The sequence below is a fragment of the Azolla caroliniana genome, unplaced genomic scaffold (genome assembly GCF_043228905.1).
Source record: "Azolla caroliniana isolate FFs.n. ecotype wild unplaced genomic scaffold, voAzoCaro1.0.p SCAF_21, whole genome shotgun sequence".
Classification (NCBI taxonomy): Eukaryota; Viridiplantae; Streptophyta; class Polypodiopsida; order Salviniales; family Salviniaceae; genus Azolla; species Azolla caroliniana.
In genome coordinates, this window is record NW_028230456.1 from 5,548,933 (window position 1) to 5,621,021 (window position 72,089).

Below are 72,089 nucleotides of genomic sequence, written 5' to 3' on the forward strand. Positions count from 1 at the left end.
ATGATTTGACATCTTGATAATCTGGTTTTAAATAGTGTTAAATCACTAGTGTTTTGAAAATGGACAATATTACACTGTACGCGTAATGGAAAATGAACTAGATGTGTTTATAACCCAACAATAGTGACTATTTTGGGCTTATACACATGATTTGGCATCTTGATAATCTGGTTGAAAATAGTGTTAAATCACTAGTGTTTTGAAAATGGACAATATTACACGTAATGGAAAATGAACTAGATGTGTTTATAACCCAACAATAGTGAATATTTTGGGCTTCGATGTTCCCAATTGTTATATAGTCTCCCACTTGTGCACATTAAATCCTCTTCTTGTTGTAATTGGTGACCAGCCTCTTGTGCACGTAGTCCTCACAATTTGATCTACTTCATGATTATATTTTAAAATAAAAATGACAATATTCATATTTGCCAAGAGATGAGGGCCACAAATTTATAGCTCCTCATCTCTAATTAGTCACGTGCTTAAATAAATTTCCTATTTGTCAACTCTAGCCCCATTTGAATGTAGTTTTTTAGTGCTAGCTAACATCAAACTTTTGGATGAATTCATGGTTCCAAGCTCATGAAATACCCCCCCTTAGAGAAACCGATCATCTAATATTTCCAAGCTCGTGAAACTTCAATTGACAACACTAGGTTCATTCTATGCAACCCCCTTGGAAATTAAGTGTGTACCATTTTCAATTCAATCTGAAAATATATGAGGAGCTTTTATAATATTCTCTCCCAAACATTTAGATATTTTGACAAATGCTCGTTAGAGGTTTCCTAATATGTAAATTATGTTTCCATGTTTCAAAAGATTGATAAGAACAAGAAGATTACATTAGTTGGACTTGTAAGGCAAGCCTCCTGTAAAAACTCTCATTATTCATATAAAAATTTCTAAGGTGGTATTGTGGAATGTGTGGACATGTATGCTACATTGTTATATATTTTCCAATTCAAACGTTCGTGTCAATGTTTTTGTTGTTGTGTGTGACCCTTCTCGCAAATGTTGTTAAGCACCCCAACCCCGCAAGACCGTGGCACGTGCAACCCGATGAACACCAAGCATAAATGCACCCATCCTATAGTTGCATTCATAAGTTTTGCATTTCTCTTTGACATCCTTGTATGCTTTTTCCATGTACCTTTTGAGTTCCATGTTCACTTTATCCTCGTCCCACATAAAACCTTGAATATTCTGGCACCAAAATGCCCGAAGAGATACAAATAATAAGCAATCCAAGGTTATAAGAGGGATCGTTGTATATTTAACATTTTCTCTCTATGATACCCACATCAGGGATAAGGACCTACCTTATGTATGTGAACCCTCATGAGTGAGAAGCCCACAATATTGAAGATGTGTCAAGGGAACTTCTAGATAAAATATGTACATAGTTCACACACAAAGGAACAAGAAACCAAGCATACCTGAACCCATTCAAAATAGCTAACGGTGACACCACCCCCATTGGCATATACATCAGGGAGGACAATGACACCTTTCTTTGCTAAGATCTGAGTCCCACATCAAACCAAAGAACATACAAATTTCGTCCTCACATTATTAAGAGGATTTTGAAAAGCTAATTTGGAAGTGTGGCAAGAAAGATGTAAGCACTTTTCTATTTACCTCATCTGCCTCTGGATCCGTAGGATGGTTTGCGGCTTCCACGATAAACTTGGCTTTCACTTCACTAGCATTCCCCCTTGGCAAAACATTGGAAAGAGCGAGAATTTGAGTATACATGTAAGTTTTGGCTAAATATCTAATAATGAGATGATGTATGGAGAATAAAAGGAGAGAGACTTGTGCAAGACTCCCCCGAGGGCAGCCGGTATAAGGACATCGCATTCAAGGAAGAGAATTGTGGACGCGTCGATCTCGTCCCCACCCACAAACCCTTTCACACCTCCGGTCTCCTGGACATGCTTCTCTAGAGCTGGGATGTCCAAGCCCTTGTCATTTTTCACGGCTCCCGTAATGTCACTCACTGCCTTCACTTTCCCGCCTTCTTCGGCGAGCAATCGGGCCGTCCATGAGCCCACGTTCCCGAAGCCCTATTGAAGAGATCAGTTACCTCATTGAATGAGTCAGGAAGCCCCACAAGGTGGTCACTACTACCCATTTCATGAATAAACAAAACATGGAGACATTGAAACCACACCTGAATAACAAATGTTTGGTTTGGGATGGACTTCCCATTATCTGCTAACAAAGCTTGGGTTGCATACAGGACCCCTCTGCCTGTAGCAGCATCCCTTCCCAATGATCCTCCTAGCTCCTGATAGAAATGAGTACACACACTTACTAGATTACTTGTGGAAATAAGTCCAAACATTTGAGAGAGAGAGAGAATTTATAGGGTTTTATACCACTGGTTTCCCAGTTACTACAGCTGGTGAATGGCCATGAAATTTGGAGTATTCATCAAGAATCCATGCCATGGTCTAATGAAGAAAAAGGAAAACAACATCACAAGCTTTACTTGGTAAGTAATTCAAAACATTGCATCCAAAATAATTCAATGTGTGTATAATATATATAATAAGCAAGCAATTGGTAGGAGTAAAAACTTACTTGAGGATTTGTGCCCATGTCCGGAGCTGGTACATCGGTGTGAACACCGATGAGGTCGTGGATTTTTTGTGTAAAAACACGAGTTAACCGTTCGAGCTCACTCTCGCTCAATTTCCTCGGGTCACATACTATCCCGCCCTTCGCTCCACCGTAGGGTATGTTGGCAATGGCCGTCTTCCATGTCATCAATTGTGCAAGTGCATTGACCTCATCTGGGTCGACCTGAAGACAAGGAGGTAAGGCTCCCGCGTGTTGCTTGGAAACACTTGAGAACATTAATATCAATTCATTAAGTTTTAGACATTTCCCCCATGCCAAAAGAGCCTATTTCCCCCCTCATGTGTCGCAACATTACAAGAATGCCCCCCACATGCAAGGCTTTGTGCGCTCAATGTGAGGACTAAAGTTGTCCCAATATGACAAATTTGTAATAGCTTCAGGGTCAATATGTCGTCATGATGCATGAAACTCACATAAAAAGTGAAAGCACATGGGAGGATGATTGTATTTGATGGTTGGGTGGAGATTCAATTATATGTTGCATGTGCTCTAAAACAACCTAAGTGATCATGCCTTAATAGGACATGGGAGGATGATTGTACTTGATGGTTGGGTGGAGATTCAATGACATTTTGCATGTGTTGTAAAAAAACCTAGTCATCATACCTCAATAGGACACATTAAGAGAAACCATAAGTTCTAGACTACTTTTCCCCTTTTTTGAAAGATCCCACTTTGTCATTATGTTTCCTAAAGTTTTGCACATTATGTTTCCCTTGTCGCAAATCTACTGACATGCCATATGAAACATTGAATCTAAGTTTTAGATGTTCTCCGATGTGGGAGAGATTTTACTTTCCCCTAATGTAATTATAATATGCAAACCTTAGTTTTAATATGTAATTATAATAATGATACCTCGGGGTGAAATCGAATTCCACCCTTCATAGGACCACGAGCATTGTCGTGTTGAACTCTCATTCCCACAAAAGAAGCCAATGTGCCATCATCTTTAGGAATCGTACATTCAACCTGTAAAAACCAATAAATCTCTCTCTCTTGCGCTCTCTCATATATGTTAAATAAAGGCTCACATTTATATACCTTGATTTCTCGAAAGGGAATGAGTAAGCTACGTTCAAGCTTGGGATCAAGATTCAACAAACGAACCGCTTGCTTGAAGTAACGATTGGTGGCAGCAAGAGCATTCATAATTATAACAATAGATGAAATAGAAGTGACAAGGGGGTGCACTAGGTAATCTAATAAAGAACTAAGGTGAGAAGATTGGGAAGATGGATCTTATATAAGAGGAGAGAAATGAGTTACTCCTTATTTCTTTATGTAGACTATGGTCTTACATCATTCGGTTACTACCATTATGAGTGTTTCCTTTATCTCATCAACTAAATCCAACTACACTTTTAAGATTGATGGACAAGTAGAATTTGAAATTAGAAGATTCTACAATCCAACACCTCAAAAGTGGCATACTTCTATAAAGTCAATTAGTATGCTTCAAGCAAAATACATGGAAACTTGAATTCTACTTACTTAATCAAGTATAACGACTATCACTATAGAGACCACGGTCCTACTATGTGCCAATATATTTTTCCCGATGATCCAATCTAGATCTATAGAAACACAACCTCTTGTCATAAATTCATTAGTAGATAGAGAGGGAGAGGTAATCGTTAGCTCAATCTTCTCTAGCTTTTCCATAATGCTCTAAACATGATGATGTTGACTTACTTTTGAACTGTGTTAACCTCCACTAACTTCAAGAAAGCATTTTAATTCCTTGACTTTCCTATGGTAACCTGGATGATTCTAACCTCCTCCAACTTCTACGAAAGAGTTTTTAACTCTTTAGTAGTAATCATGATGATTCTAACCTCCATCTCCCCATGCTTGATATTAATAGGTCCTTAAGGTTGCAAGAAACTTCGCCTAGCTAACACTATGTTCTTTACTCTTAAACCCCTTTACTGAGTTTCTATAATTTTTAAAAAATGATGATGTTGAAATTTGAATAGGATTGCGTACCCATTACACGCTTATCTAATAAAGGTAAAACACTTTAAGAATATACTGTAATGATTAGTGAATGACAAAACCAATGATACTATAGATTCATGCTTTTTAGCGTTTCGCAAAGAAAAAACCACATGCGCAGCTTAAAAGCAATCGATATGAAGAATGAGATCCAAGGATGCATGGAATATGACAAATAAACTTATAAATTTAGGATAGAAACCACATTGATTTCTAATAAAAGAGTATATTCAATGCTCTTTTCAATAAGTTTTTTTACAGAATCCTAGTAAATATTATAATCGTCTCATGGTTTTATTGAGAAAATGAGTTGGTTTGTTTAGGTATGTACTTTGGCCACTATAATGATCTGGATTAAATTCATCATGTATGAAAACCTCCAGACACATGGTCAATTCTAAAATAAAAAACAACAATAAACTTGGGTGTTGCAATGCCCTCGGATTTATGGGAATTATTTGAGGTTGTTTAAAACTACCATATGTCCCCTAATGTTGTGCTTGGCTTCGATGACTCATAAAATGTTCAAAGGGTTTTAGCCATGTGGAAACCATCTAAAAGTTAGAATGGTAAAAACAATATCCTTAAAATGTTGTACTAAATAGAAGTGCCTAGTAAAAGCAAGATATAATTAACATGTTTACCATATTGTGTTCTTATATATGTACATAATGTGTGCTCATAATTAAAATGTCATTGGTTGATGATAGAAATGCCATTATAATTTATACATATGGAATTAACATTCACACTTAATGTTATGATTAATAATATGAATCTTTGTTTAAATCACTTGAATTAGTCTCTTCCATTAATTACACTTACCTAAACATAAATTTAGACATAAATACAAAGCAAGAACTACTCCTAAACATTAGAAGCATTTCCTTTGGAATATTCAGCCAGGGAAAAGTTTCCTAGATTTAAGAGGATCCATGTCTTATCACTATAATCTGTCAATCATTCACAATGTTCTGTAATTTATTATAATTGACAAGACACACTCCGAGAAAGTCTTATTTGAAGAAGGGCAAGACTAGTTAGTTTCTAACGGTAACGAAGTGGTGCAAGAAAAAAACATGTTTGTGTGTAACGTGTCAACTTCCATTTAATTGTATAAATATCACAAGTATTTGTTCCTTCGAAAGAAAGTTCAATAGTCAATCCATATTCTTTTTCATTGAGTGGGTAGAATGTAAAGTGTTAAAGAGTTAGATTTTGAAATTGTGATAGACAATATGGGAAAACCCATTACGATTGAACCTCATAAGAATTATCTTCATTTCTATGATACACAAATTATACAGTTTTGACACAAGACAACTTTTCATAGAAAGGGCCACGATAGTGTCTTGTGGTGGTCACTTATTGGTTAGTGTATTGTATTGAACTCAATAACCCTCAAACTTAACAAGGGCCACGATAGTGTCTTGTGGTGGTCACTTATTGGTTAGTGTATTGTATTGAACTCAATAACCCTCAAACTTAACATATAGGTGTGAGCATGTAGATTGACATGTATGATATTGCCATTATGTCACCAACCACAACCAACATTACGCTCTTCTACAACTTCAAACATCCATTACAAACATTTAAATTATTTGAGGTTGGTATGATGCTATATAGCCTTCTACATTAGATAGACACATAAATAGAAAATAGCCAAGTCATGCTCATTATCCTATGGATAGAGCTCATGTAAACAAGTGTATCAAAATAAATAGAAAAGGAAAAGTCGATAGAAGCATGATGATGTGCCATCTCACATACACACAAACTTGCAACCCATTATCAACAATGCCATCTTCCTTGGTTTAGGTTGACGGTGGTCACGTTCAACTTTTCACACGGACAATGGAAGTATTGCTACAATATGTGCTTGTGCCTAGTACAAAGTAGAATAGATGTTTTATCATCCATGAGGAGGGCAATTATGACCCATGGGACTAAATCAACATATCATATTGTATGTGCCTCATTCCTAAGAAGGGGAGGTTACAACTACTTTGTAATAAGAACTCTCTATGTGAAAATAATGCACACTCACATGTGCTCACTCTTCTAGAGGATGTTTGAGTACATGACACTTACATTGTCATGCTTTACTAACAAGTCGTCATATTTGTCGTGAATTACCTTATACATTTGATAATATATATTTGTGGAGATGAAACAATATTATGTACTATTTGTATTCTGCCTCCGGGCCTTTTATTAATACCAATGGAGCATATGTTTTATGGAAAAATAAAAATAAAAATAAAAATTTACCTTATACATTTGAGCATGTCATAAACAAGTGATATTCATCCTTCATTGTTAGGTTTTCATTGGATACCTTGAATATCATCACATTTCTGTGATGATGATGCCATGACTCTACCTCAACACCTAACTTGTTTGAGTGTGTTTGTGGAAGTGGTAAGGCTCTCCTAGAGCCAACTTGAAGGCTCATGGGGATAGAGAGATGTGATTGGATATGTCCAAGCAATTTGTCCTTGTATTGGGGCCAACATTTGGGGTTAATAATTGCAATATATTATTCCAAATTTGAAATTTTAGCACCTTGCCACTTCATCTTTAGTGCCATTAGTAATATATCATTGATGATAACATACTTCATAGTCTCACATGGGAGCTCTAATAGATCTTTTACTCCCCATCTCTTAAATCATTTTACAATGTCAAGCACTCAACTAGATAAGAGGATTTTCCTCATATGATTTTGTTACCTTGCATCCTATGTTCCAAACTTGTTTTTGGAAATCTATGATCAAACTTACTCTTGACTTTTGTGATATATTGTTATACTCTTTGAATGACTAGTACCTCTTTGGGCTAAGCACTTATTTATAATAGCTTGACAAGGTAGGACGTTGAGGATTATATCCCCAATTTTCCAATGTAAGAAGAATTTTTGGTTTGTCTCTATTTCATTCCAAGCACTAAGTGAGATAGTAAAACCCCACACTTATACTCCATAAAGCAACACTTGAACCACCATAGCATTGAATAATGTCAATCTCACTTCCCATCCTCGAGAGTCGAGCATCACTTTGGTTGCATTGATTCTCAAACATATAATAACTATTCCAACCTGCTTGAAGTCTAGACTCGTAGCTGTCACAGACAAGTAGACAAGGCTCAATACTAAGAGAGTGAGATCATAGACAAGATAATAAGAAAGAGAGTGAGAGAGAAAGTAGTCAAGAGAACAAGATCTGAATTATGATTTCGTAACTAGGTTTAATCCGAACCAAGTTGTATGCTCCCCGCAAGTCAATCTTGGAGAAGACCTATGCACAACGAAGGCGATTGAGGAGCTCTAGGATGAGAGGTAAAGGCTATCGATTACGTATCGTGATTTTATTGAGGCCACGATAATCCTTTTTCTTCACAAACAAGATAGGGGCCCCAACTAGTGACTTAGACGGTTGGATGAAGCCCTTCTCCAAATTTGCATCGAGATACGTGCGAAGAGCCTCTAGTTCTGGTTCAGAGAGACCATAGATGGGCCCAAAGGGTGGAGATATGCCCTCCTGTAGATCTATCGGACAATCATATGGTCGATGCTCTGGTAAGTGATCTGCATTCTTCTTCTTGAACACATCAACAAAGTCACCATATTTGGATGGAAGCGAGTCCAGATTGGCTTTCATAGGAACCAAAGCTGGGGTACTCGACTTTGAGTCATTGCCCATTTAGATGGAGTGCCTTGTGACTGGGGCATGATCATCCGAGTGCATTGGTCCGAGTTGAATGGAGTGCTCGACAGAAAATGATTCGGGCCATTCTAACACAACGATATTGGAAGCCGCTCCAACCTCCATGTGAGTTTGCAGTTGAAAAGTAAGTGAGTGGTTGTGCCAATCTATAACAGGTTTATTCGCTTTCAACCAAGACAACCCAAGTATGATTGGATGTTGCGGTGAAGTGATGAGGTAAAATGATAAGGCCTCTTGTTGGGTCCCGAGCTGCAAAATGAGGGGGACTGTGGCCTCGACTACTTGTCCGTGACAGTTTGTTCACCTTGACTAAGGCCAAGGTGAACCCCTGTATTTATACATGTTTATGGGCTCTAAATGTAGCCCCATGCAAAGACTCATTTTCATGCACAAGTGTCTAGAATGTTCTAGATTTTGGAGGTTTCTAGAAGCTTCTAAAATCTTACATGTAGAATAGATCATCTCAGTAATCTAATAAGATAATATAGTTATGTATTGGATGTATTGGTTAAAACATATCCATTAAATACAATAGGTCAAGAGTTCAAATCATGACATGATTGTTGTCATGTAGCATACATTTCACCTATTTATTCATGGAACCTTAACACCAAGATATTTGAAGATTTGCACCATTTGTATTGGTTCTACTTTGTATCTAAAGTAGGTTGGTGTCTTACTGCCGAAAACAACATGGTGTTTTTCCTTCAAATTGACTTTTTCCCATGGTAATGCTTAGTGTACAACCAAGTAATTGACAATTGAATGTTTTGGCCTAAAGATAGGTTGAGCAAGTGTTCATTTGTGATGATGTTCAACCCATGAGCTAATCTTTTGTTCCATGGTAGTGCTATATAACTTGGCCATATCTGAGGCAACCATGATAGTTCGATAGTTGGTTATCAATTTTTATCTGCTCCTTTATGGATTACTTTGATCCAATTCATGATTCAATCTTCTCAAATACATTTCTTGATCGTTTGATCCATGATAATTTCTATTTGTTGATGAGTTTACAAGTCTTGTCATTAAAGTTATATTCACCGCTTTGCCATTAGACATCTTTTTTACCCCTCTATTAACATTTTCAACAAATACAAATGCATTCTATGGTATTGCAATACTAAATTTCATACGCATTATCCCATCATGCATATAAAGCTTACATATATATTGTTCCATCTCCTCGTCGGTGAATTCACTAGTTATATCTTCCTTTTGCATTTGAGTTGTCTCCATACTAACTTTGGTTGGATTTTAAACATTTGTTTTTTCTTCTTTTCTTGTATTTGATGGTATTGTCTCTTCTTTCTCCCCATCATTCTTCAATCTTGATACAATAATAAAGCTTTGTCATTTTTATCTTTTTCAACCTTTAACATTTTGAGATTAGCTTTGCATTTTTCGTCAAACCAAGCATTGCATGGGAAGCTAAGCATTCAATGTCCACCCACTTGTGCACTAAATTATTGACACCCTACCTTGAGAATGACATTCTTCAATTGCTCCCACTTTGTTTTCACACCTTTACTAAGGAAGAGGTTCATGACATAACTCTCAGTTACCTCATTTGCATATAGACTCGCCTTTTGATATGAAGTTCACATAATGTACCTCTTTTCCTTTTGTACACTAATGCATTGGTCAATGTGTGAATTTTTGGGTGAAATATACAAGTACAAGAGCTTGTGGTTCGAGTCTAATGACAATGGGCCAATACTTATTGTATTCACTATGGGTGCATCACATTCATTCACCAATGCATAGTCAAATAACTTCCTTTTGTTGATGTTGAGAGGTTGTGGTGGTAGGATAGCCAAACATAGAGGTCTTCATGAGCAACCCTATAGGGTTTTATATGGGCGGTCTCGAAATGGAAGTGGGTCAAAGTGACCCATAGGGCTTTACAATAGTTGTTTGGGTGATGGAAGATGAAAATATTACAACACTTACAATATTGTGTGTGTGTTTTCAGGCATGATCTTGCTTGGGTTGGTGGCTCTGCCAGATCGGGCAACAAATGTTCTCATGGATAGGTTTGGTCATCAACGTTTCTATCTTTCAATAAGATTGTCTTGAAGACTATGTAGTGTTGCCTCTTGAATTAGTGGGTGTTGTACGAGGGGTTTGAAAATCATAAAAGTTGCCCTCAATGTTCATGGTTTCATCACAAGCTTTGATGAAGGGCATATTATTACTTATGTTAAGGAAATTATGTAATGCCTCATTGTTATAGTGATATGACATATGGAAAGTGAGCAAAACATAGTAAAGGTAGGTTTTAGACAAGCGTGGGATTTGTAATCAAAGTGCTCACTAAAATTAAAAAGGAAAAAGAATGACTATTAAGAAGACAACAAAAGCTACCCATTGCTAATGAAAGGGTCAATGGTTTGAGATCGACTAAAGGTGATTGAAAGGAAAATATGGAGTTTCTATTATCGCCTTTGGAGGTCAAATATGAACTATGAGACCAGAAATATTACATTTCACGTGATACATGTGAAAGTGAGTAGCGACTCTCAATGTTCAAGAACTTTACCGATGAATGTTGCAATCAAGAGTGCAGATTGTGGTTGTGAGAGAAATTCGTGCAAGGATTGAGCTTGGTTAAAGATGTGTGGAAAGCATGACCGAATATGATCAAAGGCAGAGCATTGTATCGAAGTGTGATACTCAAACTCTCCAACTTGTTTTGGACAAAGTGTGCATAGTCGACCACTCTCATCTCTTGTGCCCCAATGCCCCCTCTCACATCGCAATGCATGTGAGCTAAGTCGCATGGAAGCAATGGTTCAAATGACAAATAACAAGATGGGCTCTAACATGTATTGATGTGTATGGTTTCCTTGTTCCCTGAAGAATATGGTTTTGTAGTTAGGTGCAACATGTGTAGTATAATGTGTAGACAATGAGCCGAGTCCACATTTGTCCCATGCCATGATACATTGGCATTGCAAAAAGACCTCATTTACAAAGGTATTTAGTGATGCATCATGAAGCAAGTGCATTGCATCCCATCTACCAAGCCATTTTTTCATATCTTGCATCCAACTGGAACACAAATTTTTCTTTTAAGCATCTTTTGGATCTTTTTGCTTGCTTCCCATGCAATTCTAGGTAGTTGATGTGAGGGATTTTTTTGAATCTTAACCATGTATTCAATAAACCTTTCCATGGCTATGATCGCAATGGGAAGTGATCTTGTCTCAAGGAGGAGGGGGAGGAGGGTGTATGATGTTTGTTTCTTTACTTGTAGAACTTTGTAAGAATATATTGTATGATGTTTGTTTGTTAACTTGTAGAACTTTGTGAGAATATATTTGAACATTTTCAAACTCTTTCTAAGTAGATTTAGGGATGCTACCACCCCATAGAGAAGCCCTAGTGTCACGAAAGTGTCAAAAAGGTATATCTTGAGGATTCAATACAATATCTCCATGATTGCATGTGTTCTCAAATGCATAATATGCTCGCTTCCCCGCTTCTAAGCGGCATGTAGCGCATTCATTCCATCTATGATTTGAAGGAACTTCAAGGCCAAGTTATTTGAAGCTTTTCTCACATTCAAGTGGCTCATTATTGTATATAATGCATGGTTTATCTTTTTGGGGCCTCTTCACAAGCATAATCTTTGTTTTAGACCGATTGTCACTTAATTTAGTATGCATGCAAAAAATTCCAATGCCTTCAAAAGTTTTTGTGCATCTCCTAAAGTATTTGCAAAAAACACTACATCATTTGCATATAGCAAAAGCATAATGACAACATTCCCAATGGCAAATTCTTCAACACATTCTTCCTTTACAAATGTGGCAACCATTTCTTCCAATTCATCAATGCATAGGCCAAATAGAGTTGGTGATAGTGGGCATCCATGCTTAACACCAACAAATCTAAAAGTTTATCTCTCATATGCACACAACATATAACATTCTCATATATTCAGGAAATTGCAAGCATATATTATTGGCACCTCGAGTTCTTCCATTCACCTCCAAAGATGCTCACGAGGTACCATATCAAAAGCTTTCTTGAAGTCTACGAAGCAATAATATAAACCTTTACCTCTAAGACGACTTTCCTCCATTAATACTCGAAGGGCGACAAGGTGATCAATGGTGCTATGGTGTTTTCGAAAGCCAGTTAGTCCATAAGCTCTCTTATCTCTTTTTTTCATCTCATGCACTTATCTTTGATTCCATTATACATCCAAATAGTTTTGCCATGAGAGAGAGAGAGAAGATTAATGGCCTTTTGAACAACATGATCAACATTTCATATTCCAAGAGGTTATACACCTTTACTTGAGATAAGTTGCAATGATTATTATCATTGTATGACCCAATTCCTAATTTAGATGGGGGATCTCAAGAGCTTGATTGGACATTTGTTGGAAATAGGAGATTGACTATGATCTCAACAAATGATGTCTATCACAAGTTGATTGACAAACCTAAGCGGATGGAAGAAAGGGTTCTTGTAAGCCCATTAGTTGGTGGTTTCATGTAATCAAGGCATGTTAGTGTTCTCGATTGATGCTACGATCTGCAATAATCATTTGGCGGGTTATGGTTGGAGCTTTAGCATTGGGGGGTGCATTAAACAAGGGAAACATTGTTAGAGGAATGTGTTTCTTTTGTTCCATGGAGTTGGAACATAGTAGGCATCGATTTCTTTCATGTTCGATGGCTAGAATGGTTTGAAGATGTATCAATTTAGTGTGGATGTTTTTAAATAGTGTAAGACTATCTTCATTAGTTGGGGTTTTTCACATATGGAGAATAATGAGTTGACGTCTCATTTCCAAATTATTTTTGAGTTCATGAGGTTTTGGGGGCTATGGTTCAATTGGAATATACGGAATGCCTTCACTTTTTATTTGCAAGTTAGTGAGGAAATATGTTGTAAAGTTAAAAGGACTTCTTTTGTGGCAATTAACAGTGTTGGAGAAGTCACAAAACCTCAACCATGAAGAGAGAGAACGTTGCCAGGTCACATATCATCATAACCCTAAACCAAATCACAAAACATTTAAATTGACATTGTTCAAACCAAGAGGTATGTATTAGTGCTAAACATATTATATGTTAACTTTGGCACAATTATTTAACAAAGAGTTTTCCAACCAAAAGTCGTGTGTATATAAACTTAGAAAAAATGAAAATATTGGACCTCAAATGTTATAACTTATTATGTTTGATATGCTATAACTCTTAGTTTAATAAAGTTAATTCATAAATTTAGTAAATATTTCAAAAATGTCATAACCCTAAACCATTCAACTATTTAAACTATGATTTAAAGATGGCATGGTATAATTGTAAACCATCAATCCAATAAATGGTCAAACCAAACTTACTGAACACCTAGGCCCCAAGCCAAACCAAGCCATTTTACAAATTTCTATATCTAAATAGAGTAGAAATAAACCGAATTAGTTAAATTGTTGTGCCACATTTGTTTGTGGTTTGCTTTGGCTTAAACAAAAACATAACCAATTCCTATGTGTGATGTTCTTTAAATGTGTATATGCTTAGCACTTAAGCCTTTGTAAGCCATTAGTTGATTTCTTAATTAGAATTGTCTTAGTGAAGGGTGAGCAAGAGTTCGTATGATTAGGGTAACTGAGATGTTATGAGCATAATTGTAACCGTTGTTGTGGGCTAATTCATAAGGATGAAGGGCGAAGATTAAGTTATCTCAATCTTACAGTGGAGATACTTCATCTATTAGAATCTTAATTAATGATATGCAAAATTTAAGAAGGAAATAAGGATGAATGGTCAGTCCATCCAACCACCCCTTAACAAAGGTGGGAGACAGGTCTCAGTCCCCTACCAATGTCACATACCATTGTGTACAAACATGGATCATAGCTAAAGGAGGCACACATGTATGAAGCTAGAGTTTTGCCACACTATCAGAGTCTCTATCTCAAACAATAAAGAAAAGAGATCCCCCTTTATGAAGGTAGTTAGCCATCTTATATAGGCTCAAACCTTAGGCCCTTGTATGTTTCACACTTGGTTGTTTTGTATAAAAAGTAGCCAAGTGATGAAACACTCTAAAGTTATCCCCCATTGTAGGATTGAGATAACTCAATCCTCACCCTTCATCCTTACAAATTAGCCCATAAATATGGTTACAGTTATGCTCATAACATGAGGTTAGGGCTTGAGAGTGTTTAACAATTATCTGGCCCGACTACAATATCATTTCAACAAAAAATATAATACCAATACTGTTAGCGACATGACTTAATCCCAAATCTTTATTCCATGGATATTGTCAACAATTCCAAAATATGATTTTCAAACTTATGTAGTCTTATAGGTCATCGCTTGCTACGCATTTTGAGCTGCTTTTCTAGCTACATAGGCTTGCCTTCTTTGGTCTTTCTCCTTCGGGATTCGATCTTTTACTACAACAAAATTTATACATTTTAGGTACACATTGCTACTATCTATAACTCTTAACTCTTTTTCTTATCATCTAAGTTGAGCTGCTTTTCTAGCTACATAGGCTTGCCTTCTTTGGTCTTTCTCCTTCAGGGTTTGATCTTCTACTACAACAAAATTTATACCTTTTAGGTACACCTTGCTACTATCTAAAACTCTTAACTCTTTTTCTTATCATCTAAGGTTGTACAAATAATCCCTCAACATGATTCTCCTTCTAACCTCTTTCGACCAACTCAATGTGTTCCATATACCATAAATAGGAGTAAACAATGACTCGCCTCAAGCCTGAACTGAGGCATTAATCTGTTTTTAAACGGTTTGACATATCAGTTCGGTTTAGTTCAAGCTTAAGCTTCCTTAATCGGTTTGCCCTCGGTTTGGGATGGCTCAAGCCCACTGAACCATTTTGGGCTAACCGTTTCTCAAACCGATTAAGGCTAATAAGTTTGGCTAAATTGGCTCCTAAACAAGTTTGGCAACTGGTTTAGGAACCAATTTGTCTCAAGTTTGAAAACTCTCAAACCAGTTAAGTCGAAATTGAACCGTTGTTGATTCTTAACCAAAAATTCATGTAAAGCACAAAGATTGTCAAAACAATTCATGATATTTCTAGTGAGGGAGAGTGATTTCTCAGGTTCCTCTTCTTGCATCCCTATAATGACAATCGTTTACTTCCTTTTCTCTCTTTCATATAGTTATTTGGCATCAATGCATCCTTTGAAGTGGATTCAAGTTAACTTCGTTAAACATTTTCCTTTGGCATCTTCTTATTGAGAACGTCTCTCCATTTCATAATGATTGCATCTTATTTTGCCTCAAGTTTAGACTTCATTTCAACATTTGCTTTGATTAACGATTCTTTCTTGGCTTTTAAGATTGTCATTTTGGTTTATACTCTTGAATTTGCAATGCAATTTTCTTCATAGCAAGTAACCCCTCTTTCAAATATTTATGCATGAGTTCCCTCTCATTACAAGCATGTACTTCATTCTTTCGATGGGCAAATAATGTGAGTTTCCACCAATTTTTTCGATACATCATCAACAACCTTTGATTCCCTTTCAATCATTGTTGACACTATCTCTAATTTCTATGACCAATATTTAGAATATGGTCCTTTATTACTCCTCTCCCTCTTTGAGTTCCCCTATTTTTTGTCTCTTGCGCCCCTCTCTTAAGCAAGAATCAATTAATTCCTCTATGAATGATGCCTTTTCGCAACACCAATGTATCACGACATGGGGAAATTTGGAGGCTCAAACTTCACACATTATATTGCATATGTTGCACCTAACTACAAAGCCATATTCTTCATTCAATGAGTAAACCACACATTGCAACACATGTTAGAGTTCATATTGTTTCGTGCCATCCAAAGCATTGTTTCCATATGACTTAGCTCACACTCACTACAATTTGAGATGAGGTGTGGGGGCGTAAGTGGTGAGAGTAGTTGACTATGTGCATTTCATGTTAAACAAGTTTGAGAGTCTGAGTATCGCACTTCGGTACAATGCTCTATCTTTGATCACATTCGATTATGTTTTCCATACATCTTCAACCAAATGCAATCCCTGCACAAATTTCTCTCACAATCACACACTATCAATTGTAACCTTCATTAGTAAAATTTTAAACATCAAGAGTCACCACTCACTTTCACATGTATTATATGAATATGTTATATTTTTTATCTCATGGGCCATATATAACCTCGGAAGACGATACTAAAATCTCTCTCTCTCTCTCTCTCTCTCTCTCTCACCAAACATTGTCATTGCATGAACATTGTTTCTTTAAGACAACCAATTTTCCATATCTTTTTTTTTGTGTTTTTGCATTTTCCATTGTTAAAGGGAAATTCATTACAACATCATGGTAGTGTGATTGCTTTTGTGTGTTCTAAATCTAGAAATCACGATGGTCATGTTGGATACTTACATGATTAAATTGGACATGTGAGATAAAATATATGGATAAAACACTGTGAAAGTTTGAATTTCACAAACATACCACTCCCTTGTCTTTGTCATGTTTAATGAAACTCACAAAAATACCCCTCCCTTGTCTTTGCCATGTTTCGTGAATGTAACTCACAAAAAAGCACATGTGCTATATCCTATCTTCCAAACCATTTTTTTATATTTTGCATCCAGGTGGAACATAAAAAACTCTTTCAGACCAACCTTTTTGCTTGTTTAGCATGTATTCAACAACCCTTTCCATAACCATGATTCAATGGCAATTGATCGTCGCTCAAGAAGTATGAGGTATATGGCATTATTTCGAAGGTCACGATTGCTATGTTGAATCTCCGAGATTTTATTGAAGGGGAGATCGTAGAAGTAAAGGAGATGGTTAGGGGAAAGAGCACAAGATTATGCAAAATAAATGCCAAAGAGTATAAAGTGAAAACTACATATTTTGTTGTGACCATAGCCTCGTGACAAGGAGTGCGAGCGAACTAGCACAACTATTGAGATGATATGGGAAGAGTAAGAAAAGAAATAAAGCAATGATGCAAGTGAAACTAAGGTGAGTAGGATTAGAGGTGAACAAGAGTAAAAGAGAATGAGAGAATGAGATGAAAGAAGAAGAGAAGAGTGAGTGAGAAAAAAAGAAAAGCTTAAGAAATTTTCATTAGAAAGACCTTGTGCAAACTAGTTTCACTCTAGGTAGAGCTCATCAGTGCCTAAACCTGATCAATTTACGTGACTTAAACAATAGAACTTTAATTTTTTGAAGTATATAAAATGACTTAACTTATACCTCTCCTTATATGTGTAGGGAGAGAACTTGAACTCTCATTCATTGTTTGAGGAACAAAAGATCTTATGATACACTATTATTATCTTCATTTACTTGCTACTGTTAATTTTTATTTCTTCCTATTGTTCTCTCTTATCTGTATCTTCTTGTATATTATTATTCTTTTTACTCTTCACTTGACGCTCTTGTTCCCTAATGCTATTGCTTGCTTTTTCACTTCATTCCTTGATTCCTTTCATTGTTCGATTGCTACTCCCCCCCCCCCCCCCCCCCCCAACCCAACCCAACCCAACCCAACCCAAAAGTGGTTTTTATAGGCTATTCACAATCCTCATTAGAGTGGTTGAGATGTTTCTAGGCTTTTGTAGAAGTTTCGAAAGCCTTCTAGGCCATATTAAAATTAGGCCAATAATTCCCTCGATTTACACATGTGGCTTTAAATATATAAGGCCTATAATAATTCATAATTATAAATTTGGTATTTCTTACTTTTACACCAATCCTTAAATCTACAAACATGATAGTAGAATGAGATGGTTTCACAACCTTCGAGCCTCCTTAAATACATAATGCTACTATAGTTGTATGGATGTCACTACCAAGCATTATTGTGTATGCTCAAGACTAGCCTAGCAAGCATGTTTGCCATTTCGCTATCATGCATAACTATCATATGAGGTGCCATGATAATTATTTTGAGGAATGTTGAAATAATGTAAAAAGTTACAATGCTATATATGGACAAGATAGTAATGTGTGATAGTAATGGGTTGACATCTAGTACAAATGAGGGATTGTGGACTACAACTCATCATCTTGTCAATTTGCGATGTACAATAATAACTTGATGAAATGCTTAATTGTCTTGTTTTATTGGTTGGTTTGATGTTGTCTAAAACCAGGAGCACATTATTGCCACAAGATATGTGTGAACATTACGAAACATCAAATTGACAAAGTTTATTATTGACAGTAATTTCAAATAGAATCTTTCTCAAGGTGTCAGGCTTGAAAATCTTCCTCTTAAAATGATTGGAATAATCAATTAATGCCAGTTAAGAATCTAATGAATGAAATTGAAACTTTAATAATGAAGGTGAACTTGTGAAATTATAATAATATGCCATACCATATATCTTTCAAGTGGATTTCATCTTACTATAGAGTTGACTTAGGTTGTGGAAAAGGAAGCATCGAGTAACATCCTGGTGATTATGAAAAACAATTTGCATCGCAAAATTAATTGAAAACATTTTTTCCTTTTGTGTTGTATTGAAATATCTTAAATAATTAATTTGTAAGAATGCCACTACACCAAATTTGTATTTCTATGGCATTTTTTTAACAAAACGTGTATTATTGGTAAGAAACTTCAATGTATCTGCGAAAATAATGCCCGTCTATGTGAAAAGTGAGTGAGATCATCGGGGACTTGAACCAAAGAGGATGTGATTGGCTGAGTCATTGACATTAAGGACCTCATGTATGTTGATATTCACTTTCAGTTTGATTTGAGGAATCAATATGATTTTTCTCTTGAACTCTCGATGTGTACAAAACCCTCTGTATGTATGAACACACAAGAGTGAACACTTGTGTTTGCAATTAACTTGTTTGTATACATCTCAATCTTTATTTTATTTAATTTATCAATTTATTATTTTTAATTATATATATATATAAGTATGTGAGAAGGAAAGATTGGCTTGGGTGACATGGCGAGGTGACCTCAATCAACGTCAATTGCAAGTGTAGTGTTGAGAATCAAGCTCAACATAGTGCAACGTGTGAACACACCTTTTGAGAATCTATGATTACTCAAAGGTCAAGAGTCACACCACTACTCTCTACACGTTAATTATGTGTTATAGAATCATATTCTATGACACATAACTAATGAGTTACATATTCCCCATGACTAAGAGTCTTCACATTCCCCAAGAGAGAGTGGTTGTTGTAGTTAGTTAATGAAGAGAGAGGGTGATTATATATAAAGCACCCTTCTCCTACTTCATACTAAGTCGGTTGTGACTCCTTGTTATGCTACATTTTGTAAATCTTATTCTACTTGTGAAATATACACCTTCTTCTTGAGTATTCTATTTTCCTCTCATTTATCTATCTTGAGTTCCCTTTTCTCTCCTCTCCTTTTCTCTCACACATATACACACATAACGCATATCTATTCCGCTGCACAAGAATCACCATCGATTCTTTACATGGTATCAGAGCGATTTGGTAGCTCGATCTACCCCACTCACCTCATCGTGATCATGTGTTGTGCTCTACGCCGATGTTCAAGAAGAACCGACTCATCGCTATCATAGTACCATTACATAGCTCGTGTTCGAGAGAGAAGGAAAAGAAGAAAGGAAGCTTCATCGACAATGAATACTCAAATCGGGAGTGCTCTCCCTAGCGAGAAGCTAGATCGAAACAACTTTGCATCTTGGGAGTACAAGATGCACCAATACCTTGTCGGCCAAGGCTATTGGGGTTACATCAAAGGAGCACAAGAAAACCGACCCGACCCGAAAGACGCCGACTATGCAACGTGGGAGCAAGCGGCAAGCTGAGTGATGTATTGCTTGGCCACATGTGTTCACGACCGCATGCTTGGCTACATTCAAGAAGCCGAGACGCCAAAGTGTTATTCTCTAGCCGGACAAGGCCTAACACAAGGTGTCACGGAGACACTTCACCAAAGGGTGATTACGGCATAGGATTAAGATTCAACGATTACACCGACTTACATAGGTTACACGATTAGAATGCTTCGGTTAATTACACGCGTAAGATATAACAGTAATTACAGAACGGAAATCAAGACAGAAGTATAAACAACATAAGCTCTATTAATTATCCGCCGTCATTACAATGGGGTCCGGGCCTTTAAATAGGTTTCCGGCCCGTAGTACAAAACGGTGCCTCTCGCACCTATTCGGGATCCGTCCGGATCTGGAACGGCATACCGTTTCCAGTCCGTCCGTCCACACTATGCTCATTTACAACCATATCTAATTAATTCCTTCACTCCGTATTTTGGACTCCTTGCCCGCCGGTAACACATGGCACGCCCGTGGGACAGTACCTTGTACGTCGAACCCTTCTCGGCCCCTTCATTGTTCACCCAAATTGTCCAAATTACTTTGTTCAAGAATTTCCACTTGTTCTTCCGGTTGTGGTTGTTGCGGCTGTGCTTGCTGCTGCTGCTGTGGTTGCGGTTGGGACTGAGGCTGCTCCGGCTGCTCTGCTTGCTGCTGCTGCTCCGTTTGTTTCGCTGACTCCGGCTGCTCCGTTTGTCTCTCTGGCTCCGGCATCTCCGTTTGACTGCTTCCGGTCCGGTCTCCTTCCAGTAAGGGTTCCTCATCACTGAGGTTGACCGTAACTGGTTCTCGTTCTTTCTCTCCCCGGATCCGGGACCTCTCGTAGCTTTCAAACTGGATCTGCGCCTCCATCCTGTCGTCGTCCAGCTGAGCTACAAGTTGCCGGACTTGCTCTAGTTGGTCCTCTGCCAAGGCTTGAAAGTCTTCGGCCAGCTCATCTCTTATGCCGGTAAAATCTTCAGAATTTAGCATATAGCAATCATCTCCCTCCTTCCGCCGGTTCTCTACGTCGGCCCGGAGCAATTGGAGTTCCGCCGCGTTCGTGGCCCACTTGGTCCACCATTTGACGGAACCGTTGTCAATCAAGCTCTTGGTCTGGTTCAACCAGGCCCGCATTATATCCTGGATGCGACTTGCTCCCATTTGCGCTCTGCTTTCCACCACTTGTCGCTCCTCCTTCAACTGCTTGATGAGGTTTGCCGTATCCTCCGCCTGCTCTCTGTAGCGCGTCAGCTGCCCTTGATATGTCGTTTGCAGCCTCTGCAGCACCTCCGCCGCTCTTTCTTTTTCCGCCTGCTGTTGCCTGAGGAGCTCTGTCCGAACCTTCTCCGCCTCTTCCAACCGTCTTCTGTTTTCCGCTTGTTCCTTGGCGAATGCGGTTGCGGTCCGATCAACTGCTTGCCGGAGCTCATCCGTCCGTTCCTTGTGCTCCGTTTGCAACCGTTTATACTCCCGGTGCAATTGCTCAAATTCCTCCGTTTTTTGTTTGAGCTTGCCGTTGATCTGGCGATGGTTCCGGTCCTCCCGGTCCTTTACCTGCCGGAGTTCCTCTTTCAGGCGCTCTACTTCTGTTTCGGCGTTCCTCCGGAGCCTCTCCTTCTCTTGCAGCATTTTCTCCTTCTCCTCCTTGAGCCGGTCGTACGCTTGGTGGCCTTTCCGTAAGCTCTCCTCGGCCCGGCGTAGATTCTCAGCAGTCTTTTTGAGTTCTGCCTCCGCTGCCGTCTTCAATTCTCTTTCGCGGCTCCTCAGCGCTTCTTGGGCAACTAGCTCATCCTTTAAATCCGCAAGCTCTTGGGCTTGTGCCGCATTTCTCTCCGGAACGGTTTCCGTTGCCGGGGTCTGATTGCTATGTACAGGTTGATTTGACACTTTATTCTGTACATTGCCCGGAGTCACCGGTGCTTGGACTTGTGTTGTCAAAGCGAATTGAGCCATTTCCCTTGTGACCCTGTCCAAGTCTTGTTCAAGGCTCCGGATTCTGGACCGGGCCGTCTCTAGATCTACGGTTGTGATGAGCAACCGTTCCTGGTGCGCTCTCTCTTCCGCCTCTATATACTCGACCGCTCCGGCGATTTGCTCGCCTACCCACCGTAGCCACATGCTACTGGTGCCTTGTTGCTGTACTGGTCGGGTCGGCTCATTCCCTGTGGAATTGTCTGGCCTGAGTGCCTGCATATGCCGTTCTGGTTCTACTCCTTGGCCGCCGTGTGCTCTGGCTGGGCTCGCCGGCTGTTGAGTTCCGGTTCTCGCCGTCTCCGGAGCCGTTGGACTGACTTCTTCTATAGAAGTCGACAAGACCGGTTCCCTACGCACCGGTTCCGGTTCTTCCCTTGTGGTTTGCTCAGGTTGAGTTGGGGGCGTTTCTGCCTCTCGCGGGTACGACCGCTCCCCTCCTGTCTCGGCGGCCCTACTTCTTGACCGTCGTTGGAGGTGCTCTTCTGGCTCCTCCGTTTCCTCTTCCTGTGTCACGGCATGTTTCTGTGCCGTCAAGGGTTCCGGTTCCTTCTGTCCCGGTCTCCGTAAGGTTATCTTGACGGGTCGGACCGGTGACACCTCCTCCGGTTCTGGGACCCGTTTCTTCCCTTTCGTCGCCTTCGACGCCAGCAGCTGCTGTCGTTTGGACGCCGGCTTCGAGGTGCTTCCTTCCGATACTCTTGGCCGCTTCTTTGGCTGAACGGTCTCGACCGGCGGCACGAGCAATGTTATCCACTGAGCGACGGCATGCCACAGCTTCCGGCCCTCCTTGCCGTCCTTTCCTCGTACCATGTCGATTGCCACGCACAAACCGTCTGCAATCAACACCGGCCAATCCACCTTGGTCCCTTCATAGGTGGCTATGATCATCCTTGCCCGACTTTTTGGCATGACAGGGGGTCGGGGGTACACGTGGCCGTACTCATGGAGCACTCGAGCTATCTCCCTGAACAGCGGATCTTCGCCGCCCTGCGTTCGATAGCCTTTGCCGGCAACAGAGTACTCACCGAAATATCGGGTGAGTTGCTCCGAGGTTGGATTATCAATCTGAAAAATTCCTCCCTCCGGAAGGCCTGTTAGCGCACGGATCGCTTCCTCGGTGATGACTTCCTTGTCGAGCTCCTTGATGACCTGGTCGGCTTCTCTGTGCGGTGGTGCTTCCATGATGGCCAAGAAGCCCTCCAGTCCGTGTTGCCTGAACCATTTCCTGGCCGCTTCCGACAGCGGTTGTGGTTCCATGTCTGCTTCGAGGTCGAGGAAAGATGGCGAGGTAGAGTGGTGATGAGAGTGAGGACGAGAGAGAGAGCGTTCTGAACGTGGGGGTTCTCTGCGTGCAGGTTCGCGTTTGCTCAGCTTCCACTGTCTTGGTGCTTCTGTGCTTCTTGGCTCGCGAAATGAAAAGGTCTCCATGCGTTCTGCTTCTTCTTTGTGCGTTTTGGCGCCTTTTTCGAGCATGCACACGTCGTGTACCAATTTAGTATTAAGTAGCGTGGCGGCTCTTAAATGCCCACTACGTACCTTTTCGCGCCTTGCTTTCACACCCGTTCATACCTCGATTTTTAATGATTTTTTTTTTTTTTTTTTTTTTTTAAATTTTAAATTTTTTTTTTTTTTTTAATGACGGTGTGTGACCTTACACATCCGTAGGTCCCCTCGGACCCTTACCGTTTTCCTTACGGGTTGCCGTGTCTTCCTTCGCCTCTGCTACTGGTTCCCCGTCGTCTTTTTCTTCCGGACCGATACGTACCGATCCCGGTGTAGTGCCGGTGAGCTGCATAAACGGGTTCTTTGGCATCGGTCCTTTATAGGGTTTTAGTCGAAATCCGTTTACCCACTTGCCTAGTACTTCACCGGCAAGTGTCCCTATCTGATAGGACCCGTTGTATTCCCGTGTCAGCCAATACGGGCCTGTCCATCTGAACCGGAGTTTACCCGGCATCTTGCCCATCCTCGTTTGGAATACTAGCACCGGCTTTCCGATTTCGAACATCTTCTCATTACCTTTCCGGTGACGGTCAACGAACGCTTTCCGTCGTCGTTGCTCCAGTTCCATGTGTAGGATGCTGGCCAACCGTTGCTCCTCCAGTTCGCATAGTGCTGCTAGCCGCATTTCCTCCGACTTCTTTTCATTCAGCCATTCCCGTAGTTGGATCCGTAAGCTTGGTACCTGAAATTCCACCGGCATGACCGCTTCTAAGCCGAATGCTAACCGGAACGGCGTTGTCCGGATACTTGTTTTGTATGCCGTTCTGTACGCCCATAGCGCACTATGGAGCTTTGTGTCCCAGTCCGTCCGGTTTTCATTGACAATTTTGCGGAGAATGTTCTGCAGCGTTTTGTTGGTGGACTCTGCTAACCCGTTCGCCTGTGGGTAGTACGGTGTGCTTCGTTTATGGACCACGGCATAGAACGTTGTTAAGCTTTCCACTACCTGGCCAAGGAAGTGGCCTCCTTGGTCGCTGATTAATTCAATCGGACAACCATACCGGCACCAAATGTTTTCGTACAGGAATTTTGCTGTGGATGACGCGGTGTTGTCTCTCAGGGCCTTAGCTTCCACCCATTTCGTGCAATAATCCGTTGCCACGATGACATAACGATTACCTGTTCTCATTGCCGGTGGCTTGAACGGTCCGACAAAATCCAACCCCCACTTCTGGAATGGCTCTAGTGGAAGTACCGGTTGGTGTGGCATCCGTGCTTGCTCCGTAGGCTGGCCCATTCGTTGGCATAGGTCACATTCCTTAGCATACTTGACGGCGTCTTTTAACGTCGTGGGCCACCATAAGCCGCTCTGCCATACTTTCCTCGCCGTCGCTTCCCCGGCATAGTGTCCTCCGGCAACCCCACAGTGTGCTTCCCGTAAGATTACTTCTTTCTCGTCACTACGGACTGCCCGTCTCCATATTCCATCTGCTCCTTTGTGGTAGAGAGTGTCCCGTAACAGACAGAAATTGCGGCTCTGCACCGCCAGTCGTTTCCTCTCGTCCCGGTTCATTTCCTCCGGTGGCAAGCCCGTGCTTAGGAACTGGTGCATGTTTGTCAGCCATTTATCTTCTGATGCCACCGTGTCGTCCGCTGCCGTTTCCGGGGTGATACGGAATAACTCCGCGTCCGGGAATTCATCCGCTACTCCGTCGCCTTGTTCTCCGGACTCTAACCGGCTCAGGTAGTCTGCTACGGCATGCTGGATACCGGGCCGGTGGAAAATCTCGAATTCGAACTCCTGCAACAGCAAGGTCCAACCGGCCAACTTACCGGTCAAGGACGCCTTGGAAACTAAGTAGAGGAGCGCCGAGTGATCCACATGGAAGGAGAACTTCCTTCCCAATAGGTAGTGACGAAACTTTGTTACACTGTAGATCATGCCCAGGGCCTCCCGTTCCGTCGTTGAATAGTTCTTCTCCGCTTGGGACAGCTTCCAGCTGGCGTAATATACCGGCCGGTACCATTTAGGCTCCGTAAGTTGCATTAAGGCGCTGCCAATAGCGATGTCGGAAGCGTCCACGAACACATGAAATTCCTTGCTCCAATCCGGAGGCTGCACGACGGGTGCTTGCGATAAGAGTACCTTCAGGGCATTGTATGCCTTATCCTCCGTATCCGTCCATTGGAACGGTGTCCGATGTACCGCGGTGTGTAATGGTGTAGCCAAGTCAGCCAAGTGACGGAGCATCCGGCTGTGCCACCGGATCTGTCCTAAGAATCGGCTTAGTGCTTTGGCCGTTTTCGGCGCCGGTGCCCCTAGTATGGCGTTTACTTTGTCCGGGTCGACCGCAATGCCCTCCTTACTTACAATGTGTCCCAGCAATATTCCACTTGAAACCCCAAAGATGCATTTTGCTGGGTTTAAGCTTAGCCGGTATAACCTACACTTTTCAAGGCATAACCGTAGGTGCTGCAAATGGTCTTTTCCCCGGCTATAGACTGCAAAATCATCCAGGAAAACTTGCATGAAGGCAGGAATGTATTCGCCGAAGATCTCCATGATGATTCGCTGGAAAGTTGCTGGTGCCGTTTTTAGGCCGAACATCATGACTTCGGCCACAAACACCCCCCATTCGGTGACGAACGCTGTCTTCTCCTGGTCGTCGGGGTGCATCCGGATTTGATTGTATCCGCTGAAGCCGTCTAAAAAGCTATAAACGTCATGGCCGGCGACGGCATCCAGTACTCCATCCGTGAACGGAAGAGGGAATGCATCCGTAATTGTGGCGGCATTTAGTTTCCTGTAATCTACACACACACGGATTTTACCGTTCTTCTTTGGGACGACGACGATGGGGCTCAGCCACGTCGCTTTCTTTACCGGCCGGATGAAGCCCACTCTTAGGAGTTTGTCGATTTCCTCCTTCACTTTGGCGGCGTAGTTGGGGTTCATTCGGTATCGTCTTTGCGCCACTGGTTTCGCGTCCTTGCCTAAGTGGATCTGATGCTGATATAATTGAGGGTCCAGCCCTCGCATGTCTTCGTATGACCAGGCGAATACGTCGCGAAACTCCGTGAGAAGTTTGATCATCGCCGCTTTATCTTCCGGCTTCATTTCTTTGGCGATGTGTACCGGCTTTGATTCGTCCTTGCTTCCTAGGTTCACTTCGTCGAGCTGGGATGCTTTTACCCGTTGGGAAACGGCCATTTCCCGTTCCAACGCTTCCTATGCTTGCCGTAATTCCCGAATCGCATCTTTGTCTGGTTCGGCTTCGGTGTCGTCCCGCTGCGGCAAGTATGCGGCTACGGCTTCAGCTACGTCAATCTCGAAGAGTGGTACGATCTTCGGATGTTCCTCCAAGTACTGGGCTTCTTCGTCGTCTGCCAATCCTTCAAGCATGTTCACACATTCCGCATACAACGGTGTGCATTCCTTACCGTTGCTCGTCCGTGGTTGTGTCGGTACCCGGACCTTGGCTTTTCCGCGCCGGAAGGTAATCATATTTTTTCGCCAATTTTGCTTGATGTGTGCTGTTTTCAACCATGGTCTGCCCAGCAACAGAGGGTACGCGCCTTGCGCCTGTAGCTGCAGCACTACAGCCGAGATGTGAAATGTGTGACCTCCTATGGTGACTTCCAATTTCCGTATTAAGCCCGTCGGCCGTACCGAGCTCGTATCCGCCATCCGTAGCTAGAACGGGCATGGCTCCCATTCATGTATTCCCAAGGCATCACACGTACGGAGGCTTATTACGTTCACCCCGGAACCTCCATCGATTACGGTGCCGGGAAGTTCGTGCCCTTTGACAATAGCTGTAATCGCCGGACTACTAGTGTCCACCACCGTCGGTCCCTCCTCCGGATTCGAGAAAAGGACTGGTGCCGGTGGAGCTATACCGTCTGTCATGACCGTTTTTAGTCCTTCTGTGAATCGCAGCACGAGCTGCAAGAGTCTTCCTAATGGTAACGTGATCTGACATTCTTGTAGTGCTTGCCATGTCTCGTTTTCTGGGTGGCTACCGCCGGCACTCCCTATGGTCTTCGCCTTTTGCCGTTCCGCGTCCGCGACGTTCCTTTCATTGGCTTCCTTCACCCATTCCGTCGCCTGTTTTCGTATGGCCTCTTGTGTTTCCCATTCTTTGGCCATGCCTTTCGACCGTGTGGTTACTTGCTGTAAATCCGCCACTTCCAGAACCACCATATTAACTGCTGGTCGTTTCTCGTAGCTCTTTACCGGGCACTGGTTACTGTAGTGGCCTTCCTGCCTGCAGTAGTAGCAGTACTCTTTACGGGTATTGCTGGATTCAGCATTGCTGGTAGCCGGAGTCGGTCCCGTAGTGAGGGGTGCGTTCTGTGCCGGTTGGCTCCTTGGGGTTCCCTGTTCCGGGTCCCTAGTGTGACCACCTTTCTTGAAATTACGTTTCTTATTATTCTTATTTTTATTTCGGTAGTCCGGTCGTGGTAGATCGTAAAATCGGCCGTAGTCCTCTTGGTGCCTTCGGTAACCCGGGGAATGGTCTCTGTCGTATTGCTCGTGTCGTCTGTTGGGCTCCCGATAACGGTCCGATCGCTCATACCGGTCGTAGTTATCACGCCGATTCCCGTACCGGCCATCATTCTCTTGCCTGTCCCCGTACCGGACATCCTGTGCCGGTGGGTACCGGTTCATTCTTTGCCAACGATCGTCATCTTCGTCTCGGCTGCTTCTTGGCTCGATCCGTTGGACGGGTGGTGCTTGTCGATTTAACAGGTTGTACTCGCACCGGTCCGTTGTATGACTCTTGGATTGACAAATCACACACTGAGTGCGCATGGTGCACTCTACTGCCGAGTGTCCGGCATTCAAGCAGATTGTGCATTGAATTGCCTGCCGGAACCGGAGATCTTCCTCGGTGGGTAACGCCCGTTGCAGTGTTCCCAGCGTAAGCCATGAGCTTGTCTTTTCCATTTCTCTGACCCGGTCAATGACCTGGTCGATGGTGCATCCTCGAAAGTCGATTACCGTACACACCGTGCGTAACGGTTCCCGGAGTGCGTTTAAAAATATCGTCCGTAATTCCTCCTCCGGGGGTGCACGGGCAAGCTGGCTATGCATTCGTTGGAAACGGATGACGAATTGGGGAATGCTTTCCCCTGCCTCCTGCCGGATCGTATAAAACAGGCCCACCATTGTCGTCTGGTCGACCTCCTTGTGGAAAAAATGCAAGAATTTTGCTTTTAATTCTGCAAAGGTTGTGATGGTCGCCGGGTCCTGCGTGCGCCGCCATCGTGTCGCCGGTCCCTCCAACGTGACTCCGAATTCCGCTATCTTCGAGCGTTCTTCTTCCTCCGGTGTCATTCGCTGGGACGTGTGATTTGCTTCCCATGTCTGCTCGAAGTCATGAACATGCGCTTCTGCGTCCGGGTCATCGCGATACTTTGAGTATTGGAACGGCATGTCGTCGTCCAGTATTAGGCCGCGGTTTAGTGGCGTTTGTTGATATCTTTCCGGTTCTTTTTCCGGTTCCACTTCCGGTTCTTTTGCCGGTGCTTTTTCCGGTTCTTTTTCTGGCTCTTCTTCCGGTACCTTTGCCGGCTCTTTCGTTGGTGTTGGTGGCTTTGCTTCTTCCACTTCCGGTGTTGGTGGGTTGACGGCTTCCGTTTGCGGTTCCGGATAGCCCTGGTTGAGCGGTTCCGGTTCTGGAGTCGGCACGGTATCCGACCCGTCGTCTTCCGGGCCGCCGGGGGTATCGTTGCTGCTCCGGTAGTTCGTGTGCACGCTGTATCCCCCTTCGGAATCCGATTCGTAGGCTGAAAAGGCTTCTGCCTCGTTTTCTCCGCTTGCCAGCGCCTCCAGGAGGCGTTCGGTTTCCCGGAGACTACTTAGACTGCTTCCGTCGTCCTGGTCGCGAGTTTGCCGTAACCGGAGAGATTCCTCCGCGACTCTCCGGATCTCGTTGGAGAATGAACGATCCGAGCGAATTTCCTGCGCTGCTTGCTGGAAAGTCTCACGTCGTCTTTGCCGTTCGGCGAGGCGTCGAGCTCGGTCTGTAACCAAGTCGTGCGTTGGTCTAGTCATCCATTACCGTCGTTCGCTGCGAGAAAGCAGGAATCGTGGTCCCCAAAACTGTGTTATTCTCTAGCCGGACAAGGCCTAACACAAGGTGTCACGGAGACACTTCACCAAAGGGTGATTACGGCATAGGATTAAGATTCAACGATTACACCGACTTACATAGGTTACACGATTAGAATGCTTCGGTTAATTACACGCGTAAGATATAACAGTAATTACAGAACGGAAATCAAGACAGAAGTATAAACAACATAAGCTCTATTAATTATCCGCTGTCATTACAATGGGGTCCGGGCCTTTAAATAGGTTTCCGGCCCGTAGTACAAAACGGTGCCTCTCGCACCTATTCGGGATCCGTCCGGATCTGGAACGGCATACCGTTTCCAGTCCGTCCGTCCACACTATGCTCATTTACAACCATATCTAATTAATTCCTTCACTCCGTATTTTGGACTCCTTGCCGGCCGGTAACACAAAGGAAGCGTGGGAGAATCTACGAAAGATTTTCGCCGCCAACACAATCGCGAGAAAGCTTCAACTCCACCAAGAGTTGAACAACATCCAACAAAAGGATATGTCCATCACGAGCTACACCTTGAAGATCAAGGAGCTTTGCGGCTCGCTCGGCTCGATAAGCGTGAATGTGAATGACGATGAGATGGTGCAAATATGCCTCGGCGGCCTTGCACCACGGTTCGGCGCGATGAGGACCATCGTACTAGCATGGGAGAATCCTCCCTCTTTCTTCGATCTTCAATCCATGTTGTTGGTCAAAGAGAATCATGTTTAAACAAGGAGCAATGCCTTGGAAGGCCACATGCTCTACACGCATCGGATGGAGGAAGAGGACGCGACCGTGCAAGAAGAGGCCGATTCGGCCAAGGATGAGGCGGACGAGGCCCGAGTTAGGAAAACAACTCTCAATTACGACAACAAGATGGAGGCCATCGAGGAACCTTCGGAAGAAGGGGGAGCCACCATTCCAATCCGAGCCAACAAAACTCGGTCGAATGCGGATATTGTGGAAAAATCGGTCACCACGAAGAAGAGTGTCGTAAGAAGATGCGCGAGTCGGCTTCCACTAGCCAACAACTCACCAATTACGCCACCAACTCCGACTATGACGATTGTGGAGGAATGTTCATGATGAGACATAGAGCAAATTCTATGTCAGCTTCTACTTCAACTAGTGCCTTCGGTCCGAAAGACGTATGGCTCATCGACTATGGTGCCTCAAACCATATGACGTCTCATCAAGAATGGTTCCGAGAAATTCGAGAGCCGGAACGACTCGACTATGTCGAAACCGGAGACGACACTACACATCCGATTCGACATATTTGCAATATCCCATTCGGCAAAGAAGGTAACCAAACTTTTATTAAAAATGTCTTGCATGTATCAACCATTACGAAGAATTGGGTCTCCGTCGGCCAAATTGTTGAGCAAGGGATGCAAGTATGATTTAATCAAGGTGGTTGCTTCATCGAAAAAGAAGGCCGACTCATCGCTCACAGACAAAGAAAGGGCCGAATGTTCATTCTCGACTTGCACGAGATGAAATCGGCCATGTTCGCAAAGGGCACGAAAGCCGATTCCGACATAGAGTTATGGCACAAGCAGATTGGCCATAACAACCTCCAAAAGCTCAAGGCAATGCAATCAAAAGGAATCGTCATCGGGCTCCCGACATTAAAGGAGAAAGAGATTGAAGGTGTGTGTGCCGCTTGCCAATTCGGCAAGCAACATCGGCACCCATTTTTTAAGGAGAGGAACGTGAGCAAAGGCGTACTCGACGTAATTCATTCCAATGTATGGGGTCCGACTCAGACGACTACATTCGGCGGATGCCGATACTACGTGACCTTCATCGATGACTTCTCCAAGCACACTTGGATCTACCCCATGCGGCAAAAGAGAGAACTATTCGGACACTTCCAAAAATTTAAGAATGAAGTCGAGAAAGCCACGGGCCAACATGTACGATGCCTTCGATCAGATGGAGGCAAGGAATATTTCTTGAATGAGTTTATGGCATATCTACGGAAAGAAGGAATTCAGTGAGAGTTTTCATGTCGACATATGCCACAACAAAACGGAGTGGTCGAATGAAAGAATCGGCACATCCTTGAAGTAGCACGGGCCATGATGAACGAAAAGCACATGCCAAAGTCGTACTGGGTAGAAGCGGTTAACACAGTTGTATACCTCATGAATCGGTGTACGACATCGGGTGTGCACAAACTTACTCCGCACAAGGAGTTTTTTGGAAAGAAACCGAACCTATCACATGTTTAGATATTTGGCTCTATTGCATACGTGCACATCCCCAACAAGAAGCGCCAAAAGCTTGACCCGAAGTCGGAGAAATGTATCCTCGTAGGATACTCATTGGAGCAAAAGGGGTACAAGTGATATAACCCCTCAACTCGAAAATCTCAAGTAAGTCGAGACGTCATTTTCGACGAGTCCGCATCTTGGTAGCACCAGAGACAACTTCGACTTTGATTCCACTCGACCTGGAATCCGCCGAAATAGAGATAGAAGCTGAAGATCGGCTCACACGCATGTTCGAAGAAAGCCCAATTACGACAAGGCTTAGTGGGCCACAAGTGCCCCGAGTGGTCAAAGCACATCTCGGCTGAGTCTGAAGCTAGACAAAGGGAAGGCGAAAATGCCGAAGTATGAAGACGATCACTTCGACGGCAAAGAATCGACTCACTCTCTCGATAGTGAGTTCGAAGGCCTTGACATCCGGACAAATGGAGTGAAGAAACCCTTAGTATCCACAAACGAGAAGCTCCGCTGATCCACCTGTGAAAAGAACCCCGTAAGCCGATTCGGCTACAATGATTATATAGTGTACCATTACGCCTTTATGATGAAGGTAGCAATAGTACGGGAGCTAGAAACCTTTTCCAAAGCCGTGAAGGACCCGTGATGGGTCGAAGCAATGAACAAGGAGATACAGGCACTTTGCAAGAACAAAACATGGGATTCCGTTCCCCACTCACCGCACAAGATCTACAAGGTGAAGTATAATGCTGATGGCTCCGTAAACCGCTACAAAGCTCCATGGAGTCGTCTATGAAGAAACATTTGCCTCGGGGGCAAAGATGACGACTATCCGGACCGTAATTCCACTCGCAGCGGCGAAAGGGTGGCACCTCCATCAGATGGACGTAAAGAACACCTTTCTTCAAGGAGAATTAGAAGAGGAGGTGTACATGGTACAACCACCCGGCTTCGAATCCAACATTCATCCGAAAGCCGTATGCCAACTCAAGAAGCCACTCCATTGCCTCAAGCAAGCACTGTGTGCTTGGCATTCCAAGATTACGCAATATCTTCATCAAATCGGCTTTTGAATGTCAAAATATGACAACTCCCTCTACGTACGAAACAACTCTAGAAGCTCGATTGTCATCATCCTATACATGGATGATCTGGTGATTGGAGGTGAGCATTTAGTCGACATCAACAAGGTGAAGTCCCTCCTCTCCAACAAATTCGAGATGACGGACATGAAGGAACTTCATTACTTCCTGGGCATCGAAGTAATTCGTATTCCGACCAGCATTATGAACTCTCAACGACACTACATTCTCAACTTATTATACAAGTTCGGGATGGCTGAGTGCAAATCTATGGCAGCCCCTCTCGATCGAAACCTCAACCTAGATGTCGACTCCGGCACAGGCGAGTGCGAGCCAACTCAATATCGACAATTGATCGGGAGCCTCATCTATCTCACGATCACTCGACCCGACCTCAACTATCCGGTCGGCCTCATTAGCCAATTCATGCACACTTCGCGCGATATCCATTTCGATTGTGCTAAACGAGCATTACGATACGCGAGTGGCACAATGGACTACGACATCCTCTACACATCGGCCACACCAATTCGACTCGAAGGGTACACGGATGCCAATTGGGCCGACTACAGAGTTGATCAACGATCGACCTCCGGATTTGTCTTCTCGCTCGGTAGCGGAGCAATATCTTGGAGTAGTAAGAAGCAACCTACCGTCGCACTTTCGAGTACGGAGGCCGAATACAGGGGCGTCGTCGTAGCTGCATGTGAAGTCGTATGGTTCAAGAGGATTTTGAAGGATCTGGGCGTTCCCATCAAGGATCCGACACCCATTTACTGCGACAACATGAGCAATATATATCTGGCTCGGAACCCATTATTCCACGCACGCACAAACCATATTGAAGTGCACTACCACTTCATTCGAGAGCGTGTTCAGGCCGAAGATGTCAATCTTCTACACATCAACACGAATCTTCAGACAACCGACATCTTCCCAAGGCCCTAGGAGCCAACAAGCTTCGACAATTCATGCCAGACCTTGGATTGACAATCCCTGACTTGCCAAGCTTGAGGGGGAGTACAAGCGAGAACCAGATACCGTCTGAACCGGGTACGAGCTGAAGCAGATACCGGAGATCGTCCAAACCGGATACCAACCGAAGGGGAAATCAATTGAAAGGAACCGACCCGAGTTGAACTTGAGGGGGCGTGTTGAGAATCAAGCTCAACATAGTGCAACAAGGTTTAGGGTTTAGGGTTTAGGGTTTAGTGAACACACCTTTTGAGAATCTATGATTACCCAAAGGTCAAGAATCACACCACTACTCTCTACACATTAACTATGTGTCATAGAATATAACTAATGAGTTACATATTCCCCATGACTATGAGTCTTCACATTCCCCAAGAGAGAGTGGTTGTTGTAGTTAGTTACTGAAGAGAGAGGGTGACTATATATAAAGCACCCTTCTCCTACTTCATACTAAGTCGGTTGTGACTCCTTGTTATGCTACATTTTGTAAATCTTATTCTACTTGTGAAATATACACCTTCTTCTTGAGTATTCTATTTTCCTCTCATTTATCTATCTTGTGTTCCCTTTTCTCTCCTCTCCTTTTCTCTCACACATATACACACATAACACACATCTATTCCGTTGCACAAGAATCACCATCGATTCTTTACATGTAGCATGGAGGACCGTAGAGGTTGGACGGAGTTTCGGGCTCGAGCCTTTGAGTCGGGGGTTGCTTGGAGTCGAAGGCTCCCCTTTTTGAAAAACTACAAATGAGAGGAAACACAACATCAAATTTACCATCAATTCAACATGGGAGAAACTCTTGTAAACATTGTGTAGGAGACATGGTACGGTTTATGAGATAGGGCCCAACCCATGGCAAGGATTGAAATTCAGCTCTTTCAATTTTTACGATTTCAATGCTACAATGTAAACCACCAAGCCAACAGGCCAAAGAGGAACACAATGTGGGTTTGATGAACAATAGAAAGCTCGAGAGGAGGCAAATGAGAGGAGACACAATACAACATGGATGGGGGTGGGGAAAGCATGCGTTTATTTTTATTTTTATAATGAGGTTTCTCCCGATAGGAATAATGATGGTGAATCGGAGTGGCATCTTGATAAAAGAAGCAAACCCGCATGTGTATTCATTCCTCTAATATGGCAAGCAAATATCAATAGAACTAACAATCGGCAACGGTTCGGGAGTGTCAAAATCAAACCAGTTTAAATCCGAACGGTTTAAAAATTTTGAAACTCGAACTGAACTGAACCGAACCAACGAAACCAGTTTTAAACCGAAACCGTTTAAACCGAACCGTTACAAAAAAATGGCATCAGATATAATCTTGTGCCTCCTCCGAGGGGAGCTATTCGAAGGAGCGTCCGTCCGGGCGGACAAAAGGTGTGAAACGGAAATCTGGCCTTAGAATGGCATTCCTTTCTTCTTCTTCTTCTTCTTCTTCTTCTACTCCCTTCGCCTTCCTCACGGTCCCTCCTCTTTACCTCCATCCCAGAAAAAGCGAAGACAGAAGGAGATGGCGACTGCAGAGCAGCTCGTCTTGGAGCTCATCATACCTGAACAGCGGGAAAATGCTCTTCTTGATCTCTCCAAGGTTAGTAGTATGGTTTTTGTGTTTCGAATTGGAGAGAGAGAGAGAGAGAGAGAGAGAGAGAGAGAGAGAGAGAGAGAGAGAGAGAGAGAGGCCGTGCCAGGACGATGTAGCTTAGTCGTTAAGATGTTCCAGAAAATCCCATAGGGTCATGAACCCAACCCATACATTTCTCAAGGGCATCTATACATTAGTGAAATCATTGAGATTTGAACCCAAGTATATCTCTAGATCATCTAGTGAATTGGTGAAAGAAGTGAGATTTGACCCAGGTATAGTGCAATTTTATCTATTAAATTTGTGGAAATAGTGAGATTTTGGCCACAGGTATATTACACAGTCATCTTGTAAATTAATGAGATTTTAAGCCAGGCATATCACAAGGTCGTCTAGTAAATTAGTGAAAAAGTGAACCCAATAAAACATTGCTTGCTACTATAGTATAGCCACAATACAACATGCGAGGGAGAGGTATGGTGACAATTTGCACTGATTGCTGTAGCAAGTGCTTTTACGCAGAAACGGGAGCTTTTTCAAGATCTAGCACCAATGCTATGGCATTCATGTGGAACAATTGCTGCGCTATTACAGGTAATGTAGCTATGTTTTGATCTTTTCTTATTGCTTTCATTCAATCTTTGTCCTTTTTATTATATTCCTTAAGGAACATTTATATTCTATATGAATTGCTTGCTAGAGATGTACCTGGTTTTCTTATAGATTTCACCTTTCTGTTTTAAACTACCATTTTGATAAATATATTATTCTCAAGTTAAGATAAAAATAAAAGATACTATCAACAAAAACACATGGAGCTGAAAATTTAGTAATGTTTTTCTTTTTATGAATACAAATAAAAACAGGGCTCTAAACCTTATTTTTTAGAAAATGGAATTGATGATACAACTGACCTTTACTTGTTTTTTAGTCTGTGCATAGAGCATATGCATGATGTAATCCTTCAAAATCATTATCACTACTCAAAATTATGATATTACATGTACAATGAATGGTGATGATATAGATTGAGGATGGAATTGGCCTCACTATTAAACTCTTGCACAAAGATCTAGAATGAAGTGATCATTTGACAAGAAATCTGAAAAAGACACTCGTATTTTTTTCATTTATTTGCACTATGGTAGCAGACATGTGTCATATTTGACATAGCAGAACATGCAAATCTGTTGAAGTGGTTCTAATTTCCACTAGCCAAATCGTAGAAAAAAGTTTGGGTGTGCCATACAAGCAGGAAATGGCTGTTTCACATCTGGAGAACTGAACGGTGGTTTAATGCAATGGGAAAGTGGTATTTCCAAATTTCAGTTAATATATTTAGTTTTTCTTCTACACATATAATTTCAGTTAATATATTTAGTTTTTCCAAATTTTAATTTCAGAATCTTCGAAAAGCAACACTTTTCTAAACATGATTTTCCCCAAGAAAATCATTCTCTCCGTGTCCTTTCTGTACTGGCAACTCATGATTTCTCATCAATCTCTCAAATAGAGCTCTTTGTTATATAAGCAATCTAGAGCTCCACCTCATAATGTGTCCAGTAGTGAAGTATGATTGAGGATGAAGTCTTGTCTTTCGTCTTCTAATAATCACATCAGGGATTCCTTGCATTTTTGTTGTTTTCTTTAAATTGTTTGGACTTTTGACATTTTGTTGGACCAACTTGACATAGTGGTGTAAACAATTGCTTACTCTTGGTCCAAATGTCACATTGGTTTTGTCTTATGCATTTATAGATGTGAATGAGCATTACCATATGTCACTGCATAAATAGACATTTAGATGTTGTTAGAATTAGAATTTTTATCGTCCATAAAGAGGCCAATTTTGACCTATGGGACCAGAGTATACATGTGTTCTTGATATGTGTCTCCTTCCCAAAAAGGGGTATTCATACATTGAAGCACAATGTCTCTATGCATGAATAAGGCATGCAAATATGAATTGAACCTTCTAGGTGGTGTCTTAAGTATGGCACTTATGTTGTCACTCCCTCTTAATGTCATCATATCTTGAATGAATTGCACTATATGCCAAGCATGTGAAGAGCAAGTGACATTCATCCTCTACCATGCCTTCATTGCATACTTTACATGCCCTTAAATTCGTTACATTTTGATACCATGATGTAACTTCAATACCTAACTTGTGAGATTGAGTGCGAATTATTGTGAGGGCTCTACGAGCATTACTACTCATATTTGTAATGAGATAAGGTTGGATACAATCAATAGGCATTCTTGCGTTATTGAGACCAACATTCAGGGTTGACATTTGCAATGTAATATTCTAGCTTTGTCCTCTTAGCATCTTCCCATTTCATCCTTACTGATTCCACCAACCTTTCCTCAATCATTACATAATGCATAGCATCACCCAAAAGCTCGAAAAGTTCATCCACACCCCATCTTTTGAACCATTTTCTTATGTCAACAACCCAACCGGATGAAAGAATTTTACTCTTCTGATTCTTTTGTAGATTACATCCAACATTCCAAGCAAGATGTGGTAATTGATGATTCGGCATATTCTTGGCTTTTATATTGGAACCAAGTCTGGTTGTAATAAATAATATACACATGTGTATACATCATGTGCAGGGTATTTATATATTGCTCAGTTTGCGGCCTTACCTTTTGTCATTTTTACTGTAGTGTGGATTCTGTGTAATAAGCTGTGAGAATTATAGGACATTCAAATAATTAAATTATATCTGCTGTTATCTCTCATCATATGCAATTTTTTGCCACATTCTATCAATTTATTCTGCAGAACCACCATCTTATTGAACATCATTTGCAGGAAATAGTGTCTATCTATCCAATGCTGTCACCACCAACTTTAACTGCAGGTGCATCAAATCGTGTTTGCAATGCTTTAGCCCTTTTGCAGGTTGAATATAATTTTTCTTTTCTTTTAAATATCTCTTTATTGCTTGTGTTCTGAACATGCACATGTTTTCTTTCCAGTGTGTAGCATCACATTCAGAAACAAGAGCTTTTTTTTTAAATGGTAAGAACTCATTTTCCTTTTCTAGCAATTTATATCCAAATTGATGGAAACCAGACATTTCATAAAATGAGTTGTATATGCTACATAAGTACAGGTTTTAGAAATATTGTGAATGAAGCTTTATGCAAAATCAGAATCTTGCAGTTATATACTAAATAGTATAATTTATTGAAAGAATCATAAATGATAACTGTCTTATGTATTATCACATGAATTTAAAACATGCCTTAACATAGAGTCTTAGTGAAGAAAGGCAATGTAGAGTACACTGTAGCGTGACCAGAATGGATAAAGGAAGTGGAGGTAGTTTGTAACCATCACCTAGCTAGTTGGGACATCTCTTAAAATGCATTTCGAATTGGTTTTCTTGCTTTAATAAAGCCTTTGACAAGGTTATAATTTCCAGACCTTCAGATAAAAAGTGGTTGAGTAGAAGAAATCTGAAAAAAACAACACAATAGCAAAATCCAAGCAGGGGTGCAACATTAGCATTGTCTTATATGACATTGTCAGCACCCACCAATGATGAGAGGCTAGGGCTAGCTGGCATGTGAGGAGAAACTTTTGAAATATGGTATTGCTGAAAGCTCTTTTGGTATGCGAAATGAAGGCCAGCTAGAAGATTATGATTATAAACCTACAGCGTACATATTATATTATGTGTCTGATGCATCTCATGAACAATCCAGACAGCCCCCAGACAACCATTGAATATGCATGGTAATACCTGCTTGCCTTTATTGGATCACATCCCCATGTTATCACTGCTTGTAGTCATTCTCATTCACGCATGTCCCTTCAGTGGAGAACATTACGTTCTAAAGGTGCAATTTCATGTCTGTAGTTTTTTTTAAACCTTTCTACCATGATGCGTATTTCATGATAAAGAACATTTAATGTCTGGTATGGTAATTCATCCTATTTGCGATGATGCCCAAATAGTACCTGAATAGATCATTTCATTTGTTTACCATCCATTTACTGACATCCATGAATGCTCTATGGTCTATGAAAACCTCCCCTTACCTCGGTATATTATCTATTATGGAAAGCTATCTCCAGATACAATTCTCTGAGTGCTGAATTTACTACATGGAATAAAGCATGCTTTTTGGGGTGTATGATAAATGAATCATCCGTGAATCTCAGAAAATGCACTTTTTAGTGATGCATCTTGTGGGTAACGGCGTCAATCAAGTTTTATGGGTATGATCCTGATTATTGCAATCTAGTCCACATCTCACACTCCAAGAGATGATCCTGATCATGTATGAAGAGTTCAGGGAAATGTATTATGATTAAGGCAAAAAAAGGCTCTCTGAGGAACAGAAACTATCTAAAAGTCTCATATCTATATGCTCATCGTGGAAAACCTTATGACATGCTGTTTTCCAGGAGTAACCGAGATAGGTCTCCAAGCAGTCCTACTCTGAGGTTTGCCTGTCATGAGGGTATCAGTACCATGACAATCAATGTGAATGGTTTAACTTCAACCAGTCTGTGGCAAATATGTACAAATGTATTGGGCTCATACCCAGGGAATGCAACAAAACATGATGATTGGCATCTGATGGAAGAACAATTGTCATTTTTGTCGATTGCTTCATGTAATTGCTGAAATAAAAAACAGTAGAAAGTTTGGTCTAAATTTGAAACTTATATGATCGAAATTGGTAGCCTTTGTGCTTTTATATGTCCGCATTCTTTGCAAATTGTAATGCGTCAGTTAGATTCTTGGATTGTGGCTGATTCCAACCCTTAAGTTCTGCATTAGAGAAATGAAAAGAGTCTTATCCTGCCACCACTAGACACCGTTGCCATAAAAACAAATCTAAAAAAACAGTACTGGTCCTGCATCTATTCATATCTCATTCTTCACGTCCTACATAAAAATGTAGCAAATCAGCAACAGACTTGAGGCTCCTGTTGATTCATATAAACAATATCTAAAGTTATTGGATAATTGATATTATGTTTTCAGTTTCACATTCATGAAAACATACTCCTATGTGACTGCAAAAACCTCATTTATATTTTGCTGTAGGGCTTCAATAGTGCCTTTGACCTTAACACTGAATATTTATGCATATTTGCAGTTAGCCATTTTTTAATGTAGATTCTGGGTAGCTTGATCTGGATTCTAATAACATTATTTGTGATGTTTCTTGATTACGATACTTTGTTGTTTCTTAATTTTGATGTGTTACGTCCTGCCGAAATACGGTGCTTATAATTCTTATTGTTATCATATTTGTTTTGTTTTGACAGCACACATACCATTATATCTCTACCCATTTTTGAATACTGTCAGCAAAACAAGACCTTTTGAATATCTTCGTCTGACCAGTTTAGGAGTTATTGGTGCTCTTGTTAAGGTATAACAAAGATTTCCCATTGTCTGGAAAAGTTTTTTAAAACAGCTGGAAGTAAGATACTCACTGCGATGGTCCATTTGGCAGGTTGATGATACCGATGTGATCAATTTTCTTCTCTCCACTGAGATTATTCCTTTATGTCTTCGCACTATGGAAATGGGCAGTGAACTCTCAAAAACAGTAAGTGCAATCTGACTTTTTTGTTGCATATTTATCTCCTTCTGTTTGCATTAATGGAGGTTATGGCATCTCTTTTGCAGGTTGCAACATTTATTGTGCAAAAGATACTTTTAGATGATGTTGGACTAGCTTATATTTGTGCCACAGCTGAGAGGTTCTTTGCAGTAGGAGCTGTCCTAGGAAGTATGGTTGCAATGCTTGCTGAACAGCCATCTGTTCGGCTGTTGAAACATATAATCCGTTGCTATCTTCGTCTATCAGATAATCCAAGGTTATTTAAACAAGACATGTATGCCTAACTATTCTTTGACATATATGAAAGTCTTATGCCACATTTATTTGTTACAGGGCATGTGAGGCTTTAAAAAATTGTCTTCCAGAGTTGCTACGAGACAGTACTTTCAGCAATTGCCTAAGAGTATAACTTTTTATCATCAAAGATGTTATTTTTATGTTGATGGTAAGTTGATATTGACTTCATGAGCTTAATTAACTTAATTTAATGGGCTTTATGTGACAGGAGGATGTAACGACTAGACGCTGGCTTGCTCAGCTTCTGGCTAATGTAAATGGAGGGCAAATGCATCCATCCCAAAGAGTACCAACAGGTCTCTCTGGCGCCCCTCTCTCTGCAATGGACCAACTGCTTCCAGGACAACAAAATATGTGAAATGATAGCTTTCCTACCTTTGATAAGTTGTGCTATGGTATGTTATATTCCAGGTCAACAAAATATGTGAAAGGAAAGCTTTTCTGAACTTGGATAAGTTGTGCTATGGAATGTTATATCCTCTCTTGATGGTGTATAATATTGATGAACTTTGTAAATAGGTCTTGATAGAAAATACCTTATTGTTAGACAGGATTTACCTTAAAATGTCATTGACAAAGAGGTGTCTCAATGTATGACGTCCTACACTGAACTGCTTGGCATTGAATGAAAAAGCATGTCATATTCAACCAGCAGCCAGTAATTTTTTGATAGGCTTACTACAGATATCTTCAATTGGTCTGGCTTAGTTGAAATTGTGTAGGTATAAATCCAAATCAATCTATTCTGGAGTTACAAAAACATGAGTAGTTTTTTAACTGTTTTAAGGCTTTGATTGCTGGTTCTGGATTGAATTTTAGGGCTTTTGCTATGAAACGTTAGGTTTTGATTTGTTGCTTGTCTTTTCCAAGCCGTTTATTTTTTTTTGGATGTTTTATATTTTTGGAATCTGGCTTTCAACTAAAGAGAATATATGTGATCTAGGATATATTTGTAGCTGGGTGTCAGGTCTTGTTTTATGATTTGTTGATTTTAGAGAAAGTAATTGCTAACTTTTGGGGTTTTATTGTTAAAGCCAGTTATATTTTTTGGGGGTTGAAGTTTTTGCACTGAATTAGGCTATGCAATTTAGACTTGGTGGAGTTAGTCTGGATTTAGGCAATTACTGTTACTGTTTCTTATAGGGTTTATAATTGAATATTTTCAGTGTTCTAAAGATCTCTTCTAGTTGACAGGAGAGAAGTTGGTGTATCCAGAGCAACCATAAATACCACATCCGATATTTTTTGCAGCTTTTTTTAAAAACACCAAATAACTCTTTCCAAGCTATAAATTGTGTTGTTTTTCCTTTTCTAATTAGTGTGGTTACTAATGATCATATTTTATAAATAAAATGAATGGGCCATCCAGTTTAGTTTATTCTAGCCTGTGGAAATTGTGCATGTGTCAATTTTTAAGATCAGGGACCCTTAACAATGATAGTGTTTAAAAATTCTGCTTACAAATATATTTCTGGGTGTTCGTATGGTGGTAATTGAAATTGTGGCTGCCTTTTGACATATTATGATAAATTTAACAAACCCTACTTCATACATTTAGGATTAGTGATGGAGTTATATATTACAGCACAATTCCATGATGTACATGATAGATGCAAGCCAAATCAACATTAACCAACTATAGGTGTGTATGTTTTTAACTTGAAAAACCTTATGTTTTTTAGACATGAAAAACCCAGTCTCTTTGGCTAACATAATTGTATATCTATGATCACAGCAATCCGTCACATAGTAGCAGTATCAATATTAGTGAGAAACAAAAGAGAACAAGGTGCCATTTTCACACATCTATGTGCGTGTGTAGATAGGTAGTTTCTTATTATAATCCTTCTAGTTTAAGTTTAAATTTGAGACCTAAAATTTGTCATATGAGTTTGAAAGGATGGATTCCTCTATTACTTGTGTTAGTGTTTAAAAAAAGAAGTCCACGTCTACTGAAAAGGTAATCTAATTCATGTACCCTCTCAAAAATCACGAATCTCATGCTCTTTAATTGATATAGTACTATAAAGAGATGGTACATTATGAGATGGAGAATTATGATGTTTGATTAGTCAATGTGAGATTATCACAATACTAAATTAATATTTCTCTATTTTTGTTTAAAAGGTATTTTGTTCATTATTCCTTGCAATTATGACTCACTCCATAATGAGACTATGAAAAGGGTGAAACTATTGAGTGTAAAATTTTAAAATTTTGTATTTAAACCTTAATAATTTTATAGATTCTTGCACCCAAATCACCACTTCATGTATATTGTCTTGATCTTACATCGTGCAGTTTGTGTTAATATTGATTAATTTGAAAAGAAATATCTAAAGTAAAAAAACCTTAAAACTAGGAAATTATACAGATTTTCAATAGATAATAGCTCATTCAATTTGGGGCCAAATTTTTAACTATAGATGAATTGCTCATTCAATTCTCTAGCCTAACTTACTTTCATATTTTCCTTTCTTGTAATATGAATTGTTCTTTCAACTCTACATATACACAAAGAAACGCTTGTCAAACTAGTTGATTTGATGTTTAAAATTCAGGTTATGAATTGATAGGAAGGTGCACCTCAGGTTTGGAGAGCACACCTACATTGAACTTTATTAAATCCCCATAGGGTTATCAGGATTTTATATAGAGCATTGTTCACCACAAAGATAAATCCCAAGACCGTGAATAATGAACTATTGTGATTAAAATTATGTGTCATTCTTTAAATCCTCCATCTAGTTGATCCAATTGTTATTATGTGTGTGGCCTAATGATGAGGGAGGCCTTAGAGAGAGAAATTAGTGGCATTGTGTTAGATAAAGTAGAGTGTGAGTTAGAGGGAGAAAGTAGTGGATTAAAGAGTTACAACGGAGATACACTACAACATATAGAAGATGTAAAAAGTCAATCATATTCATGAATGGATTGGTGAGGTGAATATTTGCAATGAAGTGGTTGGATGGTATGGTAGGATGATCGAGGGAAGCACAAGACTATTGTTCGTAGCATGGGTTGGTGAAGACACTTGCTAGAAGGGGTTGTGTCAAAGTTGAATATCATAATAATGAAGGGGCATTACAACAAACCATCGTCATCTTCTATTGAAAGCAACAATGTCAATTTTTAAAGGTCATCATTGCACTAAAATTCATGAAGCGGATAATTGGTTGTAGTGTTATTTATGTTGATGCCCCACAGGTCCAACACCTCACAAAACGCCAAAATGTTTCCATGGTCTTCAATGGCTAGGTTCAATTTTTGCTAAATCCCAAATAATGTAGACCCCTTAGGTAAGCCGCAAATGTTGGTTAGAATGCCCTAGACAAACCTATGACAAGATGTTGGTTCATCATACAAATGTACATTAGTAGAGGCAATCAACAGTGATAGAGTTTATAGGTATTGCTTCAATATTGTTGAGGATTCAAGAATATAAGCATATTCTTATAGATTGCCTAAGAATGTGCCAACAATTCCCTTCATACCATTAGCAGTATTCTTGACATAAGGCACTGAAGTTGAGCAGCAATATGGTTGGGAGTAACATCTCTAACACAATGAGTAGCAATATCAATGAATAGATGTCAATTTGAAACCTATAGAACTTGTCACATTGATCCTAGTGTAGCTTTATATTTGGGGCTAGTATACAACATCTAGATGTGAGATTGACTATGCTTCATTACTCGAATTGCACAAGCTCATCACTTGAAATTTGCATTTTTTTTAACAAACAAGGAATAACATGAACATAGGGACATTTTAGAATAGAGAAAAATGATGGGGCCCATTAAGAAATTTTTATCTCATAGATATATGCTCCTTAATTATATCATGAAACATTGCAAAAGAAGTTACCTCCATTAGAATATACATAGCATAAAATATATATAGTCACACTTTTAAACGTACACATGCATGCTTTCCTTTGTCATTTCATAAAGGACATCAATGTGATATTCACGACACATCACTATGATATTCCTTGCACATGATCAATTCCCGTTGAATTTTCTTTATAAATTCTCGTTCTATATGGAGAAAAATAATAACGAAAGGCATGCAATAAGAGAATGATATGCTATTACATAGCTTGGTGTATCACGCATTGTACGAACTAACATTGCCCTTTTTCAAAACAAGTGGTGTCCACACATATCCTTGTGATATATCTCTTTCTAAAGCTATGTTTATGCTCATTGTCAAGGACAACTTGAACATAGACAATCCCCTTGTCTTGTGTTGGAATTAACGTGTATCACTTCCTCAAAATTGACAAACATGGTTGAACAACATTATTTATGCAAGTTTCACTTTGCAATCATTGTTGGCATTTTGTGCCCTCTAAAATTCAGAATAAAGTTCCTCTTGTCGACTTGAAAGAGAGAATTCTCATCACCCAAACTGATACCTAGCATCATGGATTAAGAAATATAGCAATATTTTCCTTGTGAAAGAGTTTCACACTAACACCAACACTTCTCAAATTTATATTAACAATGGCCACCTCAAACTACCAACATTGGTTTTTTGAAAGGATCAATGACATATACATTGGAAATGAATTTGGTATATTTAGTGATAACTTGTGATTGAACTAATTACACCAGATTAGCCTGAGAAAAAGATGGCGAGAATATCTCATGATGTAAACATGAGAAATGGAACCTTGAAAATGTACTTTAATAGACGACATGAAAAAAATATGCATAGTGCTTTGTCTCCTAGTTCTTTGAAGGATAAAGCTAGGGTAAACATTAACGTATCATAAACATTAGACATTCTCTTGGAACTTCATCTGGTCTCAAAAAACTACAAACATCAAGGCCTTTTAATCACAGATTGGAGACAATGGACAACACTCCCAAAATGAACTAATTGAATGTTTTAAGTGAAAAACTCATCCTTGCCAAATGCAGATAATATTCTAGGGTATGTAGCGGATATCTAGTTTCTATGTAGATAATTATATGGAGATGTCAACTTGGAGTTTGAAATCTAAGATGGACCATGGTGTCAATCCATTCATGTGTCACAAATGAGGCTAGTACGCAAGTTTGTGCATGGGTTACGTGCAAACTTGTGTCTTGAAGTGTGAATCTGAGAATTCTAAAAGGACAGAAAGTGACCACAGATGCACTTGGGCATATATATTCACTTTGCTTGCATTGGAAGTATATAAACAAATGTAGTATAAGAAAGAGACTATATTGGACAATGTGATGCCCATGTACACATGTGAGGTCACAATGTATTCAGGAAGGAAATTTTGGATCAAAGGCATGGCATCAACATATTTATTTGCATTCCGATTTTGATAATATATTTAGGCGAATAAAATGGTATGAATGCTTATAATATTTTCAAACTCCACAAATCCTTCAAGTAAGTCAGGGTGGAATATTTCACATGAAAAATGTGAGCACACTAAAAGAGGAAGTTAATATTAATATATTGCAAATATTACCTTTCTAAGCATGAATGATATGTTTATAACATGATTTATCATATCTACTAGCAACACATGACCATTGCTATTTTAACATCTCTAATCATAGGGTATACATGGCATGAACATTTTTGCCCATGTATGAGTGTATACATGTTATTAGTTTGCTCTAGAAAGATGGCCTTGTATAAAGTGCAAATCTAATGGTATCTATATCTATATCTATATATATATATATATTGTCCATCTTTTTGCAAGGTGTTCCACATTTTTTTTGAAGACATGTATCTTGAGTTTGTTCCATATTAAAGGATTCAAAAGAATGTAACAAAATACTCGTTTTTGAATATGCTTTTCTACATTGTTGCATGCAGTATTCTATCTTTCTAAAAGCCATGTTAAATGCGATTCATTATTTAAGGAATTGTGAGAATAAAACACTAGGATGGGTTGGGACCAAATAACCTTGTCTCACATAAATTTTAAGGTTCCACAAAGTAGTCCAAGCCAAACGAAACACGTAGGGAACTATTTTGAACAAATATATTTCTATAATTTTTCTCAATACAAATTACAATGAGCAAGACATCGGATTCGTAAAAGGTTGAAAAAAAAAACGCGTTTCAAAGAATTGAGCAAACCTATTAGGACAAATCAAATAATCAATCAAATATGTAGAGATGTTTCGACGAACCCAGCTTGGCTTGTAGGAAATTTATTTGTGTTTTCATTTTGGGGGGGGGGGGGAGGAGGGGGGGTTTGGCTTCACACGTAATGAAGAAGCATCCCTTGGATGGACACTTCTGGGTCCACACCTTTGGCGACAAGCGAGATGATGACACTTGGTTCGTCCTGGATGCCGATACGCTTCAAGTTATCGCCGATTTCGAATTGCACGTTCGTGAGGCGCTTGGCCGCGGGGCTACCGGCCATGGGTGCTTCGGGGACGAGATTGTACGTCCCCACGTACTCGGCTGAGCTCGTGGGCGTTCCGGCCACCGCGTGGGGCATGTTCACAAACACCACTAGTTGGACGAACTTTGTCTTGTCGGCCACCTCGACACCTTGAATCACTAGGACCTCGTTTACGTGGAGGCCTTGCGAGGAGGTGGGCTTGTCCGGACGTTTCACTGTGGCTACCAATGGGCTGGGCCCCACTTTTATGCTCCTTATGTCTTTCTCTCTTGCAGGCCCCACCTCAGTGACCTTTGTCTCATCTATGGTCTCCATGGCACTCCCTCTTGTCACTGCCTCCGGCTTGTACCTCACCCAATGCATATCCCCTTTCCTCACACTCTTATACATGTAGCCCAGCTTCTCCATGTCCAATGCATCCTTCACCTTCACCTTCACCATCCTCGCCTCCTCGTCGTAGAACAAGAACTCGGCTTCGAGGAAGTCCGGGTCCGCATGGTCCGTCCGCTCGCCTCCCGGCATTCCGTGCCGCCATCGGTCCCATAGCCTGTCGATATTGCTGTGATGGGCATAGAAAATGGGGTCCCGAGACGCCGTGCTGAATGTGCCCATGTCTTGTATCAATGGTAGGGCAGGGTTCCCTGTCCAGTAATGGATGCCATTGTGAGGGCTAGCTTCTAGGCTTCCGGCCAATGGAGATTGGAGAACCGTTGCATTTGTGGAGTCTGTTCCCATCCTGAATGGAAAATGCATAATACATATTGAGATAAATTAGCTGGAATTGCATAGCCTCGCTAATTCGGAAGGTAGGAATCGTAATGCGACAATGTCATACTCGGTAATGGATTATGATTAACCTTAAACCTTAAACCCTAAACCCATCATGTATGAAAAATGCATAATATATATAGATATAAATTAACCGGAAATGCATAGCCTTGCTAGTTCCGAAGGAAGGTAGGAATCGTAATGGGACAATGTCATATGGGGTAGTGGATTACCATTAACACTAAACCCTCAACCCTAAATCCTAAACACTAAACCCTAATCTTTAAACTCTAAACTCTAAACCCTAAACCTTAAACACTTAACCCTAAACCTTGCCTGTAAGCACTCCCAGCGAAGAGCTCAGCGGTGTTTGCGGTTACGACAACCTGGTACATAGTGTTGAGGTTCTGGCTGATAACCACGGAGTTGTTGGTGCTGTTGTCGAGCGGGCTCAAGCGGACAATGGCGGGCGGCAAGTGAGCCGGGTTGCGGTTAGGGTTAAAGAGGGAAGACATGTTTTCCTTGTCCATGAACATGGAGGGCATGGCATTGCCGCCATAGAATTGGTCGTCCCAGTTCCAGAACACGAGCGCGAACGTCGGGTCCCCGATGAGGCTCCCGAGGATGCGCTCGTGGAAGAAGAGGTACCATCGGTGCCACGGAAGAAACAACCAGGAGAAGTGGATCTGAAGAGGCACATTCGCCCCGGCATCTCCGCCTTGCACGTAGGCGTGATTGCAGAAGGCACAATGGATCCTGGCTTGCCCCGCTAGGCTCCGCGGATCTTCGGGAGGTAGCGCCCGCATGCGAGCGTAGGCCAAGTTATATTTCGCGATGTAGGCCCGGCTCGCTTTGTGGGCGGGGTACCGTATATGTCTATATCTTGTCGCATTGTAGGCATCCAATGTGAAATCGGCAATTTCTCCCCGTGGTGAGGTGATGGGCAAGCAACAGTTTAAGCTCAGTGAGGTAGGCGGGCCGACGATGGAGTTATCCACCGCCGCATAACAACGTGTGAGGTCAGGGATTCGGATCGGCTCAGCATTAATCAATGTCTGGATCGCATCGGGGACCAAACTAATAAGGAAGGTGAGTAAAGCTAGGCTTGTGGCTAATGATGTGCTTAATGTGTTCTTTAGCATGCTTAATGAAACTAGAATTGTTTTAGTACCAAGGGAGATGATGAAACTAGAATTTGTTTTAGTACCAAGGGAGGTGATGAAACTAGAATTTGTTTTAGTACCAAAGGAGGTGATGAAACTAGAATGATTTTATTAACAAGGGAAGTGATGAAGCTGGAATAGTGTTAGTACCAAAGGAGGTGATGAAACTAGAATGGTTTTAGTACCAAGGGACATAGGTATTGTGGGGTTCTACTTAGGCTATAGGGGCTTGTGTTAAACTATGAAAACTTATTTAGCTTGACTAGTATTGAGGGGTTCCTCATGGCGTGCATGTAAATATAACCAATATAAACCATTCCTATGGGTCATGGTCAATTAGACTCTTCTATAAGCTTGTTGACCATTCTCAATCACCCCCCGTGTGGAGAATCAATCTACACTTTATTGCTACATTTTTAAATGAAGTGGACCACCTTTCTGTTTTGTAGTTTTAGAGACGCAAGTTGCTGGTTTGCGAATAGTGGCCTCTCCTCCCCCTTTGTTTTCTTATTCCTTTGAGACATCGGTTGCCATACTTTCAACAACTATTTCCTCTATGTGCATCTTGCATTCTGTAAGACAGCTTTCAACTCATTTTTTGCTTACGAAATGCCACACTCTTCAACGAAACATTATCATCAAGAAAGTGATTTCTTTGTTGATACAAGTACCCTAGTTCTATGCATGCACTCTATGCACAAAAAGGTCGTTTTCTATTGGTTCCCAACTATGACTTATGGTGCATGGATTATTCCTTACTTCACATAATATCTTTGAGACATGACTACGTACACACTTCTATCTTTGACTAGTATAACATGTGTAATTAATTTTCCAATTGAGATTTTGTTGCTTACTAATGATTTCAAAATTTAGTAGATGCATGTGTGGCAATGGAAAGCAAATATTAAACACCACAAATAAATATTATTTGAACATTGAAAGGGTTGTCGAAGTACAAAATTATCTGTCTTTTTCGTATGAGCACAACGTTACTATGTGAGGTGTGCTATAAATTCTGCCCTTCCGCGTAGTCATAGGGTAGTCCACCATAACGTGTCACTCCCTTCTTTATGGCAAACCAAAAGTTAGAGAATGTGTTTATTTAATATTTGTTCTAAACATAATTGTAGATGTTGGTTATTTTGTGTACGAGTTATTTCCCATGATCACTTGTGATTGAAGTAAGTATGATAGCTCCATTATGGCATCCATCATCTTGATTCCACTAATGATGAATGATATAAAACAGAATTAAGGAAAATAATGGATTAAGGGTGCTTAATCAAATTGACAAGCTCCAATTGAAGGATAAGAGACAAAAACTCCAAAATTAAAGAACATCAATTCTAAGATTTAAATGAAAATAATTAAATATGTTTAAACAAGTACAACAAAAATAGCTCCAAAATGTAATATTTAGTACATTGGGTGCAAATGGGCTATTATATAACATTCATGTGACCATATCATATCTTACAGTAATGTAAATCCCCATGTCAATATTGTGAAATGCACATAAGAACACATGCACACTACAATATCTAAGACATTTCACATTCACATACATAGTTCTTTAGGATATCAATAACCTAAAGAACTATGTATGTGAATGTGAATATCCTTGAACATCTGATTATCCTTATTATAAACTCCTTGACCATCCAATTATCTCTTGTTAGTTGTATGGTATCTACATTCTCGTGGTCCTATAACTCCAATTTCTTGCAACTCCATCTTAGGCATGGAATGTTGCGGATATGAATTTTTATTTGATGGATTCTAGACACACCACGACATTTCTTAAATTGTGGTTAACTTTAAAGAGTTGGAGGTAGAATTTTGTCACCATCGTAATTTGTTTCTAAGGTTTCGTATGATTAGACCGCTCAAAACATCTCACAATCCACATAGGCAATTTGAAATTTCCCATCTCACATATAGTCTTGCATTGAGTATTAAGGTGCCAACCCGTTGTCATGAATACTCATCACACGTGTGCAGACAAGCACTAGGCCTTTATCGGCAAGTATCCATGGAGGAGGAAAATGATACTTCATAAAGTTTGTTTTTGATGAGTTAAGTCTTGAACCCACGAATTTCAAGATAGATTAAATTATTTCCCCAAATAGATCATGAGATATATATGGTGTCCATATTCTATCTAAACAAGTAGAGAGTTCCAAAACGGACTAGGACTCACTAGAGAGCCTAGTCCCAATCCCAAATGGCCGCTACCATGGTTGTCCCAACAACTAGCCCAACGGCCAACCACCAATTGCTAGTCCCAACGACCATATTTGTCACGACACAATGACATAAAATACACAGTTGGTGTGGATTAAACCTACAACCTCACATCAACATGATGTCATGCTCAACCATTTTGATATGAGCATATGTTTGTATATAATAGTTTAGTATTCTATAGTCTAGTGTATAATACATTTCAAAATCAAAATATTCTAGTTGTTAGTATATTCTAGACGTGTATATTCTAGAGATGTTTCTTGAGTATATTCTAGAGATATTCAATCTCGGAACTTGTATAAATACTTGTAACCTCCTTGGTCCCTTTCAAGGGATTCAACACCAGTCATTGACACATCAATCTAGTATGCTCATTTCATTCCATCTTGTCTCCTCCTTCATCTCTGTCTTCATGCTCTTGTGTCATTCCTAGCTTCTTAAGTTCCATGCTCGTAGCCCCATCATCCGTGCTCCGTTCGAGTCCGTGCTTGGTGTGTCTGTGATAGTTTCAATCCCTTCCAATTGGAAGCATTACCCGTCTTCATCATTGCGTTTGCTTCTAGAGTTACCATCGTCACCGTCCTTGCATACAGAGTTACATCAACATCCTTAGTTTTAGAGACACCATTGTCACCATAGTCACAATCGTTCCTTCAAGAGAGGCTTCCTAATAATCATCATCTTCACTGTCTCCTCTTCGACATCATAATTTTTCAAAACCTCTTGTTCTCTTCATCAATGCTACTTTGCCCAACATTTCATCGTCATCAACACTGCTTTGCATGGTCTTTCATTATCATCATCGTTCTGCCCTCTTCATTGTCATTGTCATCATCTATAGGTATCATTGTGCATCATGATTTTGGCGATGATTGATTTTGTTCGCTCACCTTCACAGTTTCGGTGGGGGTTACAACCACTCACTTTCCTGGTGGGGATCGAATCATTACTCACTTGCACTCCATTTTCATTTTTGTCCACATTTCGTAGTCAAAGGATCCTTCAAACCGGTTTTTTTGCTGAATTGGCTCAAGAAGCTTTTTTTCTATGAAGAACAAGTGATACAAGTGCTTCTTCATATGAACAACCTTGGATTTGCTCGGCGACACGCCGCACCTTAGCAGCTGACATACGAATATTCTTTGCTGAAGCTTGCGCTCCTACATTTGATCTTCTTTCATTCTGAGTCCATAGAAAGTGATTTCCTAATCATCTGCGAGATCCTTTGTCACTTTTAGCATGTCCCCGAAAATTTCGGGTAGGTGCAAATTCTCCCAGTTTGTGACCTACCATACGATCAGTTACATAGATCGGTTCTTTTGACCAAGATCGATTTCGATCGTTCACCTTCTAGTTTCGGTGGGGGTCACAACCGCTCACTTTCTTGGTGGGGATCACGTCGGTTTCTTGCTAGCACTCCCATTTGTGCCATGTTTGGGTCAATCTCTACTATTTACCCTTTCATGATAGAAGACGTCGAGTGAGGATCGCACATAGTCACTCACGTTCCAATTCCTGGCGAGGGTCACACAAGGTCGCTCACGCCCATTCATGTTCCAGTTCTCGGTGAGGACTGCATGGTCACTCACTCTCGTTCGTGTTCCAGTTCCTAGTGAGGACCACATGGTTGCTCACATCCGTTGGTGTCTGTGTCTCCGGTGAGGACAACATATGGTCTCTGACGCCCCGTCGATGCTCCACTTCCCGTTCACCCCTACATTGCGATTTCAACAAGGCGGCCGTAAAGGGGAGGATAATGTCATGACACAGTGACATAAAATACATAGTTGGTGAAGATTGAACCTACAACCTCACATCAACAAGATGTCATGCTCAACCATTTTGATATGAGCATACATTTGTATATAATAGTTTAATATTCTATAATCTACCGTATAGTACATTTTAGAATTAGAATATTCTAGAAATATTGTACGGTATATTCTAGATGGGTATATTCTAGATATATTCAATCTCGGAACCTTTATAAATACTTGTAACCTCCTTGGTCCCTTTCAAGGGATTCAACACCAATAATTGACACATCAATCTAGTATGCTCATTTCATTCCATCTTGTCTCCTCCTTCATCTTTGTCTTCATGCGCTTGTGTCATTCCTAACTTCTTAAGTTCTACGCTCATAGTCCCATCATCCATGCTCCGTCCAAGTCCGTGCTTGGTGTGTCCGTGACAATATTTGCCTTATATTAGGAGTTATTCCTCATTCAACTTCATTTCCCCATTCTTAGATTTTGCTCCAAGGAGTGTATTGGTGCTCTCTTTCCCTCTAATAAGTTTTGGAGTTGGCTTGGTTCATCCCAACTTGTCCCAACTCAAATTTTGGTTCCCAACTTTGGGATGGTTGTATATATTAAAGTTTTAAACTATCAAATTATGACTCTATTTTCTACATCAAACACATGCAAATGGAAACAAAATGTGATTATATTAATTATATTATGTTGAGAATCAAACTCAACCACACACCACCACCTTGTAACATAACTATGTGTCATAGAATGTAACTCATATGACACATTAGTTAATGAGTTAGGTAAGGTTTTCCCCCTTCCCAAGATTCTAGTGAGAGAATATGCGTTCAATGAATCAATGTAGAGAGAGGGTGACATTATAAGCACTCTCCTCTCTCTCTCTTTGTAACCGTTGGTTGTCATTCTTCTTCTTGTGAATATACAATTTGTATTCTGTTTTCCTATCTTGTGTCTCTCTTCTCTTTTCTCTTATATACACACATAACACACACCTAATTACATAATTACACACGTAATTATTTACATATTGTATGAACTTCCTGGTGCTCATGATCGTTATTCAGACTGTCTCACTTGTATGGGATTATGACCGTCAAAATAAGAAAGATATGTTGTGGGATTGGCTACAACCGATCCTCGGACAAGTCTTTTACACAAATCGATCTGATATATTAAGGTATAAAGAGACAAAACACTGAAGTTGCCCACAAAATATATTCGATTAAAGTGTAAACACGTTTTCCGCCCCTCTATTCCTAACCTAGTTCTTTTTTTTCTCCCCCTCTTCGTGTTCTCTACTACTCGATATATATAATCCCATGTGCTCGGCGTTTTCAAACCGTTCTTCCTAAATGCTCGGCTCCCTTTGTTCGACTGTTAGTGCTTGGCCCTCCTTGATTCTTTTCACACCTCGTCCCACTTGTCCTACCAGTAACAACTGGGGACAAATTTAAGTTCGAGAAAAAACCAAATTTTTTCATTAAGTCAAAGTTTGAAGTCGGACTTCATAGTTATGTTGAGATTGACCATAAAGTCAAAATCATGTTGAAGAAAAGTCTAATTTGAAATTGACCACAAAGTTATGTTGATGAAAAGTCTAATTTGAAATGAACCAGAATGATATAGCAAAGAAAAGTTTAATTTGAAATTGACCACAATGTTATGTTAAAGAAAAGTTTGATTTGAAATTGACCACAAAGTTATGTTGAAGACAACCTAATTTGGATGGCAAGTTTATTATTGTCAAAAAATTAAGGATAGACGGCAAGCCAAAGTTTGTCATTATTATAAGTTTAATTACCAGTGAAAATTTTAAGGTCGAGAAAGAACCAAAGTCAAAGGTTGTCATTAAGTTGGACTTAGTAGTAATGTTGAAATTAACCACAAAGTCAAAGTTGATAGGTACATTGAAGTTGGCAATAAACACAATTGACCAACATGCACTCTTAAATTAATTTGCATATTACCAATTAAACAAAAAAATGAACCAAGTTCCTGTAAAGACTCTGTGATTATAACATTTTCTTGCAAGGTGGTAGGGATTATTAAAACAATGAGTTAAGATTGATTTTGTTATTATAACATATAAAAGATTTAGAAAACACACATACAATAACAACGCGCAATCTTCCTTATAAACCAAGAAGTCCAACCAAGAATACAAAGGGGCTCTCTACATTTTCTCCTCAATCAGTGCCCTATACACCTCATTCTAAAACCAAACAAAATGATGTTGTAGAACTTGTGCACGTGAAATGATGTTGTAGAACCCCATCAAGTGTGGACTAATTCAAGCTTTATTATCCTTCTGTGCAACACAATGAAGAACACTTGATCAAAACATGTTAGTTTGTTTGAATCTCTAGAGCCTTTTCGAAGCATCTTGTCATTGCACGTCTTTAGAAATGTTGAGATGTTGCCATCTTGAAATCAATTGATAATCTTGAGCACTTTTTTTATGATTACCATGTTGTCGCGTTACTATGCGCATGCGTGGAGAAACGAGGCGGGATCACCGGGGTCTTGAACCGAAGGGCAGGTGATAGGAGGGGAAAGAGAAAGAGAGAGATGACCGGTAACGTATGAGCGAAGAAACACAGGGACACGGCCCTGTCAACGCAGAACACACGAGTGGACACAGAGACAGAGAGACACGAATGTTTGTATATTAACAAATGACACAAAACAACAGAGCACACGAGCGGTTACAACCGAACAGGCCGGCGAACAGATGCCGATGCCTGCTCGTCTGCGCGCGAAAGGGGATAGGATGGAGGTGCTGCCGGAAGCACACGGGCGTTCCTCGAAGCAGCGCGAGCCTCCTGAAATCCTGCAGAGAAGAGCGATGGAGAATGAACAGAGGAGAAGCGTTCGGTTACGGTTCGACAGCACTTCGTCCTCCTCAATGCCCCTCTCCCTTTTCCCCGCGTCCCCCTCTCTTTTATAGCTTCAGGAAGGGAGCCGTCTCCCTCATTTACCTCCTACCTACCGAATCTAACTACCCCGGATATGCCTATGTAGCTAATTCCCTATTATATACATTAAAGGGGCGCGCACGCGTGAAGAGCCGGTTCACGCGCGCTATGCACCGATTGCGCTAAGGGACGGTTTTCTTCACGACATCCGCCCCCACCTAACCGCGCATCCACCGTATTAGAGATTAGGTACTAAAGTAAGCATAAAATAAGGATATATCAATGATAGATCTAGAAAGAATAGAGAGAAAAGAGAGAAAGAAGGGTGCCGATCCACCCGACCACCCCCGAGCGAAGGGATCGAGACGGACTCGAGCCTCGACCGGCGTCCCATACCACCGCCTTGGCGTCGAGTCGTACCTGGACGATAGCGCGCTTGCTACAAGAGTCGTTCCACTCACGGACAGAGTCTCGACGTAGTCAATGCATGCCCCAATGAGGGTAGCTAGGCCTCTTATTTATAGTAATTCTCAAGGCCCCCAGCCATGTTCACACTTGGCCTCATGGGTTGTCTCAATCCCGAGGATTAAAAGTAATCCTCCCCTTCTTTAGACTCTTTGTTTAACCCTCACACTTATCCACGTGTATAGAATACTACGACAATTCTCACCACGGGATATTATATGGTCATGCCCGTAACATACTCCCCCTCTTTAAAACATTGCACTCTTGCAATGGAAAGTTAGGGAAGTTAGTTCTTAGAGTCGTTTCGCGTTCCCATGTGGCATCTTTGATTGATTTATCCATCCATTTTATTTTAAATTCTCGGATTTCCTTAGCACGTAATTTTTTTGTTTTAACATCGAGAATTCTTTCTGGTACATGTGGTTTAGAAGATAAATCTTCAGAAGTAACCAGAGTTTCAGTTGTAACTGTATTGTCGCCAGAACCTAGAAGTTCTTTTAGACGACTTACATGAAAGCCTGGATGGATTCCAACACCATCGGGAAGAGCGAGACGATAGGCTGATGATCCAATGCGTTTGAGGACTGTAAAAGGTCCACAAAACCGTGGGGCTAACTTAGCGCACTTACCCGTAGACAATGTCTTAGAATTGTGAGGTACACGTAAAAATACCTTCTGTCCAGGGTTGAATACACGAGGTTGCCTGTGATGATCGGCATAAAAACGCGCTCTATCTTGAGCTGTTTTTATATTATCCCGTGCAATATGCAACATATCTTGCATATCCCGAAGAAAGTTTTGCGTACTTCGCAACTCATCATGATGTATATTAACATCAATCGGGGCTCGTGGCTGAAATCCATACATCAACATAAAAGGACTATATCCCGTCGACGTATGCTTGGAGCTGTTATAAGCAAACTCCAAAATTGGGAGGTAACGTTCCCATTTTGTTGGTTTTGCACCAACGTATGCTCGAAGCATGTCCTCAATAATTTGATTTACTCGTTCTGTCTGTCCATCGGATTGAGGATGATCCGTGGAGCTCATGCTCAACGTAGTTTCTAACTTCTTAAAGACTTGCGTCCAGAAGTCACTAGTAAACTTCGGATCTCGGTCACTCACGATATCCATCGGTAACCCGTAAAAACGAAATAACTCATCAACGAATTGGTAAGCCAATTCAGGAGCTGTTACCGTGGTTTTAGTAGCAATAAATCTGGCCATTTTAGTTAGTCTGTCAACCACAACCCATATGGCAGCATGACCTTTTTGGGTGCGAGGAAGGCTAACAATAAAATCCATGGATATACTTTCCCACTTATTATTGGGAATGTCCAAGGGATGTAAAAGTCCTGCGGCTTTAAGTCGCTCGGCTTTGTTAACCTGACATTGGTGACATTTAGTCACATAGCTATGTATGTCAGGACGCATCTTAGGCCAATAAAATTGAGTGGAGATGAGAACGAGTGTACGATGTATTCCAGGGTGCCCTGCTGAGGGTGCATCATGGCATTCAAAAAGAATTCTCTTTTTGACCTCAGGTAAATCTGGAACACAAACCTTCCCATTACGGTAGAGCAGACCGTTAGCAATGTGGAAGTATTCCTTCGAGGGTGTGGTGGTGTCTGTTCCAGACTCGACTCTTGCCCAGTATTTTGCAAAATAATTGTCATCAGGATACTTTCCTCGAAGGTGATCATAAAGATCTGATGTTATTTCAGTGAAGCTAAGCATGTTAACTTCACGGATGCGACTTAGTGCATCAGCGACAGTATTCATGGAACCTTTACGATATCGTATGGAAAAATCAAAGTCCTGGATGAGATCAGCCCATCGTGCCTTACGACCTTTCAGGTCTTGTTGGTTACAAAAATATTTCAAGGACTCGTGGTCCGTAGTTACCACAAAGCGATTTCCATAAAGATAATGGCGCCATGTTTTGAGCGCATGTATAACCGCAAATAATTCCTTTTCTTGAACGGTATACCGACATTGAGCAGAATCAAGTTTCTTACTCTCGAATGCTATTGGTTTACCATCTTGATACAAGACAGCACCTATAGCATAATCGCTTGCGTCGGTTTCAACCTCAAAAGGTTTTGAAGGATCGGGTAAAAGAAGTGAAGGAGCCTTGCATACCAAGTCCTTGAGTTCCTTAAAGGCGAGGTCTAGTGTAGCATTCCACACAATAGGTTTTGTAGACTTACGCGTTTGACCTTTCAGAAGATCAGTAAACGGCGTCGTCAAGTGTGAGTAATTACGAAGAGATTTTCGCAAAAATCCGACAAAACCAAGGAATGATCGAACTTCTCGAATATTCCGAAGAGTGGGCCAAAGCTTGATTTTCTCGATGCGAGAAGGATCAATTTCAACTCCTCGTTCGGTTATGAGATGTCCAAGATAAGTAATTGATTTCTTGAAGAACTCACATTTTGAGATCTTCGCGTAAAATTGTTTGTCACGCAATATTTGTAAAACAAAGCGGACATGTCTAGCATGTTCTTGTAATGTACGGCTATAAACTAAAATATCATCTAAGAAGATAACGACAAATTTTCCAAGTTGTTCTCGGAAAATGTCATTCATTTCTTGTTGAAATGTAGCCGGAGCATTGGTCAAACCAAAAGGCATAACCAAAAACTCATAATGGCCGTAGCGCGTACGAAATGCTGTTTTAGGAACATCGTCCTCACTTATTCGTATTTGATGGTAGCCAGTACGGAGATCAAGTTTCGTAAAATACCGAGCTCCCTGGAGACGGTCAATTAGATCGTCAGCCCGGGGCAATGGGTACGAATTCTTGATCGTCACTTTATTCAAGCGTCGGTAATTAATACACATACGCCATGTGCCCTCTTTCTTTTTAACCAAGAGAACTGGTGCACCCCATGGAGATTTACTATAACGTATATAACCCATTCGTAAATAGTCCTTAAGTTGCTTAGCTACCTCATCCTCTTCAGATCGACTTAGGCGATACGGAGGTATACTAATGGGTGCAATGCCAGGTACAATATCTATACGATGGTCTATATTACGTTTAGGAGGTAAACCATCGGGTAGTTCACTCGGAAAAACATCACGAAAATCGTTTACGATTTCATCAAGTTGTTTTTGTTCAAAATATGTTAATTGACCCGAGACATTATCGATATTGTAAACGTGAATGTCCGGATCAAGTACACAATAAAATAACGTAGAACAAGACAACTCGGATATTGATGGACACGAGGAAACAATCGAGAGGGATTGTTTTGTTACACATTGAATAAAATGCGTACAATCGTTGAGTACAAAAGAAATGGAATGGCGAACCCAATCAATAAATAAAGAAGAGCTTTTATTATAAAACCAGGGATAACCCAGTATTACATCGGTGGTACTAAGATTCATTACATGGAAGTCTACTTCCTCTATATAGGTATCAATAGAAATTCCTAAAGAATGAATCGCCCCGTTGATGTGTTGTACTCTTCCATCAGCCAAGTGCACCGTGTAGGTGTGATCACTTACGGTGGGTTGGATTCCCCATATCTGTACCAAACGATCATTCACAAAATTGTGTGAGCTTCCCGAATCAAATAAAAATTGTACGGGAGATCCATTGATATACCCGTTTGCACGTAGTAAATCATTGGGACCCAATACATAATGAGGGAAAGAACATTGACAATTACTCAAATGATGTGTATAGACCTGAAGGACATTAGGAATCTGACCTTTATGATCTGTAGCTTTAGGTTTGGCGTCGTGCTCTTTTCGTTGGAGCTTACGACATTGCTCTTTTGTATGACCCTTCTTTTTGCAGAATACGCAAAAAGGATGTTGTCGCTTATAATCGCGATCCATGAATTCGTTGGGTGTCTTGCGTTTCCCAACGAATTGCGACTGCTTAGTCCCGGGCGCTTCGTTGGGTTTGTTATGGTCCTTCTTCGAAGTGCGTTGATAGCGAAGAACTATCTCAACGGCCTCTTCGAAGGATTTTGGATCCTTATCGTGCACTATCCAGTGATAGTCCGAATTGGGGATGCCATTGACAAAACAAGCTATTAACCAATTGTCCCCTTCTAGACCCGATTTTTGGATTTGGGTTCTAGCATGGTGGACATAGTCTTCTAGCGAGGAAAACTTCCTGCTAGAGAGGTTCATTAAAGCTTGTGCTGCCTCGGTTCGAGAGGGAGGTTGTAGAAATTGACCCTTGAAAACTGTGACAAAGTCTGTCCAGGTCTCGGGCAATCTCCCCAAAGTTCGGAGCCCACGCCACCAAGCGGCGGCCTTACCCCCTAGTTCTCGGCCGACATATGCAATCTTCGTACTATCTGGCGTGGGATAGAGCTCAAAATGAGACTCCCATCGGCCCAGCCACGTGCAGATTGCTTCTTCGGTTCTTTCCTTTTTATCTCCCGTAAATGGCTTTACGACAAATGATGGTTCACCCTGACGCTCATCAGGTCTATTAATCTCATTTTGGAGACTAATGACTCGTGCCTCGAGAGCACTTTGAGATTGCCGAAATTCGGTCAACTGCTGCGCGGTTGAACTAAGGAAATGTTGTACTTGTAAAATATACGCCTCAATGGACATTGTCCCAGGAGGATTTCCTTGAGGTCTTTCCGCTTGAGCGGAGGGCATCGGGTCGTTATTCTGAGCCATTGAATGATTATTTCTGGCAAAGAAATAAGATAAGGTCAGACAAATAGTCATAACATCTTGTCGTGGTGTAAACATATCATGGGCAAACATTAATCGATATCATGATCTCACGTCAATACCCCTCTAGACGTATGAGATGAGGTTCAAGATCAGGTTACTATGGTAACACAGAGGTGTTTTAAAAACCATGGGGGTGACAAATGAATGCCTTTCCCTGATCTCTATATCGATTTTTTTCATGGCGGCTCCCCGAGGCTCAACCATGTATGTTCGCGTCATGAATAGTTTATACACGAAAAAAATGTTAACAATAACTATGTTTCTGTGCCCACATATGTGGTTTCGGCTCTTTAAGTCCTATTACGAGGACCCCGAAGTGCACTTAGACCTAAAGTCTAAACATGTATTATAGTCATATGTATCAACGATGTTGTATGGTGTTGGTCATATTTGAACTCGAGACGTCGAGGACAAATACATTAAACACTTGAGCCAACCAAGTAGATTGCGCGTCTTGAATGTTTAATGTTGAGGGGTATTCGAGATATGCGAGGCATTTGCCCCTATATGTTTTTTTTAAAAGAAACATATAGGTCAAGTGGCCTTATTTCTCCCTCATTTATTACCCACTATGGTTGTACGCTACCTACCCTCAAGCCTCGTAAGTACAATGGCATATGCCAAAGTGTAACCTAATGGTCAAGCCGAATGAGCCCTTGTGTCTTCGTAGGCTCATGTGGCCCATCACATGGTCACGTCATTACGAATGGCGCTCGTAAGAACGAGCTCATGGTGGCATCGTATCCATGTAACGAGGGGAGATGTTGGATACGTGTGTCATTAGAGCGACCCTACTTGATGTGGATCAAGCCCGACGTATTCAACATCATTTTGGCTATACGAGGTTCGTTACGTAACGAAAGATCAAAGTGACCAACGGGAATTTCAACAATAAAAATTGTTGATAAAAGGGATGGTGACAACGCCATTCTCACAAAAATGTGAGGACGGCCACCAAAATCCTCTCCCCAATTAGGAAAACATTTGATATGAATCACGTAATCTAAAATATACACATATGTCAATATATCACATATATACGATCAGAGACGTATATAAGTGACCACATATGCGTATACTAAATGAATCGTTTTTTTTATATAGCCAACAATGATGTATTCGGGATACGTAATCGAGGCATATACCTCTACGCACACGAAACATCCGAAAATAAGGTTAAGCGTAATTCGCAATTGAGGTATTGACCTCTTACGCATAGTAAATCCAACGCATATCATTTCGAACGAAGCGAGGTATTGACCTCGTACGCGAACGTAACATATGTTCGTGAACGTAATACGCAATTGAGGTAGTAACCTCGTACGCATACGACACTCATCACATATGATTTATATGTCAAACGAGGTATTGACCTCGTGGACATATGTAAACGTTTAAGATAACCAATTAAATACCACGTCAACATCATTGAATATATGAAAAAAAAAACTACATATTAAGTATACACATGTATAGAAGGGAGAAGAAAAATTAGATAAAAAATTAAGGAAAATTTACCGAAGTTCTTTCGCTAATCCTTGTCTGCATGAAGGCGACCGCACAACGATCAATCGCCATCCCACGCGAAGACAAAAAGAAAACCAAAAGAAACGTTAGTACATGAGCTCTGATACCAAATATTAGAGATTAGGTACTAAAGTAAGCATAAAATAAGGATATATCAATGATAGATCTAGAAAGAATAGAGAGAAAAGAGAGAAAGAAGGGTGCCGATCCACCCGACCACCCCCGAGCGAAGGGATCGAGACGGACTCGAGCCTCGACCGGCGTCCCATACCACCGCCTTGGCGTCGAGTCGTACCTGGACGATAGCGCGCTTGCTACAAGAGTCGTTCCACTCACGGACAGAGTCTCGACGTAGTCAATGCATGCCCCAATGAGGGTAGCTAGGCCTCTTATTTATAGTAATTCTCAAGGCCCCCAGCCATGTTCACACTTGGCCTCATGGGTTGTCTCAATCCCGAGGATTAAAAGTAATCCTCCCCTTCTTTAGACTCTTTGTTTAACCCTCACACTTATCCACGTGTATAGAATACTACGACAATTCTCACCACGGGATATTATATGGTCATGCCCGTAACACACCGGTATGCGCCAAAATTGTGCTTTGGTTGGAGAAAACCCGTCCGAGTTCCGATTCTTCGTCCATCGGTTCGACCTCCGTTACGGACTGTTCGTCGTCGCTGTCCAGGCCTCTTAGATCCGGTTCGCCGTCGTGGCGCTTCTTGAACGCTTTGATCCGCTTCCCTGCTACCGGTATCGCCATCCTCGTACCGTCGAGTTCTGCCAGATGATACGTCCCGTTGTCATTGGCGCTCGTTACCACGTAAGGCCCGAACCACCGCTTTGCAAACTTCCGTGTTGCCCGGTGCTGGTTGTCGAGGCTGCTGTCGTGACTAGCACCTAGTCGCCTTCCTCGATTTTCTTTGGTCGGAGCCAGTGTGTTCGGTCGAACCGGGCTTTGTTCCTCATCCTCGCCGTCCGAAGTCTCTCCGCCGCTCGTTCCATGTCCTCTGGCCTCCGCTCGAGCTGCCGTATACGCGCCGCTAGCAGTTCTTCACGGCTCATCTCGTCTCTCCAGTCCACTGTCGCCCAAGAGGAGATCGTCCGTTCCGTCGGCATGATCGGCTTCTGTCCGAGCATGAGCTCTGACGGCATGAACCCAGTTATCGAACTGTGTGTTGTCCTGTCCGCCCACAAGGCATAAGGTAACAGTCGTGGCTAGTTCCCGACATGGCCTCCGCATGCCCGGACTAACGCTTTGACGATCGGTCTGTGTCCGCGCTCCACCTTCCCGTTCGCCTCCGGATTGTACGCTGTGGTGAGCGAGAGCTTGACCCCTAACCGGTCGAACAACTCCTCGGCCTCTTCGGCGTCCAACTCCCCGCGGTCAGCCACGATCTTCCCGACGCACCCGTACCGGCATATCACGTCCTCGATCAGGAACCGACACACGGCCGCGGTCGTTTTGTTCTGCAGGGCTCGGCCTTCCACCTGGTTCGTCAGGTCCTCCCGGGCCAGCACCAGATATCGCATCTGCCCTACGCCCATCGGCATCGTCACCAAATCTACCATCCATTTGAAGTGGATGGCCGGAGGGTATGTAGGGTGAAGCTCGTCCCGATGTCGGACTATGGAGTGTATCTCACAGCTCTCACAAGTCGTCACGAACCGATGCACGTCCCGGTACAGTCTCGGCCACCAGTACTTCCCCTTTAGTTTCTCGAACGTGGCCCGCGTTCCACGGTGTCCAGCCCAGGGGCTGTCGTGGTAGGCCTTCAGTAACTCCTCCTGTTCCTCCTTCATCGCCACTACTCGGAGCGGGATGCCGTTTCTCTTCTTCGGGTGCTTCCACAAGTATCCATCCCGGAGAAAGAATCGGTACGCTTTCTTCCGGATCCGGTTGGCCTCGTCCTTTGTCCATGACGCGTCCGGTGTCATCGTCCTTAAGAATCCTCCAATCTGCAGCCACTCCCCATCGTACTTGCTCTCGTTAAAATCGTTAAGCGCCGGAGTGCTCCCCCCCTCGGTTGTTACGTAAGCCGCCTCGAAGAAGTCCACGCCGACTTCCTCGTCCTCCGAAACCATGCTGCCCTCGTCGTCGAATTGCGCCCTCGAAAGCATGTCGGCCATGGCATTGTCTTTCCCGGAAATGTGTCGTATTTCCGGATCCAGGGACTTGATGTACGCTATCCACCTGAGCATTGCCAGGTCCGGGGTTGCGCATCCGGAAACCATGCCGAGAATCGGCAGGCAGTCCGTCTCGATAATCACCTCTGTCCCGATCAGATAGTCTTTATCGGCCTTCACCGTCGAAACGATACCCCAGAGTTTGCGTTTAACCTGGGCGTATCCTCGCTGTCGCTCGCTGAGGACCTTTGCACCGAACCGGATTGGGAACCGAATGCCGTCCTCATCTTCTTGGTTGACAACCCATCCGATCCCGGTCGGACTCGTATCTACTGTTATGTAGACGGGAGTGCCTTTCTCGTAGACAGCCTTCCGGAGTGCCGGAGCTGCAGCAAGAGCCTCCTTCATCTTTCGGACCGACTTCGTATGCTCGTCTCGCCACTCGAATTTTTGCCCCTTTTTCAACAACCCGTATAGCGGCTCGGCAACGTGGGCATAATGCGGGATCCATATGTGGTAGAACGCGCATGCTCCCAAGAACCTCCGTACCTCCGTGACCGAGTTACAGTCGGGCTTCATTGCGGAGATGGCTTCCACCTTAGCCGGAGACGGTTTCCGGCCATACGGTCCGCATAGATGTCCGACGACCATGATCTCTGATTGCCCGAAGGCCGACTTCTCCCCGGAGAAGGTGAGCCTTGCGTCCTCTAGCCTCTACAACACCCTCTCGCAGTCGTCAATGTGTGTCGCCACGAATTTCCGGCATCCGTCCGGTCCGATCGTTTCGTCCTTTTCCTCCACCGGACATCCCTTGATCGGGATGTCCTCCAAGAATGGCATGGTGATGTCCAGGATACAATCCCTCAGCACCTTGTTCATCGCGTTCACCATGTGGGCCACCGAGTTCGTCCCTCCTTGTGGCAGGGTACACATCCGCACTAGGTCGAGAGGAGTCCGCATCGTCGTAATGTCTTTGCTCTCTACGGCTAGTTGGAACTTATCGTACCCCGAGTACAGATCACCGACCGAGTAGATCGACCTTCCGGCGAAGGCCTCTATGAACTCGTCTATCGTTGGTCCAATTCCTGCGTTACGAATGGTCACTCTGTTGACCAGTTGCAGGTCTTGAATGAAGCGCAACGTCCCGTTCTTCTTCGGTACAATAAACCACCGGTTCGAGTACGGGGCACTCGACGGTTCGAGGATGCCCATATCGACTTTCTACCTCAACAGCTCCATCAGCTCTGGGATGTGAGCTCTCGGTACCGGAATTGGTTTGAGATTCCACGGCACATGTGGTACCGTGAATATCACCATCGGCTTCACGACTGTTGGGTCTACGCACCCGATCTCTCCCGGTGAGAATGCGAAGGCTTTCCCGTGCCTTCCGAGCATTCTCCGAAACCGGTCTTCTTCCGCCGGCAGTAGGAACCCGCCCCCACAGATTTTGTGCTCCCGTAGCGTTCTGTCGGTGAAGGTGTGTCCTATGCAGGCCGGATCTCGTAAACTGGGGGCCGACGCGACCCCCTTGATTCGCAACTCGCTGCCCTCCGGTAAGGGTGCCGCGACTGGCCTTACCTTCCGGTCCACAGTCTTGTACTTCGTGTTAACCCGGGCCATCCGATCCGACTCGAGCCCCCGACTGAAGTCCGCGATGACTTCATACATCTCTTCTGAACAAACCGGTATCGTCCGGTCCTCTTTAAGGCCTTCTCCGACCACCTCTCGAAGTATTCCAAAGGTATCGTCGAAGGAGACCGCCTCCACAGCTCCGTTGATTTCCTCGCTGGGCCCGAGAACTCCGCACGCCCGAAGTCGCTCTTCCGCCCTTGTCTTTTCTCGGCCAACGACACCGACTATCGTACACCCTCCGTTGTCAGAGAAACAAAACTTCCTACTTACGGTACAAGGTTTCTTCGGTTTCGCCTCTATCGTACATTTGTGGGGTTTTCCCGGAGTGTCCGGACTGTCGCGGCCCCACGGCTTGACAGCCCTCTCTAAAAATCCTCTCGGTTCTCGCCACCGAGGGACTCGCGGTTTCGCTCGTGGTTTGGTCGCACCGTCCGGAACTGGACCGAATGACGCCTGTCCTGACTCATGACCCTCGCGTAAGCCGACCCGTTGTCCAGCACCTTGGTCTCCATCCGCGTTGCCGTAATGTACGGTTCTCCCAGTATGACCGGGTGTGAGGACGTCTCCTGCACAAAGAAGTGCTGGTCTATCTCGATGTCGCCGATCTTGACTCGCACGTTTGGGCAGGCCCCGTGTAGTTCCTTGGTGGCACGCGTCGCCGCCCGTATCTTCCACCCGTGCTTGGTGTTGATTGGCCATTTCCCCTTCTTGTAGAAGTCCATGGACATCAGGTTTATTTCCGAACTGTGGTCCACCAGCGCCACCACCGGTTCCTGAACATCTCCGATCTTCACCGGGGTTTCCGTGGTCGCTCGGGCCCAGTGTGGCCTCGAATAGTGGCTCTCTGCCCACTCGTCTTCCATCACCATGTCCTCCATGTGCGTCGTTCGCACCTCCACCGGCCTTTCCGGTTCTGCCTCCGTCGACAGCCTCTTCCTCTTCACCAAGTCTACGATGGAGTCGTGGAACTCCTTCTTGGCGATTCCGAGCACCTCCCGCAACGACAGTTCCACCTTGCTGTCGAGGATTCATTCTTCTAGGACCTTTCGTAGGTCCGTGATCCTTTCGATCTCCGTGCCCAAACAATATCCGCCCTTCTTGTGGTTATCCTGGGCACTGGACTCACTGGCCTCGTTCCGTTTCGGCCCGAATCGGGTTTCGTATCTCTGTGAGGGTCCGGCCCCTCCGGTTTTACCTACCCGTTTGTCTTCAACCAAAGCCTCGTAGTTCTGGCAAGCTGCTTCGACGAACCCCGTCTTTTCTTCGACCGGGTCACTTCCACCCGGCTACCTCCTGGACCCGCTTCTCCGCGCGGTCCGCCTCTTCTTTCTTTAGTCGGGCACTGGCGAGGCCTTCTAGCACTGTCGGCCAGAACCCGGCTTTGCTCTCCTTCTGGGCCTCGCTGCCTCCAACCCGAATGCCGGCTGACGCTGAGTAGTGGACGGTTTCCGCATGCCGGGCCGCCGCCTCTTCCATCAGCCTTTTCATTCCTCCTCGCCCATCGTTTCGGTTCAGGGCCCTCCGGGTATCGCTGGCGTGCACTCGACCTTCCCACAGGTACACTACCCGGCTTCTCAAAGCCTCCGCAAAGTCCCCGCAGTCTTTCCGGATGTGGCCGACCTCGTCGCACCACATGCACCTATTTCCTGCTGGAGGCCGTCGGTCACGAGCCTGATCGCCGCCTTCCCTCCGAGCCTGGGCGATCTGGAGATCCTTTACCGCCCGTGTCAACTCCTCCAAAGCTGTCCCCCCGGACGAGCCTCTGACCACGCCGGTCGAAGCCGAACCGGTTTCGAGCCAGTCCCGGGTCTCTTCCTGTCGTGCCTGCGGTATCGGTTCGAGCTTCCTTGTTGCGACAGGGCCCGCCCCGGTCGCCCCTGTATCAGCCCACTCCCACCGTTTGTCAAAACGGCCGCAGACTCTTTTTACCGCGGCCCAGTCGGCCGTCAGCCGATCTTCGATTTCCAGTAAGGAGCCCACTTGCTCGCGATCCCGTGCGTCAACCGATTTGACAAACAGTAGGACACGACTTGTGTCCAGAACGGTCCGATCGAGCGCTGAAAGGCGCGCAAAGAGATCCTCAAACTCCCGGAGGAGTGCCGACGCATTTCTTCCTTTGTCGGGGGACTCCACCCACTCCATGAAGCCCCGCTTCGAAAGTCGAAGCGCGTCATCCAGCCCGTATTTCTCCAAGAGCCGTCCTTCGAACTCCTCCCAAGTCCGGCTCTCCGCCCGGACCTCGAGCACCTCCGCATGGATGCCCGGCATCGCCACTCGAGGGAATCCGGCAAGACGCCTCTCTTCCAGAATATCCCTCATCAACATCTCCGCCCGATAAGACGCCAAATAACTCGTGGCATCCTTTCCACTAAACTGGCTGATCATACTGACGATCGCCTCAATAGCCTTGTCAAGGGCGCCGGTGCCCTCACGCGCGCTCACTATCCAGTCCACGGCCGAAGCCATGGCCTCTGCAAGATCCGACCCCCTCATCTTCTGCTCCTCTGCCGCCTTTTTCACGTCGGGTTCACCAAAGATGTCGCGTTACTATGCACGTGCGTGGAGAAACGAGGCGGGACCACCGAGGTCTTGAACCGAAGGGCAGGTGATAGGAGGGGAAAGAGAAAGAGAAAGACGACCGGTAACGTATGAGTGAAGAAACACAGGGACACGGCCCTGTCAACGCAGAACACACGAGTGGACACAGACAGAGAGACACGAATGTTTGTATATTAACAAATGACACAAAACAACAGAGCACACGAGCGGTTACAACCGAACAGGCCGGCGAACAGATGCCGAGGCCTACTCGTCTGCTCGCGAAAGGGGATAGGATAGCATCAAAAAATGGTTCAAAAGACGTGATGTGAATATCTCTTTGAGCTTTTAAGTGATGTTATAAAATATGTAGCTATTGAAAAGATTAATGAAACCACTAATGAAGAATTGGAAATATGCTGAAAGGACAAAATTAGAATATTACATCGCAAACATCAATCATGAAGAAAAAAATTGTTGAGCTATGTTCTCTATCGGCAACGGAATTTGGCACAAAGACAAGTGTTGAAAAGCCTTCGATTAAAGCTTCGTAAGGAGATATAGGAAGTTTTATTTGGTGGTTTGTACTAGAAGCAACGATAGAAATTAAAAATCGCATGTAATAAGCATACACATACTCAACACGCATTGCATGCCTCTTATTGTCTTCTTCATCTTCAATCTCTTCAGTTAGGTGAGTTTTGGTTTTCTCTCTTGTTCATGGAAAATTGTTGTTATCTTGGATCGATATCACACCAAGAATAATGGATATAAACATAGATTGAGTCATGCGTGATATTTGTGGTATTCGAAATCCGTAAGATTCGACAATACAGAATGACCCCAAGAATATTACAGAACCATTCGTTTATTTATTTATTATTTAATTTACTTTTTACATCTATTATATAAAAATATTATTAATGTGATGTACCATTTTTAATGTCAGATAAAAATATCAAATTTGGTGGGAGGGTAAAAAGAGGGGAATTAATAAACCTTTTATTTATTTGTTTATTAAAAATAAAAAAAATACTTTTAAGTTTTACATCTATTATAAAAATATTATTAGTTTGAGGTCCCCTTTTTAATTTCAGATAAAAATATAATTTTTTTTGGGAACCTTTTATTTATTTTTTGTTTTATTAAAAAATAAAACAAATACATTTAAGTTTTATATCTATTATAAAAATATTATTAGCGTGAGGTTCCCTTTTTAATGTTAGATAAAACTATATAAAATTTGGTGGAGAATAAAAAGTGGGGAATTAATGAACCTTTTATTTATTTTTTATTTTTTATTGTTTTATTAAAAATAAAACAAATACTTTTAAGTTTACATGTATTATAAAAATATTATTAGTGTGAGGTCCCCTTTTTAATGTCAGATAAAAATATGAAATTTTCTGGGAGAGTAAAAATGGGGAATTAATGAACCTTTTATTTATTATTTTTTATGTTTTTATTATTAATTAAAAATAAAACTAATACTTTTAAGTTTTACATCTATTATATAAAAATAATATTAGTGTAAGTCTACTTTTTAATGTGAAATTAAACCCCTTATTATTGTCAAAGTCTTCTTTGTTATGTCAAGAAACTTATGTATGAACTCTTTCTTCTTTCTTTCTTTCTTTCTTTTAATGAATATTTTTCATGCATTCTTATGCGTATTCGTATGCATTTGTTTGGTAACCCCCACTAATGCGAATATGTCAATCTATGAATATAACCATGAATTCCTCATAAATTGTGGGGGACATCAATATGGGCATCATTGATCCAATAAAGAGTAATGTAATGATTGAATGTAATTGTGAAAGGGAAGAATTTGGAAGATCTAAGAGGTTTAAAGGTATAGAGGAAACGAATGAGAAGAAATCTGACATATGCCGAAGCAATACATGTAGATGAGGTTGACAACGATCATCGTAATTGAGATAATTTATGGGGAATTTCCAATACCTTTTTGTTTGATATTGTGGAAGAAAATGAAATGCAGCAAAAGGATGCATCGATGAGGATGTGCATGATGTGGAAGTTGATGTTGAGGCAGTGTTGCAATCTTTTGATGTATTCTATGATTGTGCGGTCATATTATTTTTTACCGGGAAACACCCATACATAAATTGGATTAAACAATGGTTGAACACAATCGTGTCACCAAATTGTGTTGAGAATATATATGCAAGATCACGAGGGTTTTATGATGTAGTATTTCGTTTCCCTGAACATCGAAGTGCATTGTTGGCTAAAGTTCGTGTCTTCTTTTTATAAACGATTAGTGCATGTAATGCAATGGTCCCATGTAGTGGACTATC

At 41.9% G+C, this 72,089-nt stretch overlaps 3 protein-coding genes across 3 annotated transcripts; 1 reads left to right on the forward strand and 2 right to left on the reverse strand.

Annotated features, from left to right (window-relative positions):
- Positions 1-1,014: 1,014 nt before the first annotated feature.
- LOC147850489 (glutamate dehydrogenase 1-like) lies at positions 1,015-3,892 on the reverse strand. The gene is made up of 9 exons (XM_087336561.1): positions 3,697-3,892; positions 3,511-3,624; positions 2,593-2,814; positions 2,388-2,462; positions 2,180-2,296; positions 1,822-2,072; positions 1,645-1,720; positions 1,443-1,529; positions 1,015-1,209 (listed from the first exon to the last, which is right to left on the reverse strand). The coding sequence occupies exons 1-9, from the start codon at positions 3,802-3,804 to the stop codon at positions 1,024-1,026; spliced, it is 1,236 nt and encodes a 411-aa protein (XP_087192687.1). The 5' UTR covers positions 3,805-3,892; the 3' UTR covers positions 1,015-1,023.
- A 31,583-nt stretch (positions 3,893-35,475) lies between these two features.
- Positions 35,476-42,285, forward strand: LOC147850490 (uncharacterized). Its single transcript, XM_087336690.1, has 9 exons — positions 35,476-35,630; positions 36,147-36,218; positions 38,449-38,538; positions 38,616-38,658; positions 40,927-41,033; positions 41,118-41,213; positions 41,294-41,484; positions 41,562-41,631; positions 41,734-42,285. Exons 1-9 carry the CDS (start codon positions 35,553-35,555, stop codon positions 41,881-41,883), a joined length of 897 nt encoding a protein of 298 aa, XP_087192816.1. The 5' UTR covers positions 35,476-35,552; the 3' UTR covers positions 41,884-42,285.
- A 5,219-nt stretch (positions 42,286-47,504) lies between these two features.
- LOC147850491 (polyphenol oxidase I, chloroplastic-like) lies at positions 47,505-50,076 on the reverse strand. Its single transcript, XM_087336737.1, has 2 exons — positions 49,003-50,076; positions 47,505-48,634 (listed from the first exon to the last, which is right to left on the reverse strand). The coding sequence occupies exons 1-2, from the start codon at positions 49,806-49,808 to the stop codon at positions 47,749-47,751; spliced, it is 1,692 nt and encodes a 563-aa protein (XP_087192863.1). The 5' UTR covers positions 49,809-50,076; the 3' UTR covers positions 47,505-47,748.
- Between the last annotated feature and the right edge of the window lie 22,013 nt (positions 50,077-72,089).

Bases quoted from the DNA above. Each gene is read 5' to 3' on its own strand.
- LOC147850491 (XM_087336737.1), bottom strand. From the start codon at position 49,808: ATGCTAAAGAACACATTAAGCACATCATTAGCCACAAGCCTAGCTTTA. The intron at 48,635-49,002 runs GCAAGGTTTAGG...TTTTCCATTCAG, and splicing joins TTCGCTGGGAGTGCTTACAG to GATGGGAACAGACTCCACAA.
- LOC147850490 (XM_087336690.1), top strand. From the start codon at position 35,553: ATGGCGACTGCAGAGCAGCTCGTCTTGGAGCTCATCATACCTGAACAG. The intron at 35,631-36,146 runs GTTAGTAGTATG...GCTTTTACGCAG, and splicing joins CTCTTCTTGATCTCTCCAAG to AAACGGGAGCTTTTTCAAGA. The intron at 41,485-41,561 runs GTTATTTAAACA...TATTTGTTACAG, and splicing joins CGTCTATCAGATAATCCAAG to GGCATGTGAGGCTTTAAAAA.
- LOC147850489 (XM_087336561.1), bottom strand. From the start codon at position 3,804: ATGAATGCTCTTGCTGCCACCAATCGTTACTTCAAGCAAGCGGTTCGT. The intron at 2,297-2,387 runs GTATAAAACCCT...CATTTCTATCAG, and splicing joins TAGTAACTGGGAAACCAGTG to GAGCTAGGAGGATCATTGGG. The intron at 1,721-1,821 runs GTCTCTCTCCTT...TGTTTTGCCAAG, and splicing joins CTCGGGGGAGTCTTGCACAA to GGGGAATGCTAGTGAAGTGA.